The sequence below is a fragment of the Molossus molossus genome, unplaced genomic scaffold, assembly GCF_014108415.1.
Source record: "Molossus molossus isolate mMolMol1 unplaced genomic scaffold, mMolMol1.p scaffold_m16_p_4, whole genome shotgun sequence".
Lineage (NCBI taxonomy): Eukaryota > Metazoa > Chordata > Mammalia > Chiroptera > Molossidae > Molossus > Molossus molossus.
The window spans coordinates 14,795,884-14,866,104 of record NW_023425377.1 but is presented as its reverse complement, the minus strand read 5'-3'; the positions used below and the strand labels follow the sequence as shown (position 1 = coordinate 14,866,104).

The window sequence follows — 70,221 nt, the reverse complement described above, 5'->3', positions numbered from 1 at the left end:
CTCTCTCCCCCAACCCCCTTCATTCTATCTAAAAATAAATGGAAAAATATTCTCGGGAGAAACAACAACAACAAAAAAGGGAAAACACGGCAGTGGCCTAATCCACACTTTTACATGTTTTCTCCTTTCCCATGTTCTTCTAACCCAAACCAGATCTAATCCCTCTTTCCTTTGACCTCCTACAGCACAGGGCTGGCATCCCGACTCCAGGAAGGGGGTGTGCAGAATATTTTACATAGAGCAGGTGCTCCGTAAATATCTGTTCAACTGATCACAGACAAACAAAAGTATTGGCCCTTCCTCACCTTTTAGAAATTAGCTTAGGCCCTGGCCAGTGTGGCTCATTGGTTGGGCGTCATCGGTGCACCAAAAGGTCACCAGCTCCACACCCTGTCAGGGCACATACCCAGGTTGTGGGCTCGATTCCAGGAAGGGGGTGTGCAGGAGGCGGCTGCCAATCAATGTTACACTCTCACATTTCTCTCTCTCTAAAAACACCAATTTAAAAAATCTTGTTATTTATTTTAGAGAAAGAGGAAGGGAGACGGAGAGAGAGCTAGAAACATTGATGAGAGAGAACATCGATTGGCTGCCTCCTGCACTACCCTCACTGGGGATTGGGCCCACAACCTGGGCGTGCGCCGACTGGGAATCGAACCTGTGACCTCTTGATGCATGGATGGATGCTTAACCACTGAGCCACACCGGCTGGGCCAATTAAAAAAATCTTTAAAAATGATCTTAGTTTCTAAATTGTCCTTTCCGGTGTGAGCTGCAGAGGGGAGGCTGCAAGACGTTCTTCCCACGAAGGGAAGGCAAGGTCCAAAGGCTAAACCCTAAATACAGAATCATGAGGTGCTAAACTTGGATGAAGTTCTTCAGTCTGGTTTTAATTTGCCCAGTCCCTTAACTCCTCTCTCAGTTAAGTAGCTAATGATTCATAAATACACATGTTGTAGCGAAAGGGCCCCAGCCTGAACTGTCAGGGAAGGAGCCTTCCTTCTCCCTCTGCCCCCTCCCCCCAGGACACCACCCGCCACCCAGTTCCTTCCCAAGGGCCCTCTACCCAGACTGTGATGTGAGAAGGGCCAGAAGTGGGGACATCTGCCTCTCGCTGACTCTACCCGAATATGGTCTGCTAGCAGAAACTCCGAGGACACGTGTCTGGGCCTTGAGCAAGGCTGCTAGGCCCGAGTGCTGAATAAGCTCACCGTGGAGATCAGAGGATCTAACCTATACGCAAATAAATTTGACCTATTGGTTATTGGGCCATGGCACATGGATAGGCAGGGGTGGTGCTTAACTCAGTGATTAAGAGACATGAGAAACCCAGCCACTAAGTGTCCTCAACTACCCAATAGCAATAATAGTATACCTACCTCCTGGAGTTTGTGTAGGAATAATGAGACAATGTCTTCAAAGCTTCTGCCCAGTGTGTGACACAGAAAAAGCTCAGCAATTAGAGAGAACTCTGCCTGAAATGCCCCCTGATGCTAATTTCCTCCATCCAAAGCCTTCAACTGGCAGTCGGCCTCATCCTTCAGGTCTGGGGTCTAATAACCTCTCCTCAGAGTCCTGCCCAGCACAGGATCTAAACTAGCCCGCCCACCCTGCTCATTTGCTCAGACCACCCCGTCTTCCTTTCAAAGCACCGCTCAAACGGATTATGTGTTTCTTTGTTTCAGCTGTCCGCGTCTTTGTCCAGAGTGCACCGCCCAGGGGAGCAGAGGCCCCGCCCATCTCGCCCTGTTTGCCCAGCGCAGCGCCCACCCCAGAGCACACAGTAAGTGCTCAACCATAGCTATTCCAGCCTGAACGAAATGGTCACTAATTATACACGAGCAACAGAATCAGAATGGGTTCCATAAACGTGTGGACGACAAAGCCGCACGTGGCTGCGGAGGGAAACCGAGTGAGATGACTGGACCTGGATTCGGAAGCCTGGGCCCCTGTCCTAGCTCCGTCACTTACTGGCCATGTGACTGCAGGACAGTCATCTCTTACCAACAAAGTGGAGATAGTAACGTTTACCGTCTCTGCCCTGACAGGGCCGTTCTGAGAAGCCAGCAAGGTAAGGATAGATGTTGAAAGCAAAACGTGATACAAAAGTGAGAGCCTTGTTCAACATTGTAACTGCCTCCCACTGCGGCTGAGCTAAGAGCACACAGCGCTGACCTCATACTAGGGCCCCGGACTATTTCACGCGGAAGCCTCGTTCTGGGTGGGGGGAGACACCTGAATCTGACCCAACTGGACACATCTGCCAGTGGTTGGAGTTAAAACGGACGGGCTGGTGGTCGGAAGGGGGCAGGGCCCGACTGCAGATGAAATGCTCTAAAACCTGGCTTTAATGGGAGTGCAAATTCTATAATGAGAAACACCCCACCCCCTCCCTGAATTCCAGGAAGCAAATTGGAAACAGCCCTCCCCGGCTCCTCTGAAGAGCTGAGACGCCACTGGAGAGGCGAGGGGCTGGCCACAGCGACTCACACAGTGCACGTCCCTGGTCCCCTTTCCCGGGACCTCCAGATCCGTGCCCATTTGGACTCCAGCATCCAGAGTCAGCATACAGATCATTAAAAGTCATGGGGCCACTTTGTCAGAAGGCCCCAGAAAATATCTGATCGGTTTTCTCTCTTTCCACCCCCTATTTCTTTCTTGCTTTTTAATTTTTTTTTTTTTTAGCAGATACACAATCTCTTTAAAAATATTTTTTTTCTTTATTGATTTTAGAGAGAGAGGAAATTAGAGGGAGAGATAGAAGCATCGATGAGAGAGTATCGATTGGCCGCCTCCTGCGTGCCCCGCACTGGGGATCAGGCCCACCGGGAATCCAACCTGTGACCTCTCGGTGCATGGGTCGACGCTCAACCACTGAGCCACACCGGCCAGACTAATTTTTTATTTTTTTTATTTATTTATTTTTTATCCTCACCCGAGGACATTTTTCCATTTTTTTGTTCAGATAGAGCGGGAGGGAGAGAGAGAGAAACATCAATGTGAAGGGACACATCGAGTGGCTGCCACCCGCACGACCAACCAGGGCCGGGGACAAACTGCAACCGAGGTACGTGCCCTTAGCGGGAACCGAACCCGGGTCTCTTTGTACCGCAGGCCGACGCTCCAACCGCTGAGCCAAACCGGCCAGGGCCTAATTTTTTATTTTTAAAGAAAGGCAGACTGCCACTTGCAGTGCCTCGTTTGGATGTGTCTGGAGTCTTGGAAACTTGACTACCCTACGTTCTCCTAGAAGGACCTTGAGAGCTTGTTTGGAGGTTCTAGCAGGGAGCGCAGCTACTCCTATACCAGTGACTGAAGACCAGTCCTCTCCTGGGTGGGGGGGAGGTCATCCTCTTTGACAGACAGACTAAGCCAAAGCCTGCAGCTTCGGGAGGGACGCACATGGCTCGGTGAGGCAGGGGGAGCACCCGCCTAGCAGCCAGATCAGCCGAATCAACCCTGGTGCTCAAGGGGGTGGCCCTCACACCTCCCACCCCCTATTTCTGGCTCAGTCTAGAAAAAGAGGTCTAAGGACAAACCATGAGCTAGTGAGGTCTCAAATCCTTAGAAACCGGCAAATGTGGCATGCGATGCGGTACACAGGGAGCCCACCCCTTTGGGCCCCCGGCTGCTTCATGTCGGACTTCAGCTTCCTGTGCAGTGAGGTCCAGGGTTAAACTGGGGGTGGCTGAGGCAGAAACATCAAGCTTCGGGCCTGCCCAGCACTGCAGTGAGCGAGAAGAATGAAGCTGATGTGCCAGATGTGAGGCAGGGAAGGAGGCTGGAAGGTGCTCAGAGCCTGGATTCGGCTTCTCCTGAGGGCCAGCCTCCAGGCGGCAGACCCCCTGGCTGGGGACTGTGCTTGAACAGTGCTGTCCAGCAGGCATATGACATGAGGCCCGTGTTATTTTAAATGGTCTTATTGCTGCCTGGCCCGTGTGGCTCAGCGGTTGAACGCTGACCCCTGCACCAGGAGGTCGCTGGCTCGTTTCCCAGTCAGGGCACATCCCAGATTGTGGGCCCAATCCCCAGTGGGGGGCATACAGGAGGCAGCTAATTAATGTTCTCTTTCATCAATGTTTCCATCTCCCCCTTCTTCTCTCTCTCAAACAATGAAGAAAAGAAAATTTTTTTAATAAAATAAATGGTCTTATTGCTACATTGAAAAGGTTTTTTAAAAAAAGCAAGGGGCGCCCTGAACGGTTTGGCTCAGCGGTTGGAGCATCGGCCTGTGGACCAGAGAGTCCTGGGTTCAGTTTCCGCTAAGGGCACGTACCAGAAAAGAAAAAAAAAAAAAAAAAAGCAAGAGGCAAAATTAATTTTAATAATATATGTTGGTTAGACTACTATATCTCAAACATCATCATTTCAACATGTGATCAATGTAAAAATTATTAATGAGGTATTTCACATTCTTTTTTTTTTTTCAATCTTTACCCAGGATATCTTTCCATTTATCTTCAGATAGAGTAGGAAGGGGAAAGCGAGAGAGTGAGAGAGCAAGGGAGAGAGAGAGAGAGAGAGAGAGAGAGAGAGAGAGAGAAACAGAGAAACATCAATGTGATAGAGCCACATCGACTGGTTGCCTCCCATCATGACCTCACCAGGACTGGGGACGAACCGCAACTGAGGTACATGCCCAGCTCTTTGGTCCGTGGGCTGACACTCTAACCGCTGAGCCAAATTGGCCAGAATGAGGTATTTCACATTTTTAAATTGGCAGTAAGTCTTAGAAACCTGGTGTGCAGCACCTTAATTCAGACTGGCTACGTTTCAAGTGCTCGACCACCACAGGGCAGCTACTGCATTAACTCTAAGCATAATTGATGGGGTTGAAATCCCACAAACTAGCTGTGGGACCTTTTACAAATTACTTACCCTCTTTCCCTCAGCCTCGCCCTCTCCAAAATGGGCACGACAGTAACAACGCCTGCCTTAGAAGGTTGTTACGAGGGTACAATGCTCCTAGAATAAGGTGTGCCATGATAAGAGGTATAAAAGCATTATCTATTATTATTTCATTACTTCTCGTCCTTCTAAAAATCAAGCAAGATAATGGATGTTGGAAGTAAAACCTGAAACAAAAATTCAGACCTTGTTTAAAATTGCAATTGTCACCAACTGCAGTTGAACTCATGAAAAAGCAGTCCTGACCTCCTTCCATGGGTCCTGTCGTGTTTCAGGTGGAGGTCCCTGTAGTCTTAGACTAAATTCTCCATTTCCCCTTAGGCTAGTTTAAATTGTGTTTCTGTCCGTTGCTACCAAAAGAACGTCCTAGGGAGGCTTGGCTTCGTTCCTGCCCAGCCATTCCGTGCTGAGGGAAGTCGTGGGGGTCCCTGCCTTGGCGCCATACACCTATGAGCCACCTGGCATGACCATGATCCATAATACAGGTGAATAATAAAGACAGGTAATGGATGGATAGTGCTTAGCCCTCTAAGTGACAGAAGGCCAGTGGGACATCATGCGTGCTGGTGCATGGCACCATGGCTTGGCAACAATGCTCAATCAACCGTGTCACTTATTTTCACTGTCTCTGAAGCCAGACACTGGAATGAAAAGATGTGGGTGCCACTCTGACAGGGCACATGGTCTGGTTATAATGAGGATCCAGCCTGGCATACCTGTGTGACCAGGAGAGAAAGTAAGCCTTGCTCCTCCTTTCTCTTTGTAACAGGCTCTCTCTCACAGGGCAGCCAGGGCCACGCTGAAGGCAGGGAAAGTTGATTTGGGGGCTAGGTGATTCCCTGGAATGGCATAGAGGGGCCATGCTTGAAGATTTGGGAACCGAGGGAGAGGAACAAAGTCTGAACTCTGAAGGACTGGGGAGAAAAGGCTAGGTTTTCCTTGCCTTCCCTGGGCTTGCTGGTCTCCATGGAGTCACTTCTGGTCAGGTCGTGGCAACACTTTCGAAATAACTCTCAAGATCTGACATAAGACTGGCCTTCAAAGTGCACAGAGCTGCTCTGGTGGTTCAGACGTGGCTAGGAATCATTTTCTAGCTATTCGACCTCTGTTAAGTTATTGCTGAGCCTTAGTTTCCTTGTCTGTAAAATGGGAGAAAACAATACTGTATGGTCATAATAGAATAATTTGAATTTGAAGTGGTCTAAGCATACTTATGATTTCACTTTATGTGTGCAAGTTCATCAAGAACCTTGCAAGGCAGCATTGTAAATTGCAAACTGTGTCTATGCTGTAGCCACGTGACAGCCCTATTCTAATTGGTAAAGAGAAATACTGCCATCCTTCTTTTGGCAGGTGAGTTTTGGATTATATCAGTTTGAATTATATGAAGTCTTTACAAATGTCTCCCTGAGTAGTTTGATTGTATCTCCTTTATCTCCTTTATAGATTAATTATGAATATTAAATGAGATAATGCAGTAACCAGCCCACAGGACACACTCAGTAATGGCAGTGTTATTCTGATATAATCATAATATGTGAGAACAAGGAGAGATATGATGGGAGAAGGTTAAAACGCACAGCTCTGGTTGGCATATGAGTTTGCAACCCCTGATCTAGAGGAAAAAGGGATTCTCTGTGTATGTGTTCTCTGCAAAAGTTGTGTATTCTTGTTTCAAAGCCTTGATGTTCATTTTTCCTTTAATCTCCCCACAGTTCTAAGAGGCTGACACTATTATCCCCATATGGCAAAAGAGAAAACAGAGTTCCAAAAAATGAAGTCATTTTTCCTAGGTCAAAGCTGGATGGAACCCAGACCTGCTGACTCAGGGCCCAGGGCTCATGACCCTCTACCGTGGCCCCTCTTCTTGGGCACAGAACACATGAACATATAAACCTTACCAGGGCAGCTCTGTAAATAAGCCATTTACAGAAATCCACAAATCCAAGGGAGAACTCTTTCCTTGAAAAAAGATTCAGCATAGCCCTGGCCGGTTTGGCTCAGCGGTTAGAGCGTCGGCCTGCGGTCCCAAGAGACCCGGGTTCGGTTCCCGCTAAGGGCATGTACCTCGGTTGCAGTTTGTCCCCGGCCCTGGTTGGTCGTGCGGGAGGCAGCCACTCGATGTGTCCCTTCACGTCGATGTTTCTCTCTCTCTCTCCCTCTCTCTCCCTCCCACTCTATCTGAACAAAAAATGTCCTCAGGTGAGGATAAAAAAAAAAAAAAAAAGATTCAGCATAGAATTCCTTTAAAAAATACACGTAGACTAGAACTTGATGAACAGACATGAATTTTTTTACAGGAGTTCATCACGTGGAGGCAAAGCCAGGAGGGCAGGCCTTTGACCTGAGGAGGCGTGTGGGAAGCTGTGAGTGTATTCACTCCGCTACCCCACGGGGAACATTTGGGAGTAGAAAGCGCCAGAGACTGGGATGGTGGAGAAGAAGGTCTGCTCATCTGTGTCCACTCAGCAGATGAGGACGAGAGAAGGAAGGATGGAAGGATTTGCGAAGAAAGAAGTAACTTCTTGGGGAATTTGCTGACTATTTGATGGAGGCAGAGTAGCTTCAAACATGACCCCAGACTTGTGAAAGAAACTTTGATTCACTCGTACGATGGCACACTAAGACCCCGTCATAAGAACAAAGTCGATCCGTACATGCAGATATGGAAAGATGGTCAAGATACACACAGTGAAAAAGGCAAGTTGCAGCATGGAGTGTAAAGTATAACTGTCTCTGAGTTTAAAAAAGACAGATGCAAATATATATATTTGAAATTGCTGAAAGGACATAACATCTTGTTAGAGGGGTTACCTTTCAGAATTGGGCGGTGTATGGCTTTTCCTTTCCACGTTCTACCTTTTGAAGTGTCTAAATTTCTTAGATGAATATTGTTAGTTTTATGTCATTCAAACAAAAGGTAACCCCAACGCTGAAGGATTAGAAGGCAGGAGAGATTGGTGTCCCTGCTAGGGGCCGGGGAGAAGTCGGACATCTGGGAAGAAGCAGAGTGTGTGGCGCATGATTTGTGTTAGAACAAAGGGAGTAGTGACGTTCTGAAAGTGTGCAGCCTCTGACGAGCTGGCCGTTGAAAGTGGGCCTAATGGATATAATGACCAGATAACTGAATAAGAAGAAGGAGAACTGTGTAGACGATGGGGGTGGGGGGTGGGGGGACACGTTGTTGTTGCTATTGGTTCAGCATGGCAGGGACACAGGGTCCCTGGGAGATTCTTGAGGGGCTCTGGGCAGGAGAGTTTTGTTGTAGAAGAACAGAGGGCCACCCTGAGGTCGGGCAAGCACTCACAGTGTTAGGAGAGAGGCCTGGGTTGGGAGGCCGCTGGGGCCGCTGCTGAGAGAACCAGCCCTGGAATAGGCGGTGGGGATGGAGAAATAAGAAGCAAGTTTGAGGGAGGAGGAAAAGTGACGGGAATTGTGAAGAATTGGATGCCAATCTCAGCTTGCTGGCTAGTCCCTTTGAGCTCAGTTTGCCCGCCTGTGGAATGTATTTCATTAAACAAATGCTGTGGAGACTAAATGAGATAATGCACTTGCTAAATGTTAACTAGGATTGTTAGATCGGGTATTGAACTCAGACCCACCGGGGTTCAAATCCCTTTACCGCCAGTTACTAGGTGTTCAACCCTGAGCTAGTCGTTAACATCCCTGAGCCTGCTTCCTCTGGTGCACAGGCGGACAAGCTGTTGTCATGGAAATGAAACAGCACAGCAGAGGGCTGGCGGGGCCCGGCACAAAACAGGCGCTCAGCAGGCGGTAGAGCTGTAGCTGTCAACAGGTAACCCCCAGCCCTGGCCTGGCCCACAGTAAGCGCTCAGTAAGCGGTAATCCGTGTTAAACATAATTCCGAAGGCAGAGGTCCAGCGGTGGGAATCCGCGGGCTGCCCGGCCTGCAAAGGCGGGGAGCGCGCAGTCCAGCCCCCCCACCCCGCCCAGCACCGTAGCCTCCCGCCCTCCCGCACTTCCCGGGGCTGCCCGAGGACACTCACCCTCGCTGCCGCCCGCCGTCCGGGAGCGTCCGGAGCGACGAAGCTGTCGGCTCGCTGGCGTCCCGCCTCCCGCGGCGACAGCAGCCGTCCCGGCGCCCGCCCCGGGCATACTTTTCCCATCCCGTCACCGCGGGAGCGCCTTCCCCCGGGTCACGTGGGCCGGCCCGCGGCACCGCGCGCTCCCTTCCCAGCCGGCTTGGAAAAACCTTACAGCGCTGGGGGCAACTTGGTGTGTCCATGCATCTCTCCGTGTGCAGAACCTGTCAGTGTACCTGGCGGTTTACGTGCATGAAAGTGATTGCTACCCAGGCGTTTGCAAGGGTGTGGGTACGTGTGCGTGTGTCTGTTGCTTGCATGTGAGCGTTCATGTCACTGTGGATCTGAGGGTGTGTGGGAGCATGACAGCGTACTGCAGAGTACATTTCCCTGTGTACTGAATGTGCATGTACTTGAGAAGAATCGCCAGTGTGCACGCGCAGGGTTAGGTAGTGCATGTGCGCAAACATGCGTCAGGGCTCATGTATGCATGTGTCCATGCACATGTTCACTGTTGCAGCTTGTTGTGCAACTGGAGCATACACAGTAGTGCATTGGGTGCCTGTTTAACTGTGTGTGTGTATGGACAACCGCATATCAGTATGTATGTGCATGATGTCTGTGGGCACCTGTTTGTGCAGTGGCTCATTCTGTGGGTTTATATGTATGCGTGCCTTGGTGTGGATTTTGTCCAGATGTGCCTGTGAGCATGCATAATAGTGGGGACAGGTGCCCCTGCATTGCAGCCCTCATCTCCCTGCTCCCCAGAAGATAAGGCTTTACTGGCCTCACCAACTCTCTGGCCCAGCCTGCTGGAGTGTCCCAGCTCCCAGAAAATGCAGAGGAACACTGTTTAGGTAACAAGTAGACTCCAGGGGAAAGAAGGTCATGAGAGGCCTGGCTTTTGCTTGTCCCTCTTCTTTCCACTGCTGTCTTCCACTAGCTTCCGGTATTTCACTGGGCTGCCAGAGCATCTGGTTAACAGATGGTCTGTGAGCCAAGGTTTACAGTGCTTTAGTGCAGGTATGCATTCGAACTCTAATGCTGGTTCCACCACCTTAGACAAGTCAGTTACTTCACAGATGGTGTTTGATTTTCTTAAAAGCTAGGAGAATAATGAGTGCACTGTTTTCCCCTCCAAAGTTGGGACACTCACCCATAAAGGTGTTTGGTGAGCCATTGAACTATGGAGAGAATTACTACTAATATTACATAAATTTGACTTGAGGGTGAAAGTCAGTGGGCTCAACAAACATTCACTCTGCAAACATTTAATGAGCATCTATCATGTGTCAGTCCCCAAGCTAGATGCTGGGGACTAGCAGTAAACCAAATAGGTTTGGTGCCTCCCTCATGGAACTTAGAGTCTAGTGGGGATGACGCAAGTGGTTTCACATGAAATGAGTGTTACAGAAGAGAAAAACACTGGGGATAAAACCGGGTGGTCAGAGGAAAGTTTGGGGAAGTGAGGTTTCGGTTGAGCCCTGAGGGGTGACTGAGACCTGTCTGGGGGTAGGGAGGTGTGAATTCTGCACATGCATGAAAGAGGACATGTGAAGTAGTGTCGATTCAGAGGTGGCCAGAAAGGGGATACCCTATCTGGCTAAGTTGGTCTGTTCCCATTTGTGTCAGGAGTGGAAAAGGCGAGGAAACCCTGCTTAGAATGCCTTGAGCCCATTCAGAATCTAAAGGGCTCAGGAAAGCCCCTCTCCTAGGGTAGAGCAGGAATCTCTACCCTGAGGGCTCCACTGTCACAGAGGTTGAACTCACCGGCCTGCTCTTGCTGGTAAGAAAATGGTTAATGAAAAGTAGAGGAAAAGACAGCGGTGCCACACTTGGCATCCAGCAAGCATTTAATAAATGTTCCCTGGCTGAGTGAGTGGATGAATGAGGGTGGGTGGTTTTTCCAGCTTTTGGAGGATCCCAGAAACCCAGGTCCCCTGAAGCCAAGTCCTTGGGGCCTCGTCCTGTGGATGCTTGCAGTGGTGATGGCTTCCTGTAGCAGGAATTCCAAAATACTCATGAAATGGCTGTGCCAGGAGCTGCCTCAAGCTAAAATGGGGCTCAGAACTCCCTCCCTTGAGCCTGTTCTGTGTTTAATTCAGTCCACAAACATCCATTACCTATTATGATTGTGGGAACAAGGAGATGAACTTCTGGTCTATCAGGAAAATGAATGAGAACACAAATTACTCTAAGAGGCAAAATGTAGAAGGTAGTGCCATGAAGGAAGGTACAAAGTGTTATAAGAGATGAGGAGGGCCCTGGCCGGTTTGGCTCAGTGGTTAGAGCGTCAGCCCACGGACCAGAGTCCTGGGTTCGGTTCCCGCTAAGGGCACGCACCTCAGTTGCAGTTTGTCCCTGGCCCCGAGTGGGGTTGTATGGGTGGCAGACACTCGATGTGTCTCTCTCACATCGATGTTTCTCTCTCTCTCTTCCTCCCTCTCTCCCTCCCACTCTATGTGAAGATAAATGCAAAAAAATAATAATTAAAAAAAATAAAAATTAAAAAAAAAGAGAGAGAGGAGGAGGCTATTGTTTGTTTGATTCAGTTCAATTCATTTCACATCTGTTCATGCCTAGAGAACAGGCCCAGCTTCAAACAAGAAATAATGAATGGCATCGTGACATTGATGGCCAGAGAGTTCACAGTCGACGCGTCAGAGGCAGCCATGAGACAGATGTAGTATTTTGGCTTGTTCCACATCTGTCCAAATCTGTCTCGGGTATGCCTTCCTATACAGCAGAGGCTAGAAAACAAAATAACCATTTCCTAGACTCCTTGCTGCTGGGTTCCCATTGTGCTATGACTAATTTAGGTTTTGGCTAGTCCAGTGTGCTTGTGCATGACCTGAACTTAAAGCAGAGTTAGGAAAAATAATTGAATTAGGTGGAGTGGAGGCAGTAGCCTGGGAGGAGCCCATTTTGCTGGTGCTAACCCAAAGGTGCAGTACGACTCTGGAGTCCTGGCAGTAGCTCCTGGTCCCCAGATTACATCCACGATGGGGTGTTCCCATAGCTAGTCTGGACCAGTAGCTCCTTCCTGAACTCCTGGCTTCCACATTGTAGCCGAAAGTGGAGTTCCCTTGTGGGGTCAGTACTGTGGTGGCGTTCTGGGACTCACTCCTGGAGGCCCGGGCCAGAGCTCACTCTGCAATAATTCTGAATTCATTGGATTCTCTATGGTAAATCTTGTCTGCTTCAAGTAGCTAGAAGGGTTATGCACCTTTACTTGAACCCTAGTTGACATGTCACGCCATGAACTGTGGAAGTCAGAGAAGGGTCAGAGTGTGGTCAGGACTGCCTTTCTTTCCTCTTTCAGTTCTGTCTCCCATCTTCAACCTCTCTTCATTCCTGTAACCAGCCTTCAAAGCAATTAACCCACTGATTAGCCATCAAACAACTACAATGCACAAGGCACTCTGCTTGACGTTGGGCTCAGGGCAGTGACCAAAAAAGAAAGATCTTTGCCTCCATGGTGCTTATGAGGATACAGTTCCATTAATACTCAAATAAACATACAATTCAAAACTGTGCTAAGAGTTATGAAGGAAAGTAAGAGGGAACTGTGGGAGAGAATGATGGTGTGGAGCCTGGGAGAGAACTTATTTTGATTGGAAGGTCTGAGAAGATCCCTTACATATGTAACATTTAAGCAGAGTCGCTAATAATGATGATGATGATGATGATGATAATAATAAAAGGCCAGCCATGTAAAGGTGGCAAAGGAGGAGTGGAAAGAGGTACCAGGCAGAAGGAACAGAGCTTATAAAAGCTGTTAGCCTTTCTCCACATCGTTCTGATCTTCCCTTGTGTAACAGTTCTAGGATAAAACATAAACATCTTAGCCTTTCTGTAGCGTAGCTGAAAGCCCTCTGTTTTGACATCTTTCCAGACACTTCTCCTATTTTTCCTATATGTCAGGGTTTTTCAACCATGGCACTATTGACATCTGAGGCTGGACAGCCTTCCTTTGTGGGGACTGTCCTGCTCAGTGTAGGATGCTTAGCAGGATCTCTGGCTTCCACCCTCTAGATGAGAATAGTAGCCCCCCCTCAACCCCCAGTTGTAACAACCAGAAATATCTCCAGATGTTGTCAAATGACCTGAGAGGGGCAAAGTCACCCTTCATTGAGCAGCACTGCCTCATGGGGAGCCCTGCTTTGGTCAGGGTGTTCTTCTAGCTGGCTCCTAAATGCAACTTCAACTTGTATGTTCCTGCACCTCCACTCGTGCAGTTCCCTCTGACTAGTGCCCACTCTTCTGCTTCTGCACAAAGCCTTGCCCACATGTCTACTAGAAATTCATGACTCTCATTTGCCAGCAACCTGTGTCCATTGAGGAAGTCTGTGTGGATGATTCTCCTGTGTATTGAGTGGCAGGGAACGAGCGGTCCCTCCTAGTGCTCTGCCTGCCATTCTGGCTGCAGGGACAGGGGCATGGGGACCGGTACCCTTTCGTTTTTTTAAAAAAATGTTATTGTTGACTTTTTCATTTCCCCCACTACCCTTTCCTTCTGTGCCCAGTTAGGAGTCCGAACGGTGGGTAGGAGGCCCAAGCAGAACCAGAGTCTTTCCATGAGATCTCCGTGGGAGCACACGGCTTTTCTTCTGCCTGGTTAACTGTAAGGACATAGCTCTGGGTGCCTCTGAGCCTATTTCCTGCCACGTGGAGAGAGCCTGCTTATGGCAGGAGACGATGACATCAATACACAAATGAAAGCAGATGCAAGAACTGGTAAGTGGAGAGCAGATGCTGTGACTACATTGAGACAGTCCTTTGTTCAGTTAGAACACTGGCATTCTCACATTCTCCTTCTTTGTTGAAGCCAGGTGGAATTCTCTCCGTCAGTTATCATGGAAGGATGTCCTGACGCAGTACCCTTCAGTGCCTACACCAGATCTCTCCTCTTTCATGAAGTCCTCTCAACACGGAGCAGCCTGAAGAAATGCTTTCTTTGAACTCCTAACAGATGGTTTGCTGAAGCCAGCGGCCAGTTGTGTGCCTCTCTTCCCAACTCTGAGTTTAGTGTTCTCACACTAGCAGTTTGAAATCATCACAGTGGGAATAACTAGACCACAGAAACCAAACCAGCGAATGCTACAAATCAAGGCCATCTTTCCCCCAACTCAGCCCCTAGCCCGTTTACCAGCAAGCAGATCACTGTCTAAATCCCTGCTCAACTGTACCACCCATTTGGATATGAATAATGTACTGTGACATCTCTTGCTTTTTAATACAGTGAGGTTGGGAGGACGAGTGCCCCTGACCTACACGCCATCTGAATCTTCAGAATCTCAAAGCAGGAAGGGTCTTGAGAACTAATTTGGTCCGCAGTCTTCATTTCACACATGAGGACAAAGAGGGCCAGAGATTTTCAGGGACTTGGCAGTTATAGAGTCAAGACAAAGAAAATCCAAAATCATTTTGTCTTACATCCATGATTTAAAATGTAGGCCTTCCTGTTTGCCATTTTCCAACCCTTTCTTTTCTCCAATTTTGGTACAAAAGAGTGTTTAAAAATGATTGTTGAAATTATTCCAAATGGCTAATGGCCGAGACCTAAGCTGTCAATATTTACTTTCAACAAAGGACTGTGGGGCTGCGAAGTTCTCCAGCACGAGATCCTCCCAGATGGGGTCTCGCTGATGTCACGGTGCTGGGACAGCTGCTGGTAGAGAGGACTAGCTGCCATCCCACAGGACCGTGATGTTGGAGTGAGCTTGGCTGCAGAGCATTCTGTCACTTAGAATGAAACAAGATAACAGCTGAACTGCGAGGAGAGCTTTGCAGATTTATAAAAATGAAAAATACACGATTTATTTTTTGACATAGCTGTTCTATTTCCTGTTAGTTATCCTAGAAGTGAGTATAAGGATGTTCTTTGCAACCCTGTTTGAACTGATAAAAGACTGGAAACAACCTAAATGCCTAGCAACAGGGGACTGATTAAATAAATCATTATACAGACAGAGGCAGACCTCTATGTCCTAGTATGGAATTATCTCCCAGGTAGAGAAAACTGTGTTTAGTTTTCTTACCATTCAAGTTATATAAAGAAGAGGCGAGAAAGACACAGACAAGCACATGGATAGAGCAGCATAATCCATCTCCAGAGGATGTACAAGAAATTGTAACACAAGAAGTTGTCTCTGGAGAGGGGAACTGGGAGACTGTGGTAAGAGGGAGACTTATTTTTCACTGTATGTCTTTTGGTCTCTAAAAATAAACAAACAAACAAACAAATAAATAAAAAACAAACAAAAACATCTCCCCAGGTGAGGATTAAGAAAAAAGTACATGCTGTGTTGCGGTTCTTGGAAATTCTTCCTTTGCTCTTGTGGGTGAGCTGGGTCAGGGGATATGGCAGAGAGTCTAGAGGGTTAATAACCATAAATCCCTGATGATTATATACTTGCATTAAAAAGAAAAAAGTTTAAAAGAGCAGGCTGCTCCAATCTTCCAAGGTTGGGGCAAGTATCTCTCCCATTATACAGCGAAAGGAACTGAGGCACGTACCTCGGTTACAGTTTGTCCCTGGCCCTGGTTGGTTGTGCAGGTGGCAGCCACTTGATGTGTCTCTTTCACGTCGATGTTTCTCTCTCTCTCTCTTCCTCTCTCTCCCTCTCACTCTGTCTGAACAAAAAAATGGAAAAATGTCCTTAAGTGAGGATAAAAAAAGAAAGAAAGAAACAAAGAACCAGAGAGTTCTGGTTTAAGGTTTCAGGAGCGTGAAATCCCTCAGCCAGCTAGAGCCCCAGCACAAACGAAGTCAGACCAAAATAGACACCACTCATATTCAGTGGGAAATGACCCAGAAAAGATCCAGCCAGTCTCCAGAGGTAGTTGAAGGGCCTCAGTCGGGGAGACTTCATTTTGGAATCTGATGCAATAAACTCTTGAGGTTTCATAGCTCAGTGTGAGGATCCAGAATGAGCAAACATTTGATTTGAGCAAATGCCTTGCTAAGAAGGTCTGGAGGCTTCTGCTTGGTAGAATCAAGCTTTGAGAAAGCAGCCTATGAATGAGTATAGAAACCAGGGCTTTGCCAGCACCTTTTGGGGAGGAGATACGAGAAATAAAGGGTCTACCTCTGCCTTTTGACTTGGAAGAAAAGCAGAAATCCCACAATGAGAAAATGAGGCATGATTAAACTGCATCAATGAAATTTAGCTGGCGGCTAGCAATTTTTTATCTGTTAGCTGTTGTGAAGAAGGAGACTAATTTCTCTACTTGCATTTAAAAGAAAAAAGGCTTTTGTGGATTTCTTTTAAACACTCACAAGACATGTAGCTCTACACATCTCATCCACTTAATTTATGATGTGTATAATAAAAAATTTAAAACCTTAAAGCATAAAAGAGTGTGTAAGGTGCTACAAATTAAGAAAAAAGTCACACACACACACGTGCACGTTTATGTGTAATCATCTCTTTAAAAATAACTTGGTAACAGTGGCTGCGGCTGCCTCTGGGGAGAACTGTGGAGCTAAGCTATGAGTTAGGAGATGCAGCCTTCACTGTCCTGTTTTGATTTACCACATGCCTGTAGCACATATTAAAATCAAAACACACTCTTAAAAATGTTAAAAGGGAAAAGCATACATTTATCATGGAGAGATTTGGTGGCAGGTCTGTTAACCAACTAAGGAAATTTAGCATTACCAAGTGTATAACAATCTGACATTATGTAATGCATTAAGGATTTTAACCTGAATATAATCAAGCCTTCAGATCCAACCTCTGATTAGCAGAAAACACGTTGACTAGAGGGACTAGTTAAATGATACAGGAGAAAACAATTCAGACAGCAGGGCATTCTTCAAAATGTGAACGTCATAAAAAGTTTAAAAGGTGGCTCAAATAATTAGTAATAAAAGATATTTTGGGGGCAATTGGAGGAACTTTTAATATGGCTTGAGTATTAGACAATATTAGGGAATTACTGTTAATTTTCTTTTTTTTTTTATCCTCACCTGAGGACATTTTTCCATTTTTTGTACAGATAGAGTGGGAGGGAGAGAGAGGAAGAGATAGAGGGAAACATCGATGTGAAAGGGACACATCAAGTAGCTGCCACCGCACGACCAACCAGGGCCAGGGACAAACTGCAACCGAGGTACGTGCCCTTAGCGGGAACCGAACCCGGGTCTCTCCGGACCGCAGGCTGACACTCTAACCGCTGAGCCAAACCGGCCAGGGCTACTGTTAATTTTCTGAGGAGAAAAATGGTTTTGTGTATATAGGATAATGTCTTTATTCTTCGGAGATGCATGCTGAAGCATGGAGGGGTGAAGGGATGTTGGGAACTCACTTTAAAATGACTCAGCGCGTGTGTGTGCGCGTGTGCACACACATTCACACACACACAGGGCGAGAGAGATTAAGCGATAGTCTCAGTTTCAAACTCTGTGATGCCAGGGCTGAGACTGCAAATCACGTTTCTCCTCTGCCAGGTGCCCTTCTGTTATTCTGCCAATAGGGGGCACTAGAAAGAGACTGGAAGTCTAGAGGAGTGGCAAGGAGCTTGCTCCTTTCTGTTTTGCTTCCTGTTGCTGTCAGTGTCATCCAAGCAATAATTCCACACCCTGGCCGAGATGAGCTATTTCCTGTAGAAGCAGATGGTTCAAGTTTACATGTTTTCCACTCTCAGAACCAGCCTTTATCATGCTTCTTCAGACATACTGGGATCAGCAGGCAGATGACTTCTTTGTCCCAGCTCCACAGAACCCTTCACTCAGGCTTCTGAATTTTATTAATCCCATAGATGGGCAATCTACTGAAATGTTACTTGGTCTATACAACAGGAAATACTCTAGGTCTGGTGCCCAGAAATGCGACTAAAGTCATTACAGAGTCGGCCTTTCCTGTAGTTTCCAGATCTAAGCCAGTTATCAGATCCAGAGCCCGCTGATTGAAGGACGTGCTGAGTTCCCTTAAGAACTCCCCAGCACTACCTGGTCAGTTTTTTCAGTGGCTAGAGCATCGGTCCAAAGATCAAAGGGCCATGAGATCGATTCCTGATCAAGGCACATACCTGCAACCCAGGTATGACCCCTGGCCGTAGTCAGGTTTGTGCCGGAGGCAGCCAATCGATGTGTCTCTCTCACATAGATGTTTCTCTCTGTCCCCTCCTTCCCTTCCACTCTATCTAAAAAACTCAATGGAAAAATATCGTTGGGTGAGGATTAACAACAAAAAAACCCCAAAACCAAACCAACAAACTTCATACTACTACAATATATATTATAAACCTTCCTCCAAGACTTCCTCCAGAGACCTGCAGTCTTTAATAGGGTGACTGTATATTGCAAAAAAGAAAAAAAAAATTCTCAAATCTTTTGGGGATTAAGAGATACTGGCCCTGAAATGATGCTAATGCCTGGGACCCTAGACTACTACTATGGTCCACCAGTCAAAGTGAGGGCCAATGGTAGTCAGGTAATGAATGAAGTGTTGGCTCAAGTTTAAATTAGAGAACCTGGTATGTCTGTTAACTCAGTGGTTCTATCTCCAGTTCTTGAATGTGTAATTGGAATAGACATGCTCAGTTACTGGCAGAATCCCCAAATTTTCTCTCTGATCGTTGACTATTGTAAAAAGGGCCAAATAGAAGCCCCTAGAAATTCCTCTCCCTACCAAGGTATTCAGCTAAAGAACAATACCTCATTCTAGAGAAAATTATAAAGATTAGTGCCACCACGATAAGCTTAATATCTATCACATTCCCATTTGAACTTACTTGTTTGGTCTGTACAGAAGGTTGATGGATCTGGAGAATGACTATAAATTACTGCAAACTTAATAAGATAATGACTCCAATGGCAGCTGCTGTTCCAGAGGTTATCTTTATGAGAGAAAAATCAACGTAATCCTTGGCCCTTTGTATATAACTAGTAATCTGGCAAATACTTTTTTTGTATAGTAATTTGCAGTGACTACCAGAAGCAGTTTGTTTTTACCTGTTTGGAGAACCAACAGACCACCTTCACAGTCTTGCTTTAGGACTTACACTGTCTGCCAGAACAGAACCTGCGAAGATCTTGATCATTGTAACCTTTCACAGTCACTCATTCTGGTCCACTTCACTGATGACATGCAGACTGTATCTGACAAGAAGGCAGTAGCAAGCATTTTGGATGCCTTAGTAAAATGCACGTGAGTCAGAGGGTGAGAGATAGACCCCATAAAAATTTAGGGGCTCGTTCACCTGGGTGACGTTTCTGATGGGCTAATAGTCTGGAGCATGCTGCGATAGTTCTTTCAAGGTGAAAAACAAGTTACTGTACCTTGAATCACATACCCCAACAACACAGGCATAATGCTTGGTGGGCCTTTTTGGAGGCAACATATACCACGCTTGTGTGTGTCACTCTGGCCCACTTGCCACAACACTGCCAATCCTGAGTGCAGGGAAGAAGGCCCTGCAGTGAGCTCATGCTGTGGTGCAGGCTACTCTGCCCCCTTGACTTAAGACCCTGCAGGTCCAGTGTCACCTAAACATGGCAAATAGGAATTCTGTATAGAGCCTTTGACAAAGGAGAATCAAAGCACGGGCCTCTAGGGTTTTAGAGCAAATCCATTCCCTCTTTGAAGATAACTGGTGTCCTTTTGAGAAATGGGTCAGTGGGTCTGGGTGCTGTGTGACCCAGCCATGAATTGGAGTGTGCACAGCAACAATCTGTCATCAAGTAGAAACGGTGTTCAAGGCACAGAGATCAAGCAGGTCTGGAAGGCACAAGCGGGTTGCCTGAGTAGCTGGCCCAACTGCTTTAACACCTATTCCTGCTGCAAGGCTTCCTCTTTCACAATTGATAAATTTGATAAAACATTCAAGTTTTGACATAAAAATATAAATTTATTTAAATTAAAAATATACTTTGTGCCCTGGCCGGTTTGGCTCAGCAGTTAGAGTGTCGGCCTGTGGACCAGAGTCGCAGGTTTGATTTCAGTAAAGGGCACGTACTTCAGTTGTGGTTCATCCCTGGCCCTTGTCAGGGCGGTGCGGGAGGCAACCAGTCGATGTGTCCCTCTCACGCTGGAGTTTCTTTCTCTCTCTTCCTCCCTCCCACTCTATCTGAAGATAAATGGAAAAATATCCTCAGGTGAGGATTAACAAATAATAAATAAATAAATAAAATCTATTTTGCCACACTACTTAAAAAGAGTACATTAATTTAAGTTCCCATGCAAACTTCTTGATGGCCCTTGGTTATTACAGTGACTTCATGTCAATTTATTTATTATTTATATCCTGGTCCATTTAAAAGCTTTAAACTAGCCTGGCCCGCGTGGCTCAGTGGATTGAGCGTTGTCCTATGGACTGAGAGGTCCTGGTTCGATTCCCGGTCAGGGCACATGCCAGGGTTGCAGGCTCCATTCCCAGTAGGGGGCATTTGGGAGGTGGCTGATGGATGTTTCTCTCTCACATTGATGTCTCTCTCTCTCTCTCTCTCTCCCTCCCCCTAAAAAATATCAATAAAAACATTTTTAAAAAATGAAAGGTTTTAAACTATGTTAGAAAAATACATATAACATATAAAATAAGAAGAAAACTGGAGTAAAGGAAAATTAAGTGTATGAAATAAGATGAGGCTGGGCATTCTTACTGCCAGAATATACCCATTGTAATTTCTCCCACATATACACATATATACTGCATTAAAAAAAGAAAGAAAGAAATGAGGCCAGACCACCAGCAACTCCATGAGAACCATCTGGAAAGCTGGTTAAGAATGAGGATCCTTGATCATATCCTAGACTTGCTAAATCAGAATCTCTAGAGTGAGGCTCTTGGATCTCCTTTTTTAGCAGCCTCCATGACTTGGAGTCCTGATGAAATTTAAAAGAAGACAAGGATTGATGAATAGGATAGTAGGATATTTATTAATGTCATATTTAGAGCCTGGTGTCTAGAGGAATGGACACTGTGAGACTAACTCCAAAGAATATATTTAAAAATAAATCCTATGTAAACTAGAATCATACCTTCTCCCCTAGAACATTTCATAATCTTCTTCTGATTTCATTAACCTCCCCACAACAATCCTCACAGACATGGGAAGACTCAGTCTGTCATTTTGTCCTTTTACTCTTAACATGACGATATGTGTTCTAGGCGGTCTTCTCTTTTTTTCTTGGCTCCATTCCTTAGAATACTGCACCATTTAGCTGGATACTCTAGTGTTTGGGTGTCTTTTTAATGTATCACATCAACAGGTTAAATAGATACTGGGGAGAATCCTATGTATCAACTAGGCAGTGGTACTTAAATCTTTTCTGCAGCTTACATTCTTATCCTTAAAACATATTTTCACATGACTTATGTGAAAGATGCTAATTTTTTTAAACATAGCATTTGATATACCATAAGTATAAAAGGAAAGAGACAGAATTATAGATTTTTACAATGGAATTAAGAATATATTAAAAATTATACATTGAAAATGTCTATCAGCTTACAGTGACTTCTGCTGTAGCTGTAGCTTTTGTTCAATGATGTCTGAGAAACGAGGAACTTTTTTGGAAATAGCCACACGGATGTCATCACTCATATTAAAGCAGCTTCTGGACTTTGTTTTAAAATGTAAAAGTGATGAAAATCCCAATTCACAAAGGTACGTCGAGGCAAACGGTATAAGGATTTCTAGAGCTGTCTTTGCCAGGTTTGGAAACACTGTGAATTGAACACACCAGAAATCCTCAAGCTTCATTGTCTCAAATTCCATTAAAATTTGGCCACTGGCACGTAATTCAGCAAGATCACTTTTCATTAAGTAACCATCATCAACAAAATCCAGATTAAAAAGAAATGGATCCAGTATCCATTTACTGGCCTCATCAAGATCTCCAACGGAAAAATATCCGTGGAAGGAATTGTTCAGCAGTTGCAGGTGCAGCGTTATTTCAGCTGCAATGCTTCCTGCTTCATCATCTGAAACAACTACTTCTTCAAGAAAAGGGAAGTTGGTAAAATTTCTTTTCTCGATTCGCTTTAGCCAAAATGGAAACTTCCTAACAAAAGCAGACAACTTCTCTCTAGCTGATACCGTGTTCATCCCAGTCCTTTGCATAGATGCGCTAAGTTCATTGAGGTGTTTGAATAAATCTGCAAGGTAGGCTAGGTGAATTTTAAACTCTTTATTTTCAAAGCCATTAACTAAATTACTGCTTTGGTGGTGAAGAAACTGATTTATTTCTTCATACATTTCAAATACATGAGTAAGTATCTGGCCTCGAGAAAGCCACCTCATTTCAGTATGGAAAAGGAGGACACTATACTCTATTCCAATCTCTTCAAAAAAAGCCTGAAACAGGCGATGATTTGGAGCTCGTCCTTTGATGAAATTGATTACCCTCACAACAGTAAACAGAGCATCCCTCAGCTTTGTAGGCAATGTCTTTGTGACAAGTTCATGGGGGTTCAATAGACAATGTGTGATCACAACATGTGGTACCTCTTTTTTCACACAAGCAACAAATTCTGAATTTTCTCCTAGCATAGACGAGGCACCATCAGTACAAACTGAGCCACATACATCAAGTGCTATCTTATGCTTCAAAAAGAAGTCTCTGAAGAGATTGAACACATCTTTTCCTTTCATTGTTAACTGCAATGGCTCACAGAATAAGAATTCTTCTATGATCTCTCTTTCTTTTATGTATCGCACAAATGCCATTAGCTGACTGCAGTCATCCATGTCTGTTGTCTCAGCAAGCTGAATACCCACTTGAAGAGGACTGACTTGGATGTCTTCTAGAACTTGCTGTAAGATATCCTTGCTCATTTCATCAATTCTAGAATGGATCACATCATCTGATAAGGGGACCTGCTGAAGCTTCTTTTGTGCATCTGGTCCCAAAACTATATGTGCTATTTCCAATGCACAAGGTTTCACTAACTTTTCAGCTATTGTATGAGGATTCTTCTCCTTGGCACACAAATATGCAAACTGGTATGATGCTTGTAACAAGGCATCCTCTTGAGATGCGACTCCAAATGCTTTCAAGGTTTCGCTCTGATCAGATGGTGTGGGCATATGCTTCAGGCTATTGAGATCATGTCCACCGACACCACCATGCTGTCTGTTAAAATGGTCAGACAGTTTTGATGGTCTGAGGTCAGCATTTGAAAATACCGAGTTACACAATACACATTGTGGGCGTTGAGTTCCGTCAACCTCTGTGGTACAGGTAAACCAGTAACGAACATAGTCATCATCCCATTTGCGTTTCTTCGACATTGCACCCCAAAATTTTCAGGTAGTATTCCAGAGATGCCGCAGAATTCTGCTTTGGGAGTAAAATATAACCCACACATTAAAAATCAGTGGCTAACCAAATTCAAACAAAGCCACATCACATGCCATCCTGTCATCTGTTTTCATGTCAAGAAATATCCTGTAAGATGTCACTTCACAGTAAGCCATGATGGCATGACAGTCCAACTTAAAGCTAGAAACTCACAGCTAAAGTCCTGGAATACATGACTTGCCAGCAAGTCATATATGGGAGATGCGGGCTCATGCCAGCTGTGAATACCCTGAAGTTCTCTGCTGGTGAACTGCAGTTATGGCTTAATTTGTTTTCAAAGATGTATGTTCCAAACAAATCTGGTACATTTTGTATTCCCAGAAAGGGCATCTCACTACCACCCCCTCCTTCCATCCTGGGCCAAAAGGGTATACACACCCCATTATGAAGCACTGAATAAAGAAATAATTCACTAACTACTCCAAGGAAGGGCAGATATTTTGACAGGGTAGCTAGTTCTTTTTAATACTTAAGGATTAAACAGGTCTGTAAAACTATTTGATCCTTGAGTGGCTTTGACTCCAACTTCAGCAGAAAATTTCAAACAGTTCTGATTAAGCCACCCTTGACATAGAAGAAAGATACAAACTGGCTCATAGCTTCCTGCTGCTAAAGTGTAACATACTATATCAGTCCATGATTCATACTGTCTATATAGAAAAGCAAAACAAGTTGCTTAGGAGAAACACAACTATACCTATTACCAAGACTTCAGAAAAAATTCTCTCGTTCTCTATTTTTTTATCCTCACCCGAGGACATTTTTCCATTTTTTTGTTCAGATAGAGTGGGAGGGAGAGAGAGAGAGAAACATCGATTGGCTGCCACCTGCACAACCCAACCAGGGCTGGGGACAAACTGCAACCGAGGTATGTGCCCTTAGCAGAACCGAACCCCAGTCTCTTTGGACCGCAGGCCGACGCTCCAATCGCTGAGCCAAACTGGCCAGGGCTCGTTCTCTTAATTATAAGAAATTTTATGCCCTGGCCAGTTTGGCTCAGCGGTTACAGTGTTGGCCCACAGACCAAAGGGTTGTGGGTTTGATTCCTGGTCAAGGGCATGTACCTGGGTTGCAGGTTCAATCCCCAGCCCTGGTTGAAGCCGTGCGGGAAGCAACCAATCGATGTGTCTCTCTTGCATTGATGTTTCTCTGTCCCCTCTCTTCCTTCCACTCTATTGGAAAAATATCCTCAGGTGAGGATTGAAAAAAAACAAAAAAAGAAATTTCATGATGGTTTTTCATATAACTATCTCTTAGTAAAAACAGTCAAGAAAAGCCTATTTCTCTCTGTCTCTCTCCCTCCCTCCCACTCTGATGATAAATGGAAAAAAAATCAAGGAATTAAAAAAGAAAAAGAAAAAACCTAAACAATGAAAGGAAAATAAGCAGCATTCCTAAGATTTGGCTTAACCCACAGTTTTCTAGTTTAGTAAGTGGAAGAATCATCTAAGTCTCTTGCTAAAATGTAGATTCCTGGACCCACCCCAGAGATTCTGATTCCCTAGCTCTGGAATAGGGGCCCAGAATTTGTGTTCTAAATATTTTAGATAATTCTTGTGAAGAGTAACTAGAACAGTAATCCTTAACAAGAGATGCCCATTACAATCACTGGGATCTCCTTGGAAAGTACGTATGCTCCTGTACTACCTGCAAACTAATAAATCATATCCAGAAGCAGGACAAAAAATAAAAATAAAAAGTTGTCCAGGTGATTCTGATGCATATCCTAGTACACAGTCAGACCCAGAGGAATAAAAACGCTTTGTTCAGGACATTCCTAGCTGGCAAGAATTCTAGGTTGCTAACAGTCTAAATGCTTTAATAGGCATTTACATTTTCTGAGTTGATGACAATCTCCTTTCTTGTTTTCTTCCTCCTGAACAATGAGCAAAAGTATAACAAAAGGTAGGTTCAAATCTTCCTTAGAAAACAATTCTATTTCCCAGATAAGTAAGCGATCTCCAAAGTTTCCAAAATTCTATGACAGAATGCACCTGAAAACTTAACAGGGGCACACTTAAATCCATACGCCCACTTTGGCAAAAAAAAAAAAAAAATCACAATAAGTAAGCCAAAGAATATTTATTTAAAGCACTAGTTTTCCAGTAGCCCTGCCAAGTTTAACTAGTTGTAAAATGTACTTCTATGTAACTAAAAAGTTGATCTGCCAAATGGATGTCTGTTAAAAGACAGTTAAAAATGGGAAGATGTCTGCCAATCAATAAAGGCAATTATAGTATAAAAAGCTGATCTGAAGCCTTTTATCAAGTGATGAGACTAGAGGGCCAACTGTGTTTAGAACCTCTAGTTGATAACATTAAAATTATTACATCAACATAAAAAATACTTATCTTTCTGTATTGTTATGTATAGGGGTTGGCAAAAGTAGGTTTACAGTTATACACATAACCTACTTTTGCCCACCCCTGTACTTACCATGTACATATTTGGAGGCAGAATTTTTTCCTTCAGTCTCATTAGAAATTACAGGACCCGATAAGCATCCATTCCTACCCACCCTGACTATGCTACTCAAGTACATTTTGATTGAAGATTTAACTGTTTTCAATTAAAGAATTTTAAGAAAAATTCCTTTATAGTATTCTTCCCTCTCTCTCTCAAAGATAAACTTACCACTCAAAAGGCTTTCGTATGTTTTAGAACCTCACAATTTTTACTTTCTCCCTTCTGGTACTTAGTAATCACAATATTCTAAAATATGTAAATGTTAAGAAAGCATCATCATAGAAAGGAATCATTGTTAATTTAAACAGGTGTGATAATGGTAGGTTTCTGTTTTTTAATAAGTCCTCATCTATTAGAAATACAGACTCAACTATTTACAAGTGAAATGATTAGATGTCATGATTTCCTTTGGAATAGTGTACTTTAACACACACACACACACACAAAGTGGGGTGGAGATAGAAATAAGATTGGCTTTGAGATGTTAACTGTTGAAGCTGGATAATGGGTATACATCACTATACCATTCTCACTATTTTTATGTATGCTGGTAATTTTCCACAATAAACAGTAAAATAAGCAGACAAAAAGCAATATCTTATTAAGACAGATGTGATTCTTTTTCAGAATGATTCTTTTGAGAGTATCTTAACTGGCAAAATGAAAGATTTGATATAACAAGGTTATCAAAGAATGTTTTTTGTAAGTTTATGAAGTGTAAGGGTAGATATGAAAAAGGATCACGATTGAGAGAAAAAAAAACAAACAGTTAAAGGTGAACACTGACATAACAAATATTTTGAGAATGCTAACACATAGGTAGGGTGTCCCCCCAAAACTGTATACATAACTTTGAGTAATTATAAAGCCAGTGTTTATTAAAATACATTTTATTTTCAAAATGTAGTAGAATCTAGACACCTTGTATACTTTTTTTTTGGAGACACCCAGTATATTTCAGCAGTGACAACGCCAAGTGCTGTTGTAAACCTAACACTCCAAACCCAATTTTATTCAACTTCTATCCAGCCTATGCCAGTCCGCGGCAGGTGCGGGTGTCTGGGCAGGCAGAGGATTCAGTCATTATATTTTTACAATTAAAAGCCGATAGCCAGGAGGAAAGGGACGAGCAGACGCTCCAGAGGCAAAAGCCTGGGATCCCGGCTTTGTCACTTACAGGCTGGGGCTGGGATGACAATAGTACCTACCTGATAGGGTCGTTGGGATGTTTAATTATGAGCATGCGTGGGAAGCGCACGCAGCTCGTAACTGGTAGGAAGGACCTGTTGGTGTTATTATTACGGACGCCAGGAGCTGCCCCGGCGAGCGACGGCGCCGGCGGCGAGGAGGGCGGACCGGCTCGGTCTCCACCCGCCCGTCTCCGAGCCCGCGGCGCAGGCCCAAAGGATGCTCGGGCTTCTCTTGGGCGCCCGTTCGGCCCCAGGCCACTTTCCGCTCAGGCTGAGGCCTGGCCTCTGGGCGTCGGAACCAGTCCAGGCGGCGGTTCCTCAGGTGTGACCCGGGAGCAGGAACCTGCGGAGAGGGGTGACCCAGAAGCGCCCGCCGCAACCTCCACCCCAGCCGCGGCAGGATCCCATCCGGGTTCTGCGGCCGCTTCCCGCCCGCAGGCTGGGCGAGGCGTCTCCCCACACGCAGGCGCATCAGCAGCCGGCTGAGGGCTGGGCCGGCTTGGGGAAGGAGCATGCGCACTGGCGGTCCCCTGCCATCCCGTTTTCAGATTGTGTACGTGGAGCTAATTTTTTTTATTTTGTATTGTGTCTGCTAGAAAAATAGAATCGAAAGAATGGAAGGCCCTGCAAAGTCTATACAGTTCTTCAGAACACTGGAAACAAAATTTTATAGCGTGTCAAGCTTTGAACTTGTAAAGCTCCAATGATTTATCCTTTTCTATGTGGAATCAATGATGAGAAAGAGAAGGAAGCTCACTGTACTCGCAAATTAAACATTCAGGCAAATGGGACAGGCTGCAAATTCCATTAAGATACAGTGGAGGGCGTGCTTCCAGAGCTTGGATCCTCCTGCCCAGGCTGGTCACCCACACCCTTCCATACATTAGAGCACGTAGAGAATTAACTGAGAATCATCATCCATCTTAGAGAAAAGATTTTTATTTATAATTCTTTTCAACAGGACCTTAAAGTAATAAACCTAGATTAGAGATAAGCTCCAAAGACGAAACAAGAAAACATTGTTTAAAGAAATTGGATTAGCCCCCTTTCCGATTTTCGTTAAGAATTCTTCAGGAAATGACATTTTATTTTATTTTTTTGTATAGTCAATCTTGTCAGAAGCATCCCACAAAGCTGGGGGACCAGAGAATGCTCAAGAATGTAGGACAGGTCACCAGTTCCATTCCCAATCAGGGCACATGCCCAGGTTGTAGGCCAAATCCTCAGTGGGGGGCAAGCAGGAGGCAGCTGATCAATGTTCCCTCACATCAGTGTTTCTCTCTCTCCCTTTCTTTCTCTCTAAAAATCAATAAAGAAAAAAAAAGAATGTAGGACAGATGCATCATTTTCAGGTGTTAAAGTTCGTGAACCTGGTCAAAACTGAAGGCCTTCTCAAGGGCATTAATGGAAAACATTGCAAAAGACCAGCATTCCTGGCCCAGAAACCAGGGCCTTAAATATTAGAGAAAGGAATAAGCTTTAGAGTCAGAGATACCTGGCTTCATGTCCCAGTCCCAACACTTTTAACTGTTAGGCCTTGAGCAAACTACTTAGGACTCATTAAGCTCATATACTTATTGTAAAGTAGAAATACCATCCATTACCCCATGCAGTTCTTTAGAGGAGATAAGTTATATGTGAAAATTACAGCACTCAAAAGGCAGCTATTATCGAAATAAACATCAAAGCACATTATCTTGAATAATGTTCTGAGTATTACCTTTCTTAAAACAGAAATAAGACATGATTTCAGATATTACAGAATCTTTCCTAAAATCAGAGTAAATAAGTTTTCACAGAAGTTGGAACAGAGGCCCAGAAAGGATAGGTGTCATATTTTTTGAGTTAAAGGACCATGAAAATTTTTTTATCCAACTCACAGAAGCTAACCATTCCCTCAGAGCCCTATCAACAACCACTTTTCTACCAAATCTTTGAAATAATACTACAAACCATTCATAGTTAAGTATTCTCATAGTTAAGTAAGATCTTTATTAACAAAAGATAAATAAGATACAAAACACCAATCTCAGATGTATATTGAACTATGTTCAACCAGGAATATGAAAACATAAACTTTGACATTCTTAAAGTGGGTAAGAATTAGATGTTTGCATTGCTGTTTTAATTGCGTACCAGTCTGAATCTAGATACCATGTATATATCCACAGTACTTGACAATTTGATTCACTCTCCCACCAGAATTCTAAGATGCTAACTTAATGCAGTATCCTAGTAAATTTTGGTAGCTGAGAAAATCCCACCAGCTGTTAAGTCAATGGATTCACCCTCACCGGTGTGGCTCTGTGGTTAGAGTGTCGGCCTGCACACGGAAGGGTTACAGGTTCAATTCCTGGTCAAGGGCATGTACCTGGGTTGCAGGTTTAATCCCCGGCCCTGGTTGGGGTGTGTGCGGGAGGCAACCAATCGAGGTGTTTCTTTTCTCTCACATCAATGTTTCTTTCTCCTCTCTCTTCCCATGCTCCCTTCCACTCTCTCTATAAATCAATGAAAAAAAATATCCTTAGGTGAGGATTGAAAAAAAAATCAATGTATTCGGTCAGAGGTTTTTAACTCGTTTCTTTCATGGACCCTGCTTTCACTGTCAGTATTATTTTGACAATGTTCATAGAAGAGGCTTGAGCATCATGGCAACTGCAGTTACTAGTAGCCCTATAAGAAACCATCAACTTTAGATTTTGCTTTTGCAAATTTTACAAAGTGACATCTGCTGGCTACAAAGATTAGGTACAAGAGAATCTACAAGCTTTTGAAATCAAATTTAATATTCATGTTTGTCATGTAATGGCAATCACAATTAAAACAAAACAAAATAATAGTATCACAAACAATACCCTCTACGAAAAAAGGAAAGGATTTTGGTGTCTAAATACTTATGTCCAAAATGGTAAAAGACCTAACACTGATTGGTCAACTCTGATTAAAGGATGAAAAAACAGCCCCGGCTGGTTTGGCTTAGAGGTCAGAGCATCAGCCTGCAGACTGAAGGGTATTGGGTTAGATTCCGGTCAAGGGCATGTATCTGGGTTGGGGTCACGGGGGAGGCAACCAGTTGATGTTATCTCTTCAGCATCCATGTTTCTTTCTTTCTCTCCCTCTCTCCCCCTCCCTCCCTCCCTCCCTCCCTCCCTCCCTCCCTCCCTCCCTCCCATTCTCTAAAAATCAGTGGAAAAATACCCTCTAGTGAGGATTAACCAAAATAAAAATGACAAAACAGTTATTTTTTTCCGTTCACAGGTTAAATTTAGTTCTGGGTGTAGCTGTGAGGAATTATTACCACAGAGGATAAAGTTATTCACATGTCCTACAAATTTCCATTCACATTGAATTTTTTTAGCTGCAGACCAGGAAAAGCTTAGAAGGCAAAAACAAATGACTATAAAATAACTACAATTATAGTTACTACTAATTAAAAAAAATGAAGCCCTAGTTTTGAGAAAGAGTAGTTAATCTACCTTTAAAATGTGTCAAACACCAGATAAGGGGCCATAAAAATTGAAGAAATAAAGTTTAAGACTGAACTGTAAAGATGAGAGAGAGTTCACGTGTGCACGAGAGAGCTCCTCCTTCCATATCACTAATATAAACTTGGAAATAAAAATCGTAATCTGTACTTAATGTACCTCCACTTTGTTTTTCTTCTACTTCTTCAACGTGGAAGGAACAAATTTACTATTAGACTCCTGGAGGCTTTATTAAAGTCAGGCAGCAAGATGAGTGGACACAGACTTTTCCATCTACAGTCATCGGCAAGAAGCTGAAAAGAATGTATCATCAGATGGTAACATCGGTGACCATCTGCGACTAGTTACTACTGTCCAAGGAAGGAGGCCATGGGGTCATCTGGCCTCTGACGCTTCATTCTATAGGCCTCCATTTCCTCCTCGGTGGGCTCCCGAGATTCATACAGGATGTTGTAAGGCCGCTTCCTCTCATCAACCTGCATGAGCTCCTTGACATGAAGAAGGCGGGCCTCCTCTGCATTCAGTGCCTGCAGGGAGAGGGACAAACGTGAGTGCCAGCGCTCTCCACCAGTTCTCTCTGTTCCAAAGTGGCAGAATACCAAAGACTATTGAGTATGAACTGCTACATCAAAAACTACGGTACCTGAAAGAGTTTGGGAGTCAGCCCTTTTACTATCAAGCTGCAACTAATCACATTTGGCTCATATAATTATTTTCATAGAGCCCAAAAGATTCTATAGTATTTTCAATGTTAAAGAATTTTTACTTAAGATGGTAAAGGGGGTGCTCGCTTCGGCAGCACATATACTAAAATTGGAACGATACAGAGAAGATTAGCATGGCCCCTGAAAAAAAAAAAAAAAAAAGATGGTAAAGGGGGCGGAAAATGTTGAAGGAAGGAGACTTGACCTGGGGTGTTGAACATACTATAGATGACATATTAGACTTGTACTCTTAAAACCTATATAATTTTATTAACCGTCACCCCAATAAATTCAATTTAAAAAAATAAGGTGAACTAGATAGATATTGGGTGACTATTATGAGTCAATGCAGGCTCATCAGTTTTAACAATGTACTAATCTGGTGGGGGATGTTGATATTATATGGGAGGCTACAAGTGTGATATTATAGAAAATAGCTGTACCTTTCTCTCAATTTTGCTTGGACCTAAAAGTGCTCTAGTAAAATAAAGGGTTTTTAATTAAAAAAAGAAAGAAAGAAAGAATTTGTACTTAATAGCAAAAATTGAAATGACGTTTATTTTACTGACAAACCCACAGTGATGCTTCTGGTGGGGACTGCAATTCTGACTTTTCCCAAGGACTCGATGAAACTTACAGATTATAGAACTAGAGGCAATTCTTTCTGGGCAACATGTCAACAACTCTAAAATTACGGCTTTACAAAGCACTTTTTTTTTTTTGCATTAGTGATATTTGTCAAATATTCCAAGAAGCAGGCAATATTGAGACACACAAAATCTTCATTTGCATTCTGACCTGATACAAGGGGACCTGAGCAAATCACCCAGAATGGGAATGCATCTCTTCATTTTTAAAGTGAACTTAGACACAGGACTAATTTATTTCCTAAGGTCCCTTACCAATAATGAATACTGTTGTCACTTTTACTATTTAGACTTTACAAAGTACCTTTTTCAGTTTTTCATGTTTCTTTTCTTCGTCATCACTATCTGAACTGCTCTTTCGATGCTTCTTCTTCTTCTTCTTTTTCTTCTTTTTCTCCTCTTTTAGTTTTTCCTGATGTATCTGACAGGGAGGATTAAAATACAGCGTTTTTGATGCAAAAACAAAGCTCTAGAGCAAGGTTTAAAGTCCTCCCTTAGGGATTTAAAAACTCAAGACAAATGATTTATACACTTACCTCCACGAGGGTTTGAGGTTTTTTCATAGATTCTTCTCCATTCATATCATTTACAATACATTCCTCTGAATTCTGTGGGAAAATATATGTAATTGGACTTGAGTATCAGTGTTATCAATCATGTAAGAAAAAGTTAAATCTAAAGCACAAGGATATATATGTTTCACACAGATTATGACTTAGGAGCTTTGGTTGTTTTACAGCTATAAGAACTACAGGACAATTACTTACAACAATCTCCTTCCCAGCTTCTCCAGTACAATAGGAATACTTGAAAAAAGAGTGACAGCATTTGTATCCCCATCGGCCTTCCTTCCAGTAAGATCCCCAGATATGCTGCAAAGAGAGAAAGAGAGATGTTATTTAAAATGTAACCTGAGGCCCAGCTGGTGTGGCTCAGTGGATTGAGCGTTGTCCCATGGACTGAGAGGTCCCAGTTTGATTTCTGGTCAGAGCACATGCCTGGGTTTTGGGGTCGATCCCGAGTGAGGGGCGTGCAGGAGGTAGCCCACTGATGTCTCTCTCTCACATCGATGTTTCTATCTCTCCCTTTCTCTCTCTCTAAAACAATCAATAAAAACATATTTAAAATAAAAAAATAAAACAAACTTAAAATGTAAAAAAAGAAAAGAAAAGCACAGCAATAATTCAATAATGAAATCGTAATGTAAAAATACAATCCAGAGCAAAATGCTAACAAAGACACAAAATGGTTCTGTCTTAACACATTACCGTGTGGTTGTGGATCTTCACATCCTCCTCATATTTAGAGCAGGCGACAGCCCGCTCTTGTCCCTTAATGACTGTCCCATGTCTTGAGTACTCCACATAGTCTTCTGTCTGAGCTAAAAGCAATTCAGCTGGAGGGGCATCCAAATGTTCTTGGCCACCATACTAAAAAAACATTGAACATTATTAAATACATTTTACAATAAAGATTTGCATTCAACAATCTACTGAAGGGTTTATTTATTTCCAATCAGAAAGATTAAAGAAATACTATTTATGGGCCTTGTTATACCAAACAGTGGGAAAAAAAGCCATCAAGTTTTCATAGGCAAATACAAGATGTCTCAGTTGTTATTATGTTGACTGTAGCCATACATTCCTCTTATCCTGTACACATGCCCATTTGCCACATGGCTTTGCTGTTCCTTCCCTGAAGAGTCTGTCTCTCCATTCCTTGAAACTGGGTTGGTCACATTACTTGTTGTGGCCTATGGGAAACTGGCAAATGTGATGAACGAAAGGCCCCCAAATCACTCATGCACTGGGGCGTACCTCTTACTAGTCTCTGGTATCCTGACAATGCCATGGAAAGAAGCTGGACTAGCCTTCTGGAGGACGAGAGCCCAGGCAGGGCAGAGATGGACTGTTTCAGACAAGACAATCTTCCTAACTGTGAAAGACCAGAGTAAGGCCATCCTAGACCATCCAGCCTCAGATGAGCAGGCCCAGACCAGGAGACCCAGCTGACATATAGATTCATGAGAAAAAACAAATGTTTGTTTTAAGTTACTATGATCTGGGGTGGTTTATTTTACTACCAAAGCTCAGGGATACAGCTATCCTGATACTGTTTGCCAAATGATTAAGTCAATGGGAAAAAAGGACTATTCCTGATAGATTAAAAGGGACCTTCTTTGTATTGTATTTCAAGTGTAGAGCAAATGCTTATTAACTGGTGATTTCTCTTTAAGAAATGTTCTTTAGCGTTTTGGTCAAAATTACCTTTTCCAGGATGCTTTCTTTTTGCTGTTCTTTGAAGTCTTCTTTTTTGACTTTGAAGGACTTATACAAGAGCTCTAGTTTGGTAGGATCGGCCTGCAGATGCACTTCAGAGCCCTTGTCATAGGCTTCCCAAGCAAACACTAGGGCAATTAAAACATCACAGTAAGTTGTCAGCTACATAATATTTCTAAAATGCTCCCAACTTTCTTGTGAGCTGATATAAGATGCCTTGACAATACAGCAAACACTTACACTGTGTCTGAGCCATTGAAATGGTATCACCCGTGTATCTAACAAAGTTATCTCCTGCATAGCTCACTCTGTAAACACAAATTGAAAAAGAAAACTGTTTCAGAGATTGATTTCTTTAAGACAGTTAATTCTTTTCTGACCCAACCGCAGACGATGTTCATTTTAATTCAGATTCAGTTTTATAGTAGACGTCCCACCCCTCCCAGCCATCATCCTGAAATAGGTACATCTGACTCAGTACTTACTCATCTGGATTCTTTCCTGCATTAGCATAGGGATTCTCTCTCATCGCTCTAGTTTTGGGATCATAGTAAGCAGAATTTGGATCTAAATTCCGCAAATACTAGAAGAGAAAAATGTTCAAAGATTACATTAATGTTTCTTCCAACAAAAAAATTTCAGCAGACCAGAAGTTGATCACAATCAATCCTATGTGTGAATGCATTCTGGGGCACAGATGAACAGAAAAAACCCAAAATGATACCTAATTTTGGAATGACTATATTACCTATATACTGCCCACATAACAGACAGGTAGATAAAATTTAGGCTGGGAAGACAAGTATTTTTTGAATGTGTACATTAAGTTGGCCAGGCTTACTTTCGCAATATCTTCTCGAATCCTAAGATTCCGAACAGTAATTCGTCTCTTCGAGTCAAAGTTCTGTCCAGGCATGTCAATATCATCTGCATATTTATCTTCATCCTCATCCTCACTATTATGATCTTTTTCCTGAAAGAGGAAGAGGGAAAAAGAATAAAGAATAGTGAGAAAAAAAGAATAGCATTTAGTTGTTTTCCTTTCATTTCCCTTTAACCATACCCTTAGTGACTTGTGTTCTTTCTTTCTTTATTTTTTTACCCTCACCCGAAGACATTTTTTTCCCATTTTTTGTTCAGATAGAGTGGGAGGGAGAGAGAGGAAGAGTGAGACAGAGAAACATTGACGTGAAAGGGACACATCGAGTGGCTGCTTCCCGCACAACCAACCAGGGCCGGGGACAAACTGCAACCGAGGTACATGCCCTTAGCGGGAACCGAAAGTGGGTCTCTCTGGACCGCAGGTCGACGCTCCAACCGCTGAGCCAAACCGGCCAGGGCGACTTGTGTTCTTTTTTTTTTTTTATCCTCACCCGAGGATATTTTTCCATTTTTTGTACAGATAGAGTGGGAGGGAGAGAGAGGAAGGGAGAGAGAGTGAGAGACATCGACGTGAAGGGACACATCGAGTGGCTGCAACCCGCACGACCAACGAGGGCCGGGGACAAACTGCAACCGAAGTACGTGCCCTTAGCGGGAACCGAACCCGGGTCTCTCCGGACCGCAGGTCGACACTCTAACCGCTGAGCCAAACTGGCTAGGGCACGACTTGTGTTCTTTAAAGCTATTATTAATATAATCAGTAATAATTATATTATTATATTAACCATCAGAAATTGAAAATTTATACCCAACGAGGACAAACATTCATTACCATCTGAGAATTTGGTTCCTCTTCTCCCCACTGGTGTTTTGGAGAATTCTGCATCATGACAGAAGGAAAAAAAAAAATGTGTTAGTTTATTCTACTAAACCTATTGATTATTTAACACTTTAAGAACATAATTAAGATAATTAAACAAATCTAACTGAACAAATTCTCATATTTCTCACTTCATTGAGCACGTAAGTTCTTTTTTTTTTAAATTTTTTTTCTTTATTGATTTCTAGAGAAAGAGGTAGGGAGAGGGAGAGAGAGACAGAAACATCGATGAGAGAGAACATCGATTGGTTGCCTCCTGCATGCCCCCACCTGGTGATTTGGCCCACAAGCTGGGCATGTGCCCTGACTGGAAATCAAACCGGCGACCTCTTGGTGTATGGGTTAATGCTTAACCACTGAGCCACACTAGCTGGGTGAGCACATAAGTTCTTAATACAAGTATATCACTGTAAAGAATTTGATTAGAAACCAGAACATTTCTAGAGAATTTTCATTGATATAAAATTGCAATCCCACACAAAGGAAATAGAAAGACTGAAATGATCAATGCACCCAATAAATATTCATTTCATATGTGTTCATCTTAGACATATCATTTTCATGAAACTTCACTAGTTTTCTATCAAGTTCAAAAAGAAAATACTACCAGGACCACGTAATAAATGCTGTTAGAGCCCAAACAGCCTCTATATAAATTTGGCTATGAAAAAATCTACTCAAGTAACACCACATTGTGATTTAAGGAGAGCCTGAAATTCTTGTCACAGACACACAGTTTCACTAGCAATTGGTTAGGATTTTCTGTAACTCCACAGAACGATAGCAAAGTAGTCAGTATTTCATCATTTCCAATTAAAAGGGTTCATGCCCTGGCCAGTTTTGCTCAGCAGTTAGAGCGTTGGCCCGCAAACCAGAGACCTGGGCTCAAATTCTGGCCAAGGGCATGTACCTCAGTTGCAGTTTGACCCTGGCCCTGGTTGGGGTCATGTGGGTGGCAACCAATCGATGTGTCCCTCTCACATCAATGTCTCTCTTTCTCTCTTCCTCCTTCCCTCCCGCTCTATCTGAAAATATATAGAAAAATATCCTCGAGTGAGAGTTACAAAAAAAAAAAAATCTTGGTAGTTTTAAAAAAGCGAAACAAATTTTCCATATGACCTAAAAATTCCACTACTAGGTATCTACACAAGAGAAATAAAAGTAATAAATAAAATAAAAGAGTTCAAAGGGCTTGGCCACTCTATCTGAAAAAAATATCAAAAAATGTCCTTGGGCCCTGGCTGGTTTGGCTCAGCGGTTAGAGCGTCGGCCTGTGGTCCAGAGAGACCCGGGTTCGGTTCCCGCTAAGGGCATGTACCTCAGTTGCAGTTTGTCCCCGGCCCTGGTAGGTCGTGCGGGTGGCAGCCACTCGATGTGTCCCTCTCACGTCGATGTTTCTCTCTCTCTCTGTTCCTCTCTCTCCCTCCCACTCTACCTGAACAAAAAATAGAAAAATGTCCTCGGGTGAGGATAAAAAAAAAAATGTGATTTGCAATATTATATAATTTTTAAAAAAATCCTCATCTGAGGATATGTTTAGAGAAAGGGAGGAAGGAAGGAGGGAAGGGAGGGAGGAAGGAAAGAAGAAAGGAAGGGAGGGAGGGAGGAAGGGGAGAGAAAAGAGAGGGAGAGAGAGAGAGAGAAATAGAGAAACATCGATCACCTCCCATATGTGCCCCAACCAGGGATCAAACCAACAACCTTTTCATGTACATGACAATGTTCCAACCAACTGAGCCACTGGGCCAGGGCTGATTTGCAGATTTTATATACAATATTAAAGATTTTGGGGAAAAAATCAAACTAACAATAGATGACTGGTTATATAAATTATTGCAGTCAATGAACATTGTACAACTATAAAAAGGGGTTCTATCCAAGATGCAGAAAAATATGTATAATTTGATACCTTTTTTGTTTAAAAAAAGAGAGATAAAAAGTGAGAATAAACTTTTATATGTTTCTATTAGTTTGTATTTACATAATACACTTTTTAAAAATCCATAAGGAAAATACAAAAGGTTATGGGAGGATGAGGTTTAGAGATAGGGTGGATGGAGGAAAGAGTGACAGACATTTTGCTGTACATCTTAAATTGTTTTGAGCTTTGAAACATGTGAACTTATACAAAAGTAATAGGTCTATATTTAATGATGCAGAAAACAAGTAATCATTGCACTGTATATTGTTTCCTTGAAGAAATAGGTGATACTTGAGTTATATGAAGATGAATCCACATACAACACATGTTGTTGTTGTAATTACACATGTATATAGATATGTGTGTGTTTGGGGGGTGGAGGGGGTGGAGTAGGACCAGGAAAGGCCTACTTCAAAATGTTAATAGTTAATAGAAATATTTGTTCTTTCTAATTTTCTAATTTTTATTTCACTTAGTATATGTTACTTTCAAAATCAGAAATATTTAAAAAGATTTTTTTTGGCATTCCCAAAAGTTGCTAGTTCAACAAAGGACATTTATATTGCTATACAGACAGCTAAATCTCTGTAGTAGACTGCTCTACAATAAAAAGTTAATCTTAATACCCAAGTATCCAAGTGGACAAAAATTTCCAGTCTTCTACATATACTTAACAATGTTTACTGGGGAAATAAGTTATATACTTGTAACAGAAAATATGTTAGATCCAAAGAAACAGGCCACTTTTCATTTTTCCAAGTTAGGAATAATTAATAATAATTACAACAATGGCTATTAATTACCAAGTGTTTACTATGTGATATGTATGCAAAGCCCCCTGGGGTGGGAGTGGGGTAGCCAACTTTAGGGAGGATAAACTGAGGCTCAGAGAGGCACATTAATTTTTCTAGGACAGTCTTGTTAGCCAGGGGCAAAGCTGGATTTTAATATCTACCTGTTAGCTTGTGCTGTGAACTTGGCAGACAGGTGGCCTTAGTGACTACTTACTTATTTAGTTGGTTCTGTCTGTTTGTAAAAGTGCCTTTTAGGAATTTAAATACCAAATGTTTACCATTTACTTGTGCCATAAATTTTTTAAAAATAAACTTTCAAAACTCTTAACAAGCACAATATATGTTAACTATTAAGCTGACATGAATAAAACAAGAAACAAATTGGCTGCAATGTTTTTTTTTTAATATAAAAATATTTTTGCCTAGCTATAAAATTATCACATTCATTATGGAAAATAGTGAGAGAGAAAAAAGAGTATGTAGAAAAATTCAATAACTACATTAAATGAGATCTGGTATTCTGGTATTTTTTTATGTGATGATATTATCAGACTTTTGCATGTGTCATTAAAATCTAAGTGTTATGCCCTGGCCGGTTTGGCTCAGCGGTTAGAGCGTCGGCCTGCGGTCCCGAGAGACCCGGGTTCGGTTCCCGCTAAGGGCATGTACCTCGGTTGCAGTTTGTCCCCGGCTCTGGTCAGTCGTGTGGGTGGCAGCCACTCGATGTGTCCCTTCACGTCGATGTTTCTCTCTCTCTCTGTTCCTCTCTCCCCCTCCTACTCTACCTGAACAAAAAAAAAATGGAAAAATGTCCTCGGGTGAGGATAAAAAAAAAAAAAAAAAAAAAAAAAAATCTAAGTGTTATCCAGTGTTATTACTAAGTCTTGATAAAAGCCACTTTAAGAACTATGCTGTCATGCAGATGCAGGATCGCTCACTTCGCCAATTTCCTATTCCTGGAAATTTAAGCTATTTCAATTTCTTGCTATTAACAAAACTGCTATGATGAACATCTTTGTGCATAATGATTTTTCTGAATATTAGAAAATTCTTTAGGATGGATGGCTCTAATAATTTGAAAAGGTATAGAAGTATTTTAAGGCACTATTCTTTCCCAAATGATTACATCAATTTGTATTCTGATGAATGATATAAAAGTGTTAGTTTTACTCTTCCCCCTCAATAGCGCTTCTCTCCTCCTAAAATCTTTTCTAACATTGAGATATATAAATTCTTGTTTCAATTTTCAGTTTTTGTTTACAAAGATTTGAAATATTTTTATTACTTACAGCCTGTTCCACTAATTTTCCTGAAGCTAATTCTTCTTGAAGTTTCTGGGCTTTCAGTGTTCGTTTTGCCTAGCCACAAAAAGAAAACAAACAAAACATTTGCATTAACATTTAATTTTTGTAATATATTTAAAGGGAATAAGTCTATTGTTTTCAGAAAAGGTCAGCAGACAAGGTCTTCTCTTTGAGATTTCCAGGCATCTAGACCTATGCCTCTCTAAGGAACTGTTTGCACCAGGCATGAATGGAAAATGAGCCAGACAGCACCTGTGGTAAACTGCAGATGGCAAGCCCTATCCAAAGGGGCAGTTGCCACCTGTCTCTAGATGACTGACTCTTGCCAGGCAGGCCTAGCATCACCATATGTTTCACTGTTCAAGAAAAGATAAAGTTTAGGTTATGTGATATCCCATGATTTTTAAATGTTATCTCCCCCTTAGAGAAATAAAAGGTCACTGTGACTATGGTTTTTAAAGAATGGGGGTGAGTAGGTGAAAACAGAATAAAATTGACGTCGAATTAAAGTAAAATTCAATTTTCTGAAACAAATTATCTTAGTCCCTCCCCTTTTATCACCTTTCAAATGCTCTGAGCCAATTGTAAAATAGGCCCATGGCCATGATACAGTCTGGGAACCAATTTTATAATCTCAAAAAGCCAAAAGCTTGGACACGATCTGTTCTCATGCTTCCACTAATTTTTTGCAACCTAAGTCAGGAAGTAAAGGACAACACAAGAATCACATAAAAAGAAATTGCTACCAAATAGGACCAGCACATTGTTTATGTACATTATTCAATTAGACTTACATAAAAATGCCTCCATTTTAAACTACTTGAAGGCTCAAAAAATAGAATTGCTAAATTCGAGACAGTGCAAAATGTACATTCTTTAAGGATACTAGGAAAGCAGAGAATTTTGCTCACCAGATCAACTTTGGCATACTCTTCTACAATTTTCATGTGCTCTTCTGGATTGTAGCCATTCCACCGATCCCTCTTCCCATCATAGTCAAACATCAGCTGAGGCTGGACATGTTCGTCTGGAGCTATGTTAGTTCCTGTAAATTTTGCTCCAACTCGCCTAGGTCTCTGGAAAACAGAGTAAGATTAATCTTTCTCTAAGTACCTGTAGCCCAGAGGAAAATTTCCTATAATCTTTACAGAGCTAGTGTGAACATACCACGGGACTTTATGGTCTATTTCATAAAATTAAGAGTTAAGTCTTCCAGCAGAAAAATTTGATGCTGAACTAATTTCATGCAAATTAATTTTTATTTAACTAAGTAATAGGTAATTTTAGAAAAATAGAATTAAGCTCTCTGATAAGGAATAAAGAAAGAAAGATGCTGACAAGATTTTCTGAAATCCTCAAAAGTGAATTTACCTCAAAGCAGTCTTTCTTCTTGTGTGTCATGGCCCCACAATTTTCACATGCTCCTTTGCGGTACTTAGTAGTTATGGCATTCTATAAATGAATACACAGAAAAACAAAGAACATGTTTTATTTATTTTATTATTTTTTAAAAAATTGATTTGAGAGAGAGAGGAAGGGAGAAGGAGAGAGAGATAAAAACATCGATGAAAGAGAACATCGACTGACTGCCTCCTGCATGCCCCCACTGGGGTTCGGGCCCATTACCCGGGCATGTGCCCTGACCGGAAATCGAACCAGCAACCTCTTGGTGCATGGGTCGACATTCAATCACTGAGCCGCACCAGCTAGGCAAGAACATGTTTTATTTATCTGAATAAGTTAGAAATAACATTGGCTCTCATAATGTCTAGTAAAATTATTTATTTGTTAAGAGGATAACTAGAGTCTCCTACACTTTTATAAATGAGAAAGTTTAAGAACTTCAGCAATATAAACTTTATAAAATAAAATACAGAAGCTAATGTCATATGTATTGTGAATTTGAATACCAAATAGAAGGTTATGTGATCTATTTCTACTTTATATAGTATTGTGGTAAAGGGTGTTACATACCTCTTTTACACCCCTCTTGTACCATTCTCCAGATGAACTGAACTGCTTTTGTTTTTCTGGTTGTGGTCTCTGATGCTTTAAAGTAGGTCTTTTTGATGGATCAATATACCATGGCACTGAAGAAATATACTGAGGAATATGAGGGTTGATATCTCTGTAATAAAATAAAAGAATAAAGTTTTTAAATATTTGATATTACAATTACTAAAGGTAGCCTATGCAGAATCTAAGAATGGAGATATTGCAGTTGGGGGGGGAGGGAGGTGGCAGGGAGAGAGGGAAGAAGATGCTTGATATCTCTGTAACGTAATTTAAAAAAAGAGAATAAAAAATAATTCAAATTAGAGTGAAAAAATTTCCCAAAAAGAAACTAAGAACAGTGATATAACTGAAGGAGGAAGAGAAATGTATTTTAGTGAGATAAATCATATATCAGAGCAAGAAATAAACTAATAATGTCTTAGAGTTGATTAAAATAATGGGTTAAGTATATTATTTAGACATGTGGAGTTCTCAGCCAGAAAAATTCAAAAATACAAAGATCTATAATTAGTCATTCTTGTACAGTGGGACAGGCAATGGGAAAAGTTGAAAAGGACTATAGCTGTTTATTATAAGTCCTTCAATATTATTTGATTACTAAACCTTACACATATGAGTTTGATAAAATAAATAAAACAAACATGATGTAAATGGTAAACATAGCTTCCTGTCAAAGGATGAGGAATTGATACAGTAGACATGAATGTGAATTGTAAACGAACAGATCATGCTAACAATTACTTACTTTCCTTCTTCATCAACTTCCGCAGGAGCATTACCCAGTTTACGCTGTTCTTCTAGCTCCTTCTTCTTTCTCCAGTCCTCTCTGGTCATCTTCTTTGGTTCCTCCAAACTCATTTCTTTGGACCCCGACAACGGGGCAGCATTAACTGTATCCACAGCTGCAGCCGACATTTTTACCTGGCCTTCTCTATGAAAAGGAAGAAATCTATATTGGTATAAACTAGGCCTTCATGAGTTCATCAGTGAAACTATCAAATGTACTAACTATCCTAATAACACATACTGTGAGTTATAAAGTTTCATGTTCTTATTCTTTCATAGTATTTGTAAAGGCAGGTTCTCTTCCCCATAAATAAGTCTCTATTGCTGTAGGTACTCCCTCAATTCTAATTTACAAATGGAGAGAGATATACATGTATTTAAAATTTCATAAGACTCTCTCATACACATTCCTGAATTCTTCTCTGTAAATGTTAACCTTTTCTACTACACTAACTCTTAATGAATTAACAGGGTCTGATCTTTGTTACACTTAAAGACTGAATGCCTTAAGAGTTATTTGTATTTATTATCTCTATTTCATCATCATCTGCTTCCCTCCTCAATTGCTCTAATTTAGCTTCTAACCCTTACCACTCTGAAGAGTTACCACTAAGTTATTCTTTTCAGTTCTGTTCCCTCTCTCTTTGATATAGTCTTATCCTTTGGCTTACAGGACACCACACTCCTCTGGTTTTCCTTGTACCCCTCTTGCTGCTCCTCCTTTCTCCTTTGCAGGTTTATCCATTTCTGCCTATTTATTTAATTTTGGATTCTGCATGGCTCAATCCTAGAGCCTTTTTCATCACCTTGAGCTCCACTAGTGAACAATCTCCTCTATTTCCAAGGCTTTGGTAGTCACAATATACCACCAGTGGCTCCAATTTATTTCTCTACTCCAGAACTGTCTTCTGAGCTTCAGATACATATATTCCAATTGCTTATTTCACAGCATCTCCACTTAGAGGTCTCATAGAGACCTAAACTCAACAGATCTTAATTCAAACTCATGATCTTCTCTATGAAATCAAGTCTCCTTCTACAGTTCCCTCTCTTAATGAAAAACACCAACGTTCATCTCTTAAGTGGTCTAGCTAATCCCCATACCTATTTCATCATTAAAAATTATTTTCACCTTCTGAATATCATTCATATTCATCTAATTCTCTTCTCAATGCTACCACCTTAGTGTTACTCCTTTCCCCCTTACTACATGTCATTTAAAATACTTCAGTAGCCATAGTAAGACAACAGAAAGAAACAGGTAAATTTACTTTTGCAATAAATGTTTTATTTAACCCAATACACCCAGCATATCATTTCGCCATAAGAAAAAAAATAAATAAACGAAGTCTTTAAAATCTGATATGGATGTTACACTTACTCAGACTAGGCACATTTCAAGTGTTTAAGAGCCACAAGCAGCTAATAACTATGACACTGGGCGGTGCAACTCCAATGACATAATTTTTACGTTAAAAATCACAGAAGCCACAGTCCTAGTCTGACTGGGCCCAAGTACCATGCCTGAGGCTTAGGACAGCGGTTTCAATCTCGGTCGGCGTTCCCTGTTCCCTCCTCGATCTGGTATTCACCCCCCCCCCACCCGCCCCCTTGAGACTATCTTAGGAAATAGAAGCTTCCAGCCCAATTTCCGGGGTTCTCTGGCTTCACATTCCTCTCCTTGTAACCGCCCTCTCGCCCGCCCCACTCCCCCGCACCGTCCCGGCTCCCGCTCGCCTCCCCACCTTCCCCACCCAAGTTCCCACATTAATTCCTCACCCAGTCCTGTCGCAGCGGACCCCAAAACCATCCACAGCAACAAAGCCAATGCGTCAATGTTTACTTCCTGTTCTCAGCGTTCCCGGCAGCCACCGCGGGACACATGCGCACTAATAACTAACTCTTTGGATCTCAGGATCCCTAGACGTTGGTCTCGCGAGACCTCCAGTTTTGCCAATCTTCTGACTCCTTGGTGTTAGTGCTCCACACTGCAGGGAAATTTTTTCAAAGCCCAAATTTGTTTATATCACGTACCACCACCCAAGCTTAAAACCCTTTAAATGCAACGTCGTCCAACGTCGTCCAAGAGAAATATAATGCCAATCCTAGGTGTCATTTTAAACATTCCAGTAGCCATATTAAGACAATAGAAACAGGTAATATTTTTTTGCAATATTTTGTTTAACCCAATATATCCAGCATATCATTTAGCCGTAAGAAAAACAAAAAGAAAAAAGAAAAAAGCTAAGTCTTTTAAAATCTGATATGACATCTTATACTTTAAAAACCACTGAAGACAGTCCTGGTCTGGACTCAAGAACCATGTTCTGAGGCTTAGGATGGGGGCTTCCTTCAAGGTCTCCATTCCCTGTTCCCACCTCAACCTGGCATTTATCTCCCCTATGAGGATGTAGCAAAGAATTAGAAGCTTTCTACCTGTTTTCTGGGGTTCTCCAACTTTACTTCCCTCTCCCAAGCCCTTCCCCCCTCCCCAGTTCACCACCCCACCCCTCCAAAGGGATTTAATTGTAGTTTCAACCTCTCCCAGAAACAATCTAATCATCCAGTCTGGGATTTCTCATCAAGCATGTCAAGGAAAAGAAGACTCGATCCTTTGTAGATTTAAGAAAAGAGATTTATTTGATTCCATCTGAGGACATTGCCTGAGAGCAGAGTTCAGAGCTATTTATACAGGCAGGGGGACAAAGACAAATATAGCTATGCACCAGCTGTTTCAGTTAATTACATATATTCAAGGATAGCTTTACTTCAGGTGGAGAGAATATACAGATAAGGTGGGGTCACCAAGCACCTGGAATCTGGAGTTGTGGAAAGGGTTCTGGAAGCATTTATTTTTATATTTTTATCAGGATGTAGAAAGAATGGGCACTGCCTTCTATAAACATTTATCTTTTTAATTGGTACTTTTTAATTGGTACTAAAGTATATGTGGTTAGCCCCACTGAAAGGTCTCGGCTGGGGATTTACTGTGTTCCCTTGGTTATTGATCAAGTTTCAGCAGCAGCTTAGACACTTTCCTTTCTCAAGCACCAGTAAGGTTATGTCACATAGGCCCTTTTCATCTGTGACCCATGAAAAGAAGAACCATCTGCAGGACAAATATCCTTCCCCTTCTTCCTCCAGCAAAGAAAGGATATCCTGGCTCCCAGAATAACCTTTGTTTGTTTGTTTGTATGTTTGTTTGTTTAATATCTCCCTTGCCCCATCATTCTTCCTATAAAAACTTTCCCAATGCTCTTGTAGTTGTTAGGATGCTACCCAATTCATGAATCATTTAATAAAGCCAATTAGATCTTCACATTTACTCAGTTGAAATTTTTATCTTTTTTGTCTCATCTGTTCTGTTAACTTTAAAAAAGTTTTTCAAGCCCTGGCCGGTTTGGCTCAGCGGTTAGAGCGTCGGCCTACTGTCCTGAGAGACTCGGGTTCGGTTCCCACTAAGGGCATGTACCTCGGTTGCAGTTTGTCCCCAGCCCTGGTCGGTTGTGCGGGTGGCAGCCACTCGATGTGTCCCTTTCACATCGATGTTTCTCTCTCTCTCTCTCTGTTCCTCTCTCTGCCCCCCACTCTACCTGAACAAAGAATGGAAAAATGTCCTCGGGTGAGGATTAAAAAAAAAAAAAAAAAGTTTTTCAAAATAACATGTATTCCTTTAAAATGTAAAAGTGAGCCCAGCCGGTGTGGCTCAGTGGCTGAGTATCGCCGGTTCAATTACTGGTCAGGGCACATGCCCAGGTTGTGGGCCTAATTTCCAGTGGGGGGCATGCAGGAGGTGGTCAGTCATCAATGTTTCTATGTCTCTCTCCTTCTCCCTTCCACTCTCTCTAAAATCAACTAAAATCAATAAACAAAAAAATAAAAAATAAAATGTAAAAGTGAAATCAGCTAAGATAGCCCAAATAAAAAAATATTATTATTTTTTCTTATTAAGAATTGGCTGTGTCTAGAGTTTAGGAATGTAAATATTTTTATTCTAGAGGACAATATATGAAGGAAAAGAAAGTGTCAGAGAATAACCTGAAAGTGAGTAGTCTATCAATCACCATACTTAGTTTTTTTGGGGGAGTTCCAGAATTTAAAAAAAAAAATTTTTCTTTATTGATTTTTAGAGACAGAGGAAGGAAGAGGGGGAGAGAGATAGAAACATCGATGAGAGAGAACATCAATTTGCCGCCTCCTGCATGCCCCCCACTGAGGATCGGGCCCACAACCTGGACATGTGCCCTGACCAGAAATCCAACCCGCAACCTCCTGGTGCATGGGTCAATGCTCAACCACTGAGCCACACCGGCTGGGCTCTTTTTCTTTTTTAAACTTATCTTTATTGTTGAATGTATTACAGATGTCCTCTTTCCTTCCCCCATCGATCCCCTCCTGCCCTCCACACAATTTTGTGTGTTCATTGGTTATACATATAAGTTCTTTGATTTATCTCTACCACACTTAGTTTTTATCTTCTTAAAACAATTACTGAAATTTTCTCGGAAGCGTTGAGGTCTTTTAAGTTCAAACCACCAGGCACAAGCCAGGGAATTCATCTCCCAGAGGAATCATAGAATATGCTGGACAAGAGTGAAGAATCTTTTGTAAGGTTTGGGTTCCTGCCTGGCGGACTGATTCTGAGAAGGGTTAAAGGAAACAGTTCTGAATGGGTCCCCGTTTGTTAATGGGGATTAGGATACACTGGGGTTGATTAGGATGTAGGGACCCTTATGAAGAGGGTGGTGTAGCAATTCGGTATCCCACTAGTAGTTTGGCATAACAAAGTGGGTCTGAGGCATCATTAGTCAGAAAAGAGTGGTCACTCAAAGAGAAGGTGGTTATGGCATTTTCAGTTACTGAATAACCTTGGGGGACAGTGCTTCCTGTGGTAAGGGGAAGACTTACTGTAGGGAGATATAAACCTTGCGGCCAAAACCCTTAGGAGACAGAGAATCCCCCACTTGGAAGTTGTAGTACAGATTTGGTTTCAAAATGAACACTTTTGTGTGCCAATAATATAATACGGAGCTGAGACATGTAGAAAGTGATACAGGGAGAAAATAAGGGAAGGAGTGGGGATTCAAAAGAAAAAAGGACAAGGAAGGAGTAATAAAGGTATGCATGTTTTTTGTTTTGTTTTGTTTTGGTCCTCCCTCTTTTCTTCACCTTCTTGGGTTAGTGAGACAGGCTAGTAAGCAAAATAGGGAAACTGAGATAGTTAAACAGCAGTTTATAGCCATCTAGTAAATCCTTTCTTTCCTAAACCAGGGACACTTCATAGGAATAAATGGCTTGCACTTCTCCCCAACCAGAGGGTAAATAGTTTAAATCACCCTACTCAAGGAGATAGACAGCAGAAATCCGATTAGTGTCATTTGCCGACCACACCCAAGGGCAGATGAAGTTAAGAGAATAAACCTCATTTTGGTACATCAGCATAAAGCTGATGGATATTCTATTGGGATCCTGCTCTAAGACTTCCCCTAAATGCCCAGCCTTTAAAACTCTTAAAAATGAAGGTTCCCAGCTTGAGAGCTCCTTCCCGGGAGCATGCCCACCTCTTCCCCCACCCCCTACAGGCATGCATCTCCTAAATTCTAAGGGACCTGGACCAGGGCAGCAGTGGGCAGTGGCAGTTCATCCCGGGCAATGCCCCCGAACTTGCCTCCAAGTTCCCCTTTTCTCTGACTTCTTAGTGAGCTAAAGCAGACCAGCCTAGGCTCATTTCCCCAGCCCTTTCTTGTTTTACTATCCCCAGCTTTAATAAACATCCTCTAAAATTCACCTGGTCTTGTGCTGTGAACTTTTTTCTGCACGAAGCCAAGAACCCGCACACTACTGGCTGGCCCTAGGCAGACCAAGTCAGGGCCAGGTCCCCTTTCTGGTAATATTAAGATCCTTTCTTTTTAATGCATTAAGTAACATTTAATAATTATTTGTTTATCGAGTGAATCATTCAGTCAATTTTGGTCCTGAAAAGCCAAGGAAGGGCCAATGAGCTGGCATATATTAAAACCATGTCTATGACAATCCCTATTAAATGATAGAATTTTTTTTTTTTTGGTACGTGCCCCTAGCGGGAACCAAACCCAGAACTCTCTAGTCCTCAGGCCAACGCTCCAACCGCTGAGCCAAACCGGCCAGGGCAAACGATAGAATTTTTAAAGAAGCCTGAATTATGTATTTATTAGGATCACCATTTTGTTCCTAAGCCTAGAGATTCCTGTTGCTATACTAGAAACAGCATCCTAGCCTGAAATGTTGAGGAAAGGCCTTCAATTAGGGAATAATCAGCCTATTCTTAATCACAAGCATAACCGAATGACTCAAATATTGCGTTTAATCTCCCTCTACTTACACTTTTTCTTAGTTTTTAATTCTGCTCTGACCCGTCCCGCAGGTCGAGCAATGACGCCATGCAAAATGTCTCCCACACTGCTCTGCTAGTATTCTTTAGACCTAATATGGGTTGTTTTCCCCACCTGATTGTGTATTTTTTCATATCTCTAATTGAAATACAACTGTTATGTATCCATTTTTCCTCATTTTCCTGAAGACTACAATCAATGCCTTTCCTCCAGGATACCTCTTATTTTTTATTTGCTCTGATCTATTTACTCTCTGGATGAATAGTTGATTAGTTGAAGACTTTAGAAGAATAGTTCTGTTGCCACTTCGCCTTGACTTTTTCAACCTCACAGTCTTCATTTAAGAATGTCTTGACCTCCCAAGTATCTCAGGAAAAAGAAATAAAAAACCCCTGCATCTTGATATCATCATAATCATCCTAGTTATTTGTACTTGGAGACCATATTCACTCCCCATTGTGTGTGGGGAACAGGTTTAAAACAAAAATACACAACCCGCCCCCTAAAAGTCCATTTTTAAGGTGTCAGGAGGTTTGATCCCCCCTCCCACCCCGCCACAAGAAACAAACTGTAATCCTATAGGGGGAGAAAAGCTTTCGGGGCGGAGCCCAAGGAGTTTAAATTCCTCCCATTGGTTCTTCCTGAGAGTCTCCACCCCACCCGATCCCGCCTCCTGGGCGGATGAGCCAATAGGGACGTGAGTTGTGGTTCAAACACCGGGGCCTGGCGCGACCGCTGAAGGCTGGGTCGTGGGTGATTTTGGCTGTTGATCCTAAACTAACGAGGGTGAATGGAGAGGTCGCGGGGGGCGGGGGCGGGGGACGTCTGGTGAGGAAAAAGGCGTGTTGGGGGTCCGCGCCGGGGGAATGGGGCGAGGGCCCGAGGGGTGAGGATCAGGGGGCCGGGGGGCTGGGGCGAGGGCCGGGGGGCCGGGTCCGGGGTCGTCTACAGCACCGAACCGGGTTGAGCCACGGCCTTGGACTGAGTTGTGACCCTCGACGGTTCGGTTCTGATGAGTACCAGGGTCTCTGTCGGCCCCAAACCGCCGTCTCTTCTGGAATATAGAGCCTTTGACGCAGCCTTCAAGAGTTAAGGGCTGGATTAAGTGCCCGTTGGCTCGAGCTCGCGCGTCTCCCGCTGCTTAGCTCTTGCTTGTGCGTGGGCGTGCCGGTGTGGACAGTTTGGGCTGTGCCACACCTTAGGCTCTCTCGTCCTCCCTAACCCCCAGGGTCTAATATGTATTTCACACCCCTAGTTAATCCAGAATGGCTACTGTGATCTTTGTGGATAAGGAAAATGGACAACCAGGCACCCGGGCCAGTTCTAAGGACCGGCTGAAGCTGGGGTCCCGGCCTTGTAAGTATACAGGCTTCAGTCAGATGCACAGCTATTGTGGGTCAACTGGGGGTGTGGACTGGGGCCTAGGGAGGCATTTAGTGTACCTTGGAGGCAATTGGAGTCAACTTTTCAGAATACAGGCATACTTCCTTTTATTTATTGCACTTCGCAGATGTTGCGTTTTTTTTTTACAAATTGAAGGCAAGACCCTCTGGCAGCAAAAAGGTTGCGACTCACTTTATTGCGGTGCTTGCTTGGTTTGCAGCTGAACGCGCAATATCTTTGAGGTACGCCTGTACTGCTGCTACAACATGCTTGTTATGAGTCTTTTTCATGTTCAGTATTTGAATGAGATGGACAATGGCCGTGCCGCTGTCAAAAATGGGGGTTGAGTTTGCAGTGAGAAATAGGCCAAGTTTATACACAGTCAGCCTTCAAGTGGCGCAGATGCGTTATTGCCCGAATAATCTTATGGTACCTTTTTTTTTTTTAAAGCAGTCAAAGCTTTAGATGGCAGAACTCAGGTTTCAACACCACATGTTGGTAAAATGTTTGATGCTCCTCCGGCCTTACGTAAGGCTCCCAGAAAGGCTTTGGGAACTGTCAACAGAGCTACAGAAAAGTCAGTAAAGACTGATGGACCTCTCAAGCAGAAACAGACAAACTTCTCTGCTAAAAAGGTAAGTGCTGTCTATAAAGACACTGTTTAAACACTTCAGCACTTCTGACTCTTAAAATGGCTATTGGCATTCTATCTGGCTTTCTTCCCGATGAGTAGGGTAGATATAGGCTAGCAAACAGATTGGCAGAAGAGAATCATACTCTTTTGGTGGACTTCTCGACATCAGAAGACTTTGCAGCAGCTGGTGACTATTTTGCATCACCTGCCCTTGACTAATGTCTTGAAGCAGATTGGTTGGTAGTACAGGCATACCTCAGAGATACTGCAGGATGGGTTCCAGGCCACTGTAATAAAGCAAGTAGTGCCATAAAGCGAGTCATCTTTTTTGTTGTTGTTGTCGTCAGTCTTCACCCAAGGATATTTTTCTTTCTTTCTTTTTTTTTTTTTTATCCTCACCCGAGGATATTTTTCCATTTTTTTGTACAGATAGAGTGGGAGGGAGAGAGAGGAAGAGAGAGAGAGAGAGAGAAACATCGACGTGAAGGGACACATCGAGTGGCTGCCACCCGCACGACCCAACCAGGGCCGGGGACAAACTGCAACCGAAGTACATGCCCTTAGCGGGAACCGAACCCGGATCTCTCTGTACCGCAGGCCGACGCTCTAACCGCTGAGCCAAACTGGCCAGGGCCCAAGGATATTTTTCCATTGAATTTTAGAGCGAGCAGAAGGGAGGGCAGGGGGGAGAGAGAGAGAGAAACATCAATGTGCCAGAGATACATCGATTGGTTGCCTCCTCTATGACCCTGATTGGGGCGGGGGATTGAATCTGCAACCCAGATACATGCCCTTGACAGGGAATCAACCCTGAGACCCTTTGGGCCGATGCTCTAACCATTAAGCAAAACCGGCCAGGGCAGCACATCATCTTTTTGATGGTGGAGGGTCTCGCCTTCAATTTGTAAAAAAAAAAATCTATGAAGTGCAATAAAGTGAACAGTGAGAAAACAAGGTATCTACTTACACATACAGAAAGTACTGAGAGGGAGGTACTTTGCAATAGGTCATTCATATAATAGCTCAGGTGCCGCCATCCTCCTCCCCACCTCCCAGAGCAAGCACCAGCTTCGTAGGTGATGATTTGCTAGCACGTTGACCTTTGTGTTTGTATATGAGCTAGAGCTATAGGTCCGTGCATCCCAGACTGAGAAAACTTAGCTGACAAAGATGACTTGGATGTGTGGATTAACACTTTATTTGAATAATTGTTTTTTTTAAACGTGTATTAGGAAAAAAACAACTAATTAAGGTAAGACTGACAGAAACACACAAGAAAATCACACTTCCAAAGGCCAAAAATGGATTTTAGAATTAGCTTCTTTTCTGGCTGACTCATGCCCCTATTCTCCTCTGTTAGGTTGAGTGATGGAGTTAATTACCTCCACTCTGTGTTCTTGATGACTTAGGCTGACAGGAGCTAATACTTAGATTTCAGACAACTTTTGAGCCATGTTGCTGGAATTGCTTGTTGAATTGTATTTGTGTTAATCATGAGAACTAAGGATTATGGTTCTTAGCATGAAATTGAAAAAATTTAAAATGCGCTGAAGTCTTCACATGTCTTGAGGAAGCCCTCTCACTAACTCATATTTTCTTGGATGGTTTTAGGTGACCGAGAAGACTGTTAAAGCAAAAAGCTCTGTTCCTGATTCGGATGGCACCTATCCAGAAATAGAAAAATTTTTTCCCTACAATCCTCTAGGTAGTGTCTTTTGGTATTACAAAAATATTTAGCCTTAAGTTTCTCTTAAAATCTAATTCAGCTGTAACTTGATAGGGATACGAATATGACACATGACCCAAAACTATAATGAGACTGTCTGAATCTGGGCTGCTTTGAACAAATATACTTGTTGGTAGATTTATTTGGAAGGTATCATCTTGGGTCAGAAGAGGAATTGGAGCAACACTGTGGAGAACATTTTTCCTGCCCTCAAGAGCTTACCTCCTAGAGGGGAGATGTGTTCACTAACCTTGAACAGGTCTGCAGTAAGCCCTAGTAAGCCTATTAGAAAGTGGGCTTTATGTCAAATTGAACAATGCCTGAAAACTTTACATAGCCAGTGAAATCATGAATTTTTTACTCCTTCAGTCTGCTACATGTATCTGAAATGTTTTCTATTATAGAATCAGCTTTTTAAGCTTTAATTTACTCACTTTGAAGAGAGGTTACTGTATGCCAGGCCCCGCCTTGAGGGAGCCCATGATTTGGAGGGAAAGTCCAACACTGGACAAATCGCCTCACTGTAAGTGTGAGCAAGCAGCACAGCAGGGCCTGTTAGGGGAACCAAACCAGCCCGGAACCGCTTTCAAGAACGCGCTCAGGAGACGGCTACGTGAGGAAGGGGATTGGCAAGGCAAGAGCATTGGGCATAGCAGTGTGTGCAAAGATCCTGAGGTAGAGGGAAGGACTGGACTGGTTCTGGGGAGCTGAGAGGCAGAGTGAAGGACCGCACAAGGCAGATCAAGCAGGGCCTTCTGGCTGTCTCAGCTGGATTTCCTGCCCTTTCATCCAGAGGGCACCTGGTCATTCTTCTAGTACACTTCCAGTTGTTTCTGGCTTTTCTACATTACAGACAATTCCTCAATTAGTATTCTGGAAATTACATTGTTGTGAGTTTGTGAGTATACCCAGTGAGTAAACTTGAAGAATTGCTTGCTGAGTCTCGAAGGATGTGTAATGACGTTCTGATAGCAGCCATGCTAATGATTACCATTCAGTCATTAAGGAAAATGGGGTAGATTTATGCATATTGGCCAGGAAGGAGGACTGCAGTATGCTGTGTTTCAGGAAAGAGACACGGCCAAGCTGTCCTTTCAGACAGGAGCATAAATGACTGAGCCCACCTCCGGTGGCTGAGGGTGCCGCGTCCCCCATTGTCTGTAACTGCAAAGGTTTTAAAACTCGAATCTTGATCAGAAAGGCAGTGTGTATCTCTCTGTTTTAATTGGTGCATGTGTGTTGCCCTGGACAGTTTTTCTCAGTGGTTAGAGCATCGCCTGTGGTCCAGAGAGGCCCGGGTTCAGTTCTCATTAAGGGCATGTACCTCAGTTGCAGTTTGTCCCCGGCCCTGGTTGGGTCATGCAGGAGGCAACCACTCAATGTGTCCCTTTCACATCGATGGTTCTCTCTCTCTCTCTTTCCCCCTCTCACTCTGAACAAAAACTGGAAAAATGTCCTTGGGTGAGGATTAAATAAATAAATAAATAAATAAAATTAAAAATAAATAAATAAATTGGTGCATGTGTGTGCCCCAGAGAGAGCATATTTGATAATTGACCATTTGTAGTTATTTTAACTTCTGTTTGTACCTTTGTTTTCCTTTGCTAATGTGACTATTTTTTTCAAGAGCTCTTCATGGATAAAGGAAAGTAGTCTTATTATGTTGCAGACTTGTTTCATCTTGAGTCTTTTATCTGTTTATGGTTTCCTTTAAAGTTCAGTGGTGTTAAATTAAGTAGTCACCATCACTCAATTCCTTTTTTTAAAAAAAAAGAATTTTCCCTTCCTTCACTCAAGTATATGCTTTTTTATTGATTTTAGAGAGAGGAAGTGTGAGAGAGAGAGAGAGAGAGAAACATTGATGTCAGAGAGAAACGATGTCATAGAGAAACATCTATCTGTTGCCTCCTGTACACGCCCCAACCAGGGATCAAACTCACGACCTTTTGGTGTACTGGACAACACGCCAGCCAGCTGAGCCACTGCCTTGATCCGTGCTCAGGCACAGAGGTTTTTATCCACCATTGCTTCTGGGCATCATTGCCAATGTCCACACAGTGGGAAGAGGTGTCCGTGTTATTAGAAAAATAGTTGGCCTCATGGACGCACTGAAAGGGTCTCAGACTCCCAGGAGTCCACTGTCCATACTGAGAGTTGCTGCCTGACAAAATCCTTTGTATCCGGCAGATTTTGAGAGTTTTGACCTGCCTGAAGAACATCAGATTGCACAGCTCCCCTTGAATGGAGTGCCCCTCATGATCCTCGACGAGGAGAGGAAACTTGAAAAGCTGTTACACCTCGGCCCCCCTTCACCTCTGAAGATGCCCTCTCCACTGTGGGAGTCCGGTATGTGAACAAGTGCCCTTCTAGAAGGGCAACAGACAGGGTGTGTCGTGACGCTTGCATCACGGGGGGGTAGGGTTGTGTGGGAGGTTAGCCTGCAAGTCATTTCTGTCCTTTAAACTTCAGGATATTCTCAATTGGTATTGCTTGTTAGTTCCAAATGCCCAGGTAAAATCCGGTCATTCTGGAATCTGGACAGCCTTAGATACAACAAAACAAGATTGAACTCAGCATATAGCTTCTTAGTTTACAAGCTAAAGTATAATAAACTTGCTTGGAATAAGAAGTCCAAATTACTGGCAAAGCTGGTGCAGGATCAAGACACCTGTGCAACAGCAAAGAATGACAAAACTTCTTACTGCAGAGGGTTTGAGGTCTTTGTTCAAGCTGGTGCTCAGAAGCCATCATAAATACCCTTTCTATCTGTGCCAATGAGATAACTTACATTGTTTTATAAATTTACGCTAGTGATATTGTTGGCTCTTTCTTGGGTCTCTAAGAGTTTCAGGTATTTTTAAGATTTATTTCCTAATAGAGGTTAATTCTGGGACCACAGACATAATCCAGGAAGTGAGTGTGTATGTGTGTAGGTTGGGCGGGCATAGGGATTCACTGGACAAAGGGAAAAACAATTGATGATTAAAAGTGACAGCTAAGGTCCATGTTGAGATGGACAATGAATCAAGGGTTTGCAGATACTGATTAGGAAATTCCTGTTTCCTAGACCCGTTGCAGTCACCCTCAAGCTCTCTGTCAGCTCTGGACGTGGAACTGCCACCTGTTTGCTGTGACTGAGAGATTTAAGTTTCTCAGTGCTTTATCGTTTGTATGTATTAATAGTTTGTACTAATAAAGCAATTCTTTAACAGACTCTTGTTAATATTGCGGTTGGTTTTTGTAATTTGCTTAAAACTAGTAGAAAACTAGTATAAAAACTAGTAGAAGTATCAATAGACAAGAGTCTATAATCTGACAATAGAAGTTATATTTGAACATTTCACCTTAAAACCCTTCGGTTTGTTTTAACAGCTTAATTTAGAAGCTGCCACTGTTTACCCTGAAACATAGCCCTCAATGTGTACTTTATTGCCTTTTTGTGGCCATTAACTAGTGACAGTTATTAGATCTCTTAATTAGAAGAGCCATTTCAAGCTCGTTAAGTATCTATTGGTAGGCATTCTTTATTGCAGGTTCTATTTAGTTTCTAATAACTTTAATACTCTGTACTCAGTGATCAGAATTTGAAAGGGTCTAAATCTCCTAAGAATTCCACCTCCTTGGGATCTTCAATTAGGTTCTTTGAAGATCACAGCAGATAATTTACTGATGGTAAGATCTACTTTTCACCTACAGGGAACTGTTTAGTTGCTTACCCTGTGTTGGTAATCGTTTTAAGTATTAAATAAGCATTATTGTGTTTCATGTTTATGACACCGTTTTTCAGATGAGGACAGGAAGATTGCAAATGGTTGCCCATGGATTTTTTTGAGGGTGGTGGTGGCTATTTAAAAAAAAAAAAAAATGAGTTGTCACCATTTAAACTTTCAGAGTTTCATGTGTCTTTGGTTTTGGAGCTTCTCCTGGAAAAGCAGACCTGGTGATAGTAAGCTCTGTTTCCAATGCTTGGTGGGCTGGCCGTGGAGAGCTGGCTGCCTTCTAGGTGGAGTGTGGGTTTTTGTCCTACAAGACCGTACGTGCGACAGCCTGAAGGGAGGACTGAAATGTTCCTTGTACTTTTTGTGTCCTCTGGCCTAGCCTGCTTGACCCACTTTACTGGCCTAGGCCATGTAGTCAGGTTGGATTTGGCCCTTGCTCAATACTAAGTTACATGAGAAGCGTGTCCCCTGAAACATCTGTAGCATCTGTAGTCAAGCTCGAATGCAAACCGTTGCTTTTCCATTGTGTTTAGAGGAAGCTGCAAGACACTAGGCCTGAAACACTAGGAACACATGCTGACCCGATCCTGACTTTAAAGCTTTAAAAAAAAAAATTTTTTTTTCTCTCTATGGATTTTAGAGAGAAAAGAAGGGAGAGGGAGAGAGATAGAAACATTGATGAGAGAGAGCATTGATTAGCTGCTTCCTGCACGCCCCACACTGGAGATTTGGCCCACAGCGTGGGCATGTGCCCTGACTGGGAATCGAACTGGCGAACCCTTGGTGCATGGGTCCTTGCTCAACCACTGAGCCACACCAGCTGGACCTGATACTGACTTTAGAACTTTTACCCCCTGAATATAATTGAATCTGTCTGAATTTCTGGAATTAGTAGAAAGACTTCTAAGAGAAGAGAATAAAATAAGGCTTGGTGCTTGGCTTTAGGGGAGAGTATTAGATCTAGCATCCTCAGCTATAATAGAGCCTCTTTAAAAAGCAAAGCATCATTCTGAATGGCTTTCATAGTCTACAATACATTTAGAAACTTTGGAAATGGTCTCTGTGGAGGGAAAAAGGGCTGGGAGCAAGGGGACTATTAGTTACTGTCCTCGGCAGAACTGACGTGGAGTGATCTCCACCCCCTGCTAATCAGATACAAAGTGCTTAATGTTTGGAAGTTTAACAGGAAACTTAGATGCTTTTCCATTAACACAGATAATTTTCATTTTGTGGGGATTGTTGCTGTTTGTATATAATCTTCTAAATGTAATGTGTTTGGCTTCAGTGCATGAAAAGGCTTACAAAAAGCCGTTTGAAATTCTAGTCTGTCCAAGTGGTCATACTCTAGTATTAAAGTTTATCTTTCAAGGTGGACAGTTGCACTACACTGGACCTTAGAGCCACCCTTAGCCCGCTCATCTCTCAGTGTTTTTCAGGCTTCAAATTCTAGTTAACCTTCAACAGGGACATGAAGTCCTTTCAGTAGATTAACGTTAATGTCCTCTATCAGACTAATTCTGAGCAGCAGCCCTAAGTCACGAAAGGGTCAGTACTACAGTAGAAATTCCCAAGTTTACTTTGTTCTGTCCATGAACTCTTAACTCATTTACTGAGGCTGCGCTGCACTGGAGACTTACATCACCTCTGCCCTCAGGTGCCTGGGGTCCAGTGGGGCAGGTGGCACGAAATGCCATCATGATACAGGAAAATGAATGCAGGGCGGAAGGGCCAGCTATGGGGGAGTGCCCAGGCCCGGTGCAGGGAAGGGCAGGGTAGGCTCAGAGGAGACCTGGTGTGATGGGCAGAGGGAACAGCCAGGATGCGAGAGAACACAGCTTAGTAAAGGAAAACTGCCCTTTTCTTCCCTTCGGGTTGGGGCCAGGAGTATAGTTGGGAACATGTGAGTGTGATCGTGAATTCTGACACCTCTGTAGGTTTGTGTAACCACCACCACAGTTGGGATGCAGGACAATTACATCGCACACCCTACCCCCGACTCCCCCGACTCCCTCTTTGTCTCCGTGCACAGCAGGGGTCCACAAGCTACACTGAGTCAAATCTGGCCTGTGGCCTGTTTTCTTAGGGCCCAGAAGCTAAGAAGCATTTATGTATGTGTGTGTGTGTCTGTGTGTGTGTTTATCCTCACCCGAGGACATCTTTCCACTTTTTGTTCCGATAGAGTGGGAGGGGGAGAGAGAAAGAGAGCGAGAGAAACATCGATGTGAAAGGGACACATCGAGTGGCTGCCACCCACACGACCCAACCAGGGCCGGGGATAAACTGCAACCGAGGTACATACCCTCAGCGGGAACCGAACCCGGGTCTCTCTGGACCGTGGGCCGATGCTCTAACGGCTGAGCCAAACTGGCAAGGGCCATTTTTTAAATTTTTTAATGTGTTGTAAAAAGAACAAAACAATAAAAAATGAAGACTATGCCACAGAGACCATAGGTGGCCCACACAGCCTAATATATTTACTGTCTGGCCGTCTGCAGAAAACTCTGGCTGACCTCTGCTTTCCAGTCCCGCCCTCATCCCACCCCTGCCCCTCGGAAACCACTGGTTTGGTCGCTGTGGTTGTGTCTTCTGGAGAGTGTCCTAGGTGGCAGAGAGTGGTCTGTAACATACGAGACTGGAGAGCAACGCCTTTGGGGTTCGTTCATCTCTTTGTTGCTGGGTGGGGTTCCATTGTGTGGGTGTGCCACCATTTGTTTGTTCATCGCCTGTTGGGGGGCATTTATGAATGGAGCTGTTGTGAATATTCATGTACGGATTTCTGGGTGGAGAGAGGTGTCCGGGATGCCTAGGGATGGATCAGCTCATTCATATGGTAAGTGAATGTTTCACTTGACAGCTTTTTCCGAGCGGCTGTGCTGGGGGCGTCCAGCCCGCGATGTCTGCCCGTGCCGGGTGCTCCTGCCATGACCAGCACTTTTATTTTCGCCTTCCTAACAGGAATGTCGCGTTTCCTCGCGGTTGATGATGCTGAACCTCTACCCTTCCATGTGTGTATGTGCGGGGTTGGGGGGGGGGGAGGGCTGAGGTGCCCCCTCTCAGTTTCAGGCGGTTTTCTCACATGGGCAGTGCTCTTCGGAATACTAGAGGGGGCCCCCTGCACACTTCTAGGGTTCTCTCTGGAGCTCCGCCCTGCTTTGGTCTCCCCCACTCTGCTCTCTCTCAGCACAGGGAGTTGGCTGGGGTCCCCCTTTCTTCCCTCTGCGTCCTGTTTGTTCTCATGGCCCTGCCCACCTCTTCTGAGAAGGCTCTCGGGGTGGAAACGTGAACTGGTTTTCTTTCTTCAGTAACTGCTGCCCACGGTGTTCTGTCGCCTCTCCTCCCTGCTGGGTCGTGGGGGATGCTCCACAGAGTCCATAGCTTCCCAGTGGCTTTTGGTTACAATTCAGTTTGGGCTTGGGATGTAAGCCTCAGTCCTGTTCATTTGAAAACTTCAGTCTCAAACTCAGAGCAAACTGCCCCCATCTCCGCACACGTTGGACCTCCAGGCCTTACTGCAGGGCCCGGAGGACGGCTGGAGGCAAATACTCTGCTCCTGCGACAGGCCGCATGGCGGTCCTGGGCCTGTGCCATGCTGGTGGCCTCCGCTCCCTGGAGGGGTGGGTGTGGCCACTCGTGTCTCCACGTCTGTGGGCCCTGCCCCTCCTGGAAACGGTGCCACGCCTCTTCCCACACCTTACCCAGGTGGGGTCTCCTATTGCTCAGGCCAGGAGCTGTCCATGGTCTCTGTCCCTCCATGAATAACCACTGGGGTCCTTGCCACACACTTAGAGGGCCACAGAGAATGGGAAGGGGTCAAGGTGTCCCGGGCACAGCACATCAGAGGGTCTTCAGGCCCTGAGTCCTGGGCTACTCCAGCAGGTGAGAAATCTCGACCAGGAACAGGCACCAGTGTACGTTCAGGTCCCCCCCTGCCAGCGACCCCCCTTACTCCTCATAGTGCGGCAAGAAGACTGAAACGACACATGTGTCTGGAGGCTCCCGGAACGTGCCCTCTCACCGCACTTAGCTCTGTTGGTGGCACGAGGTGGGCCTACAGTTTCTGAGATGCCACGGTCCCCGGATCCCTTCTTTTAGGTCCAAATCTTCATATGTGGTTTGTTTAGAGAGACTGTTGCCTACAGGAAGGGGGGAACCACTCCCTCCCACCACGACGTGGCTTTCCCTGCAGACACCCAAAGGTGAACCACGTCCTGCCTCCCGATGGTTGGTGCTCATGGGGCTGGCCTGGCATCTCGGCCTGGAGCTCACTTTAGAGCCAGCACACAGTGGCTTTTGAGGACCTTAGCCACAAAGGCTGAGCAACAGGAGCAATGAAATGGCAGGCCTCCCGTTCCTCTCCCCAGCTAGAGCGCCTGCCGAGGGCTGATCTTTGAGTCTTGGAGTCCAAAGCCTTGCCTTGCGTAGACAGACAGCGAGTTTGTGGAATTGCTTTACAGCAGGAAGTATGACCACCGAGTGGCTTGCCCGTTTCCCTGTGTGCACGGGCCCCGAGAAGTACTGATGCCTGTGCTCCCTGTAACGATGCCTTTCTCCTGGAACAGGAGCCCGGAGTGACAAGCTCCTCTTCTCTGAGGACACAGTGGAACGGGCCGCAGGCCCTGCCTTCCTGTGGAGGTGGGAGGGGTTTCCATGGTGATGGCACGCACCATCCCTCCCTTCCATCACGCAGCCCCGCTGCAGAGGTGGGAGCTGTCTGGCATTGGGAGCTGTCAGAGCCCAGGACACAGCTGGCTGCTGGCTTCCTGCACACGTGCACTGACACCCTGGAAGGGACAGCCCGTCGGGGGGCACCCAGGGGTATTGTCAGGGGCAGGGCACGAGTTAGCATCTTCATCTGGAAAGATCAAAAGCTAGTTGAGCACACTGTTCTGCAACCCCGGATTCAAAACGGCATCGAACCAGAGCAGGAAAACAAATGGTCTTGCAGTCCTGACTTGTAGTTAGAGGCAGAGGCTGAGGGTGCTTGGAGAGATGCGGAAGGGGAGACAGTTGGGTGAAGGAAGATGGGGAGAGCAGGCACGAGTCACACCTTGGAAAGGAGACGGAAAGGAGTGGGAACTGAGAAGCGGCAGACACAGCCCCACACAGTGCGTGGCCCCCAGCAGGTACCCGGACGGGACTGTTGGCTTTTATGGGAGGAATGTATTCCGGAAGACCTTGCTTGGTTATTAACAGTTGATGAAATTTAAGACTTATTTTGACATGGATGCTGGGGCTGCCGTACAGAATACCACAAAGGGGGTTTAAACAACAGAACGTTCCTTCCTGACCATTCTGGAGGCCAGAAGCACAGGGTCAAGGTGTGGGCGGGGCTGGTCGCGCCCGAGGCTGCTCTCCTCAGCTTGCTGATGGCACCTTCTCTCTGTCCTCACATGGTCTTCCTCTGCCGTGTCCCGATCTCTTCTTACAAGGACACCAGCATATCTACCCTAAGGACCTCATTTTAAGTTAATTACCTTTCTAATGGCTCTATCTCCAAATGCAGTTACATTCTGAGTACTGGGGTTAAGACTTCCACCTGTGAACTTTGGGGCAGTGGGTTGGCAGGGAGACACAGCTGTCGCATGTTAAAGAGGTGATGCGGGGAGACACAGCTGTCGCATGTTAAAGAGGTGATGCAGGGAGACACAGCTGTCGCATGTTAAAGAGGTGATGCGGGGAGACACAGCTGTCGCATGTTAAAGAGGTGATGCAGGGAGACACAGCTGTCGCATGTTAAAGAGGTGATGCATGCGGGGAGACACAGCTGTCGCATGTTAAAGAGGTGATGTGGGGAGACACAGCTGTTGCATGTTAAAGAGGTGAGGTGGGGAGACACAGCTGTCACATGTTAAAGGAGTGAAGTGATAGGCTAATGGCATAAACATAACTTATGCTTCACTCTTACACCTGTCGAACCTTTGAAAGCTGAGTCCTGACAACTTCTGAAAGGTTAGGACGTGCCTTGTTGAGAAGTTCATGTAGGCAGTCCGGCCGCTGCGTGTAGCAGCCACTCCCAGACGTCCCCACAGCCAACAACCCCGGAGGCTGACAGCGGGGGACACGGCAGGTTTGTCCTCGCTCAGCCCCAGCCACCCCACAGCCGCCGGGACAATGGCCTGCAATGATGGACGCTCTGCAGAATGTCCCGGAGGAGCAGGATCCAACACGGTCATGGGAGCGTTAAAGGTGAAAGTCTAATAGTCACGCCAGCCACCATTTTAGAGGAGAAACCAGATCCAAATACCTTGGTGTAGAACCGTTTTCATGGGTCCCATGTTGACCGTGGAGTGGTCCTCAGATGTGGGAGAAAACACATGTCAGACCTTTTAAACCCGTCAATGCATCCTAGCTTGTCGGCTTTGCACTGCGCGGTGGAGTCATCTGAAGCAATGAAGGCATCTCCAGGAGTAGATAATAAAATGACTCTTTCGGCCAAACCTTAACATGGATCTGCTCTGAAGGCAGCTTTGCCGGGATTTGACAAGGAAGAGCTCATAGAGTGCATTCAACAGCTTGTGAAACCGGACCAAGACTGGGTCCCAAATGCAACACACGCCGATCTATATATTCCTCCTGCACTCATTAGAACGGAGCCTTGTCTGGGGGTCAAGAAGCCTACCAAAGCCACGATCTTTGTGACCTTGAGCCCGGTGGGATCTCACCCTTCGAGGGAATCCTTAAATCCAGCGTTCCTGTGGGCCAATCTGAAGTTTATGAGCCCAGTATGAAGCAGCGGGTAAGGGACGCCAGCAGGTGCTGTGGCTCTCGGGACGGGGTAATCCGGTAACAAGCTGGAACTAGGAATATTTTTCTTTGCTGGATAAATGAGGATGGAGAACTGCCAGCTCCTCCGCTAGGTGGCATCATTCTTCCAGGAGGGCCGAGGCAGAGCCTGGTGGACCTGGCGCGCGAGCGGGGTGAGTTTAGGGTGTGGGGAGGTACCTTGAGGGTGTCGCGGTGACTTGACAACAGCGCTGGAGCCGGACCGAGTGCAGGGATGTTTGGCTCTGCGTCGTTTGCCCGGTTTCTCCTACGCTGGGCCAGGGAGAGGCTCTCCAGGTCCGTCCTGGAGAAGAGATCTACGCTGGCGAGCCGGGTCTTGGGCAAATGGGTCTTCAGCACAGGAGAGAAGAGAGTGACGGATAATCATTGCATCCTGAATGGAAAATACAGGGTATTATCTTGTGTGCCATTGGGACAGACTGTTGCTTTCGAATTATGATCGATTCTTTGGCTGCCTGTTTTTGGTTGTGTATAATGTAGCTTCTGTCATTAGTGTTAGCAAGGTGACTGTTCCCTCATGCCAGAGAAAATGACTTGCAATCATCAAGTTGTGTTTTGTAAACTTGGTAGGAGCAGCTTGTCTTCCCTCCCTTAGAAGGATGATCCTGTAAGCCACATAGCCTAGACTTTCCCTCAGTGATGTTGTTGTTTCTTTAGCATAAGTTATATTCAACCCAATGACTTTGTGTGTGTGTGTTTGAAAGCTCATCTTAGTAAATTTCATAGGTAGTACTTCCTATGACACATATTCATCTTCAGAAAGCGTGTTTTTTAAAAAAATTCTTTTATCCTCACCCGAGGATACTTTTCCATTGATTTTTAGATGGGGGGGGGGGGGAAGAAACATCAATGTGAGAGGGACACATCAATTGATTGCCTCCTGCATGATCCTGACCAGCGTGGGGGATCCAACCTACAACCCAGGTACGTGCACTTGACCAGGAATTGAGCCCATGACCCTTTGGTCCATAGGGCACTGCTCTAACCACTGAGCCAAACTCGCCAAGGATGTTTTGTCTTTTTTACTTTTTTATTTATTTTATTTTTTTATCCTCACCCAAGGACATTTTTGCATTTATCTTCAGATAGAGCGGGAGGGAGAGAGGGAGGAAGAGAGAGAAACATTGATGTGAGAGAGACATCGACTGGCTGCCACCCACACGACCCCAACTGGGGCTGAGGGCGAACTTCAACCGAGGCACATGCCCTTAGCAGGAACCGAACCCGGGACTCTCCGGTCCATGGGCAGACGCTCTAACCACTGAGCCAAACCTGTTTTGTTTTTTTAAATCAAGATTTTGAGAAACTGGATTTCCTCATGTCACATTTTTCTGAGGCCCCAAGTCCATCTTAAGGTAAATCTCTCCCCCCTTCCTGACACCACAGTCTGCTTTAAGCTCTCCCTGTGAGCAGCAAGCGCCGGGCACACTGCCACCGCGGCCCTTTCCACATCGTGTTGCAATTGCTGCTGGTTGGCTTCCTCTACATCACGGAGCGTCTCGTGCCTTAGAGATCCTTGTATCCCTAAATGCCTGGCACGTGGTCGGTACTCAGGAAATAACGGATAGGTGAATATTTACCTTCTAAAAGAGTTTATATAGAAGACGAGTTAACAATCCTTTTTATTTGCATTGTTTCACGTCAGCATAGTCCAGTTCCCTTTATTGATGCAGAAAAGTATCTACTGAGGGGTCACTATGTGCCAGACACTGTTCTAGGTACTAAGGATATAAGCTCTGAACAAAACAGATAAAAATCTCTGCCCTCGCCCTCGCCAGGAGACACAGATTATCTACAAAATAGTAGTTAAATTATGTGATATGTTAGAAAGTGATAGTTGCTATGAAAAAGAAAAAGTAGGGGAGAGGGTATGTCTGTGGGTGAGTGGGTGGATGGGTGGGTTGAAATTTTAAATCAGTTATAGAAGGCCTCAGTGGGAAGGTACTTTTGAAGAAGGTGAAGGAAGAGCCGTGAAGATATCCAGGACTAGGGCTATCCAGGCAGAGGAGAGAACAAGTGCAAAGGCCCTGTGGTAGGAATGGACATGGTGTGGTTGAGGAATTGCAGAAACGTCAATGGGGCTGGAAGGCAGTGAATGATAGGGAGAGGGTTGGGAGACAGTGCCAAGTCAGGTAGCATCTGGAGGGCTATGGAAATGAGTTTGGATCTTTAGTGTAGGTCCCTGGGGTGGAGGGCGAAAGCTTGTTGGGCACAGGATAGTGTTGAGATAGGAAGATGGTGAGTGGGTGCTTGAAGGTCAGATTATGGAGAGTTGAAGTTATGGGTAGTGATAATGTCCAGGAGATGACCACAGGAGTGAGTGACTGAGGTAGGCGCAGGACAAGCTCATTGGAGGAGAATTGTCAAGGAATTTTGGGAGCGGGTCTTGGAGGCAATCGAATAAAGAAGTGCTGTTAGAATGGCAGTGAACGAGGAGCCAAACTCTTTTTTTCTGTTTTTAAATCCTCACCAGAGGATACTTTTTTCCACTGTATCTTCAGATAGAGTGGGAGAGAGAGAGAAATATCAATGTGAGAGGGACACATCAATTGGTTGCCTCCTAAACGACTCCTGACCAGGGTCGAGGATGAACCGCATGCAAGGTGCATGCCTTTGACCGGAATCGAACCCAAGACTCCGGTCTGTGGGCCGATGCTCTACTGCTGAGCCAAACCCACCAGGGCAGAGGAGCCAAACTCTTCAAGGAGGGAAGGAAATGAATGACTTGGGTGTTGGCAGTAAGAAAATCAATGGATGGTACAATCAGATGACCTGAGATTCTAGCCGGGGTTTTAGGGCAGAGAGAGGGAGTGTGGTCTGTAAGCAGCGATGAGATTCCTGTTGGGGTTCGGGGATGGGAGGCCGGAAGAGTGGGTGACCAGAGCAGGGATGGCAACCAGGGAGCCAAGGTTCCCTCTAGGTGTGTAGTACGACTGTCTTTTAGGATACTGCTATCAATAACACATTTATTTTAATGAAACATAAATGGAAGTATCACTTCCCAATACCAGGTTTCTTAGCTTGGATGAAATTGAGCGAGGAGTTTTCAGTTCTTTTCCCTAGGAGTGGAATAAAAATTGGGAATGAGCAGACTTGCTCCTTGGTCTTTATAGAGGGGCATCTAGGGCTAAGACAGGGCCTCTTTTTCTTGCTCGTGGGAGTCTGCCTCAAGGGTCATCACGGCTGTCCCAGGGCGTGGAGGAAGGGAAAGGGGACTCAGGACCTGCAGTTGCCAGGAAAGGGGAACAGAGGACAAGAGGCCGGACGGCATTTGAGCAGCCAGGGCAATGTTTCATGCGCTTGCACTTCCCGTTCGTTCACCCTGCGGACAGCTGGTGGGGAGCAGTGCTTCCCCAGGGGGTCCCTCGAGACCCTTCCGGGGGCACATGAGGTCAAGGCTATTTCAGCCATACTACTAAGAGATTATCTGCTGTTTCCCACTCTTCTCTCACAAGTGCATCCTGGACTTTTGCAGACGCTGTGCGGGGTGTGATATCGCAGGCTGAATGCAGAAGTGGAGACGAGACTCCACCCGTCTCCTTTAAGCCAGATATGGAAAGAAATGTGCAAAAATGTGAAACAATACCAGTCTTCTCACTGAATGCTATTTGATTTGGGGAAAGTTATTTTTCATGAACATACATTAATTATATTAACATTAAAAGGGGTTATTGCAATGTTTAAATCAGTAAATATTTTTTAAATTCTCATTTTAATTTCTAATACTGTAAATATTGATAGATATTATCTTTATAAACAAAAGCTCTTTACGGTCCTTAAAAATTATTTTTTCAATCCTCAACTGAGGATATTTTTCCATTTTTTTTGTTCAGATAGAGTGGGAGGGAGGGAGAGAGAGAAACATCGATGTGAAAGGGGCACATCAAATGGCTGCCACCCGCAAGACCAACCAGGGCTGGGGACAAACTGCAACCAAGGTACGCGCCCTTAGCGGGAACCGAACCCGGGTCTCTCTGGACCACAGGCCGACGCTCTAACCGCTGAGCCAAACTGGCCAGGGCTACCCTCTTAATTTTTAAGAGTGTAAAGGAACCCTGAGACCAAACAGTTTGATAACTTGTGGTCCAGTGGTTAAGAGGTCAGGATCTGGAGTTCGTGTGCTTGGGTGCGGACCCAGGCTTTGTGATCTTAGGCAGGTTTCTTAACCTCTCTGAGACTTAATGTCCTTTTCTGTAAACTAGGCCACCTCATACAGTTATTGTGAACAACAAATGAAATGTGTTAATAGCACTTTACACGGTGCTGGGCACAGAATGATCATTTTCTAAACATTGATTATTTGATCAAATAACTGATTTGATTTAATCAAATAATACATATAATAGTGTATGCATATAACTGTGCTAAGTGCTGTGAAGAATGTAAAATGCTAAGTCACAGCTTGTACTCTAAAGGAGTTTGCTGACCAGGAGGAGAGAGATTTCCAGATTTGTAGTTGGTCCCTTTGGGTTCACTTTCCAGCGCTACTTGACCTTGAGCAAACCACTTCCTGTGGGGTCAAGTCAGGTAAAAAAGGCATCCAGGTTAGTCCACTGAGGAGGCAGTAGATTCCCACTGTATCTTTCAGTCCTCATTGCAGCTGCCTCAGTTTAAGTTAGTTTTGTCTTTTCTCCTGGAAAATTATGCCAAGTCCTTGGCTCTCCATTTCCAGAATCCACTTTTCTTCCCGAGTTGACCATGCCACTAGAGGGCGCCTCCTGCCTTTTTATTCATTCATTGGCAGCTTTCTCTAACTCAGAAATGTTCTGGCCGGGATGATGTCTTCAGGGCACTCTCGGCTTAGTGAGTGTGGTGAGGTTGGTCCAAGAAACCTGACTGTGTTTTGTCAGTCAACACACATTTACAGAGACCTCTGTAAATAAACCTGGGGACGGGAAGGGGTTGGTGGGAGGAAGACTGTGGGTGTCACCACCGCACATTTAGTGAGCATGCACTTCACGCCAGGCTTGTGTAACTGCTTCACGTGCATATCTCACGGAATCTCAGAGCAACACCGTGGGGTGCGGGTATGGGCTCACATGTTTAATAGCTGGAAACCCCAGCTCTGACTGCTTAGGTAACTGGTGCAAAGTCGGCTAGAGGTGGTGGAGAGGGTTCACACTTAGGAGGAGTGTGCTGATTGCAGAGGAGGGCCGTGACTGCAGGGAGGGGCCTGGGCCTGGTGGCAGCAGGGCTTGGACAGAAGGAGAAGGCCAGAGAGTTCGGGCAGGCAGGGGAATTACACCTGTGCTATGAAATGGTCTCCATAGGGGATCGTAAGCCCTTAAAGCAGGGAGCAGGTCTTACTGTTCTAGGACAGTGATTATCAACCCTACCAGACACAAAACCCGCTTCTGTAAGAAGTTCTTTGTAACACTCCCTTTATTATTCTGAAGTAAAATTCAAAGGCAGTGTACATCTCTATCTCGATCGATCGATCGATCGATCGATCGATCGATCGATCCATCGATCCATCCATCGATCCATCCATCCATCCATCCATCCATCCATCCATCCATCCATCCATCCATCCATCCATCCATCCATCCATCCATCCATTCTTACATATGAAACAAAAGAAAATACTAACAATTGAGTATCAGGCTTACTTTATATACCTAAGCCTGCCCACACAATAAGCCACCTGCACAAATTTCCAAAATGTCCACCAGGGGGCGGCATACCTCTTTCACTTCTGTGAACTGCTCACACAGCCCAACCGGTGACTTTGGGCTGTTTCCCTCCGCCTTTGTAATTGACTCATGTTAGATTCCTCCTATGGGGGCATGATTGTCTGCCTGAGGTCCCCTGAGTGGTAAGGGTGGGAAGTGGGGTATAAAGAGAGGATGTCACGGAGTATAGAGCTGACTCTCCAGTCCTTGTGATAGATTTCTAATCATATGAACACACCACGATGAGAGTCACATGCTTCAAAGTCTTAGTTTTGCTTATTGAATAATTTACTTGAAAAGTGATTATGGCCCTGACTGGTTTTGCTCAGCGGTTAGAGCATCAGCCCATGGACTGAAGGGTTGAGGATTTGATTCCCGTCAAGGGCATGTACCTGGGTTGCAGGTTGGATCCCCGGCTGTGGTCATGCGGGAGGCAACCAATTGATGTGTGTCTCTCACATCATGTCTCTCCCTCCCTCCCTCTCTTCTTTCCATTCTTTCTGAAAAATCAATGGAAAAATATCCTCGGGTGAGGATTAACCACAACAAAGTGATTATGAAGTAACATGTTTTATTTTTATTGAAGTTATTTTATTTGAGTTTACTTTGTACCACAGCAAGCGGTAAGTATTCATTTAATAATTTTCTTTAATTGACTCAACTTTTTAAAACCTAAATACTATATTTAAATGGAAACTTTAATGTATAAATGGAAAATTTGTATCACTTGGCATAGAGGGTAACCTAAACCACCCCCCCCAAAAAAAAACCCCAAGAAAATAAAACAATGCTACTATATTCTTGCTCTTACTTGAGTTTCCCACCAAGCATTCATTTTCCCTAGAAAGGGAGTTAAACAAGTGTTAAAGATAGATTCACGATGATGAACGGAGACTGTTCTTAATCAGAAGGCCCCAAAGAGAGGCGAAAGGGAGTGTTTTTCTAATTACTTAAGAGAGTCCACATTATTTTAAAGACTTCACTATGTGTCCCTAAAATCATCTCTCATACAACAGTAGACAAACGTTTCTCTCTCTGGAGACACTGATTTGGTGGGTGGCTCCCTGGACTAGGAATCAAGTGGCCACTTATTAGCTGTGTGTCCCGCACCTGTTACTTGCCGTCTCTGGGCTTCTCTGTCCTCACCTGTAAAATGAGGACATGCTTCTGGCTCTAATAGCCTAAAACTCTCTGAAGCCCTGGGTCTCACTGGAGGAGACCCAGGGCTTCAGGAGGACGCCCTCTGTTTTGTGCCTAGACCCGTCGAAGGGCACCCATTGAAGAGAAAGCCAAGGATCCTCAGAAATCTCGACCAG

General features: G+C 43.9%; 4 protein-coding genes, 1 non-coding gene and 1 pseudogene across 9 annotated transcripts in view; 3 read left to right on the top strand and 3 right to left on the bottom strand.

The window, feature by feature from the left end:
• The window catches only part of C1QTNF2 (C1q and TNF related 2), a 20,982-nt gene extending 12,023 nt beyond the window's left edge, over positions 1-8,959 (bottom strand). Inside the window, exon 1 of the mRNA XM_036241115.1 lies at positions 8,916-8,959. The gene's annotated coding sequence lies outside the window, so the exon portion shown is untranslated. The remainder of the gene's footprint in view (positions 1-8,915) is intronic.
• Positions 8,960-20,642: 11,683 nt separating this feature from the next.
• Positions 20,643-27,090, bottom strand: ZBED8 (zinc finger BED-type containing 8). Of its 2 annotated transcripts, none has more exons than XM_036242109.1 (2): positions 26,938-27,090; positions 20,643-23,242 (listed from the first exon to the last, which is right to left on the bottom strand). In XM_036242109.1, exon 2 carries the CDS (start codon positions 23,191-23,193, stop codon positions 21,409-21,411), a length of 1,785 nt encoding a protein of 594 aa, XP_036098002.1. In that variant the 5' UTR covers positions 23,194-23,242; positions 26,938-27,090; the 3' UTR covers positions 20,643-21,408. The 2 variants fall into 2 exon arrangements, with proteins under 2 accessions (XP_036098002.1, XP_036098001.1); XM_036242108.1 differs by having other exon boundaries at positions 20,643-23,239.
• A 3,541-nt stretch (positions 27,091-30,631) lies between these two features.
• SLU7 (SLU7 homolog, splicing factor) lies at positions 30,632-44,485 on the bottom strand. Its single transcript, XM_036241158.1, has 16 exons — positions 44,397-44,485; positions 42,577-42,762; positions 41,790-41,943; positions 41,187-41,267; positions 40,727-40,891; positions 39,801-39,869; positions 35,749-35,796; positions 34,876-35,007; positions 34,520-34,617; positions 34,275-34,342; positions 34,023-34,162; positions 33,024-33,185; positions 32,523-32,627; positions 32,292-32,363; positions 32,060-32,176; positions 30,632-30,931 (listed from the first exon to the last, which is right to left on the bottom strand). Exons 2-16 carry the CDS (start codon positions 42,744-42,746, stop codon positions 30,752-30,754), a joined length of 1,761 nt encoding a protein of 586 aa, XP_036097051.1. The 5' UTR covers positions 42,747-42,762; positions 44,397-44,485; the 3' UTR covers positions 30,632-30,751.
• LOC118616615 lies at positions 31,188-31,295 on the top strand. The gene has a single exon (XR_004956610.1). It is a non-coding gene; the product is annotated as a U6 spliceosomal RNA (small nuclear RNA).
• Positions 44,486-49,668: 5,183 nt separating the features above from the next.
• Positions 49,669-55,939, top strand: PTTG1 (PTTG1 regulator of sister chromatid separation, securin). Of its 4 annotated transcripts, none has more exons than XM_036240455.1 (6): positions 49,669-49,685; positions 50,244-50,344; positions 50,822-51,006; positions 52,617-52,710; positions 54,919-55,077; positions 55,799-55,939. In XM_036240455.1, the coding sequence occupies exons 2-6, from the start codon at positions 50,254-50,256 to the stop codon at positions 55,867-55,869; spliced, it is 600 nt and encodes a 199-aa protein (XP_036096348.1). In that variant the 5' UTR covers positions 49,669-49,685; positions 50,244-50,253; the 3' UTR covers positions 55,870-55,939. The 4 variants fall into 4 exon arrangements, with proteins under 4 accessions (XP_036096348.1, XP_036096347.1, XP_036096349.1 ...); XM_036240454.1 differs by lacking the exon at positions 49,669-49,685 and adding an exon at positions 49,751-49,770; XM_036240456.1 differs by lacking the exon at positions 49,669-49,685 and adding an exon at positions 49,774-49,874 and having other exon boundaries at positions 50,825-51,006.
• A 6,622-nt stretch (positions 55,940-62,561) lies between these two features.
• LOC118643495 lies at positions 62,562-64,743 on the top strand (annotated as a pseudogene).
• Positions 64,744-70,221: the final 5,478 nt, after the last annotated feature.

What these genes read in the sequence shown, in the direction of transcription:
- SLU7 (XM_036241158.1), bottom strand. Translation starts at nt 42,746, where the DNA reads ATGTCGGCTGCAGCTGTGGATACAGTTAATGCTGCCCCGTTGTCGGGG. An exon ending in TTCGAGAAGATATTGCGAAA is followed by an intron (nt 34,618 to 34,875) that starts GTAAGCCTGGCC and finishes TTTCTCTTCTAG; the next exon opens with TATTTGCGGAATTTAGATCC. An exon ending in AACCTCAAACCCTCGTGGAG is followed by an intron (nt 32,177 to 32,291) that starts GTAAGTGTATAA and finishes CCTCCCTGTCAG; the next exon opens with ATACATCAGGAAAAACTAAA.
- PTTG1 (XM_036240455.1), top strand. Translation starts at nt 50,254, where the DNA reads ATGGCTACTGTGATCTTTGTGGATAAGGAAAATGGACAACCAGGCACC. An exon ending in GAAGCTGGGGTCCCGGCCTT is followed by an intron (nt 50,345 to 50,821) that starts GTAAGTATACAG and finishes TTTTTTTTAAAG; the next exon opens with CAGTCAAAGCTTTAGATGGC. An exon ending in TTTTCCCTACAATCCTCTAG is followed by an intron (nt 52,711 to 54,918) that starts GTAGTGTCTTTT and finishes TGTATCCGGCAG; the next exon opens with ATTTTGAGAGTTTTGACCTG.
- ZBED8 (XM_036242109.1), bottom strand. Translation starts at nt 23,193, where the DNA reads ATGTCGAAGAAACGCAAATGGGATGATGACTATGTTCGTTACTGGTTT.